The 71,480-nt window shown below is 52.5% G+C and overlaps 1 protein-coding gene across 2 annotated transcripts; it reads right to left on the bottom strand.

Annotated features, from left to right (window-relative positions):
* Positions 1-20,127: 20,127 nt before the first annotated feature.
* march8 (membrane-associated ring finger (C3HC4) 8) lies at positions 20,128-66,963 on the bottom strand. Of its 2 annotated transcripts, none has more exons than XM_038782914.1 (7): positions 66,530-66,963; positions 52,181-52,231; positions 39,443-39,522; positions 37,701-38,507; positions 36,108-36,288; positions 29,482-29,629; positions 20,128-21,545 (listed from the first exon to the last, which is right to left on the bottom strand). In XM_038782914.1, exons 1-7 carry the CDS (start codon positions 66,593-66,595, stop codon positions 21,241-21,243), a joined length of 1,638 nt encoding a protein of 545 aa, XP_038638842.1. In that variant the 5' UTR covers positions 66,596-66,963; the 3' UTR covers positions 20,128-21,240. The 2 variants fall into 2 exon arrangements, with proteins under 2 accessions (XP_038638842.1, XP_038638843.1); XM_038782915.1 differs by lacking the exon at positions 66,530-66,963 and adding an exon at positions 66,437-66,490.
* Positions 66,964-71,480: the final 4,517 nt, after the last annotated feature.

Here is a 71,480-nt window from a genome sequence, read left to right as displayed (position 1 = left end):
AGAAGCCACTCGGCCCTTTGAGTCCGGACCGACCCTCTGAGAGAGCGCTCCACCTAGGCCCATTCCCTGCCCTATCCCCGTAACCCCACCTAACCTGCCCATCCCTGAACACTGAGGGTAATTCAGCACGGCCAATCCACCTAACCTGCACACCTCTGGACTGTGGGAGGAAACCGGAGCACCCGGAGGAAACCCAGGCAGACACGGGGGGGGGGGGGGGGAGAACCGGCAAACACCACGCACACAGTCCCCCAAGTCCGGAATCGAACCCAGGGTCCCTGGAGCTGTGAGGCAGCAGTGCTAACCACTGTGCTACCCTGCAGTCCTTTTGAAAGTTACGAGTGAACCTGCCCCCACCATTCTTCCAGGGCACTGCCCTCCAGCTCATAACATGTCGCTGGGTTTAAAAGAAGCCCATTCTTGGACCCATCCAGGACTGACTCTGGCCTGAAGCTATGGGGAGGGGGGGGGGGGGGGGGGGGGGGGGGGGTGTGCGGAGGGGGGGGAGTCAAACCCTAAGGGAAATGTGGAGTCTGGCATGAAAGAAGTGGGGCGGCACGGTGGCACATTGGTTAGCACTGCTGCCTCACAGCGCCAGGGACCCGGGTTCGTTACATCGAAACATAGAAAATAGGAGCAGGAGGAGGCCATTCGGCCCTTCGAGCATCCGCCATTCATTATGATCATCGCTGATCATCCAACTCAGTAAGCTCCCCCCACCCCCCCCACCCCACCCCCCATATCCTTTGATCCCCTTTGCCCTATGTGCTATATCTAACTGCTTCTTGAAAATATGTAGCCTGGAATTCTCCTTCAGTTCTCTGACAGCGGGTTTCCCTGGGTCCGGTTAACGCCGCCTCCCACTGCCGAGCAGCACACCGCTGATGGACCGGAGAATCCCGCCAGACAATGTTTTGGCCTCAACTACTTCCTGCGGTAACGGATTCCACAGGCCGACCACTCTGTGGGTGAAGAAATTTCTCCTCATCTCTGTCCCAAATGGTCTACCCCCTTTCCTCAGACTGTGACCCCCCCCCCCCCCCGCCTCCCCATGGTTCTGGACACCCACCCACCATCGGGAACATCCTTCCTGCATCTACCCTGTCCCAGTCCTGTTAGAATTTTCTCGGTTTCTCTGAGATTCCCCCCCTCATTCTTCGGAACTCCAGCGAATACAATCCGAACCGATTCAATCTCTCCTCACACATCAGCCCCGTCATCCAAGGAATCAGTCTGGTAAAGCTTCGCTGCACTCCCTCTAGAGCAAGAACATCCTTCCCCAGATAAGGAGACCAAAGCTTCACACAATATTCCAGAAGTGGCCTCACCAAGGCCCTGTATAATTACAGCAAAGCATCCCTACTCCTGTACTCGAATCCTCTCCCAATGAAGGCCAACATACCATTAGCCTTCTTTACCGCCTGCGTGCTTACCTTCAGTGACTGATGTACGAGGACACCCAGGTCTCGTTGCACATTCCCCTTTCTCAATCTATCGCCATTCAGATAATAACCTGCCTGTGGTGAATGTAGTATATGTTAATATATACGTAATTCACACTGTTGTTGTAAGCGCAGTAGCACTGTCCTACCACTAGGGGGAGTAGCGCTGGGAGCACCTCGGAACTTGTACTGGGCTCCACCCTTGGCTCCGCCCACGACTCCTCCCCCTAGTGCAGCTGTATAAGTACCCGTGTCCAGAGTCAGCCTGGGTCACTACGAGTTCATCGACAGGTAACAGGCTGGCTCTGAAGTAAGTCGATTAAAGCCTAGATTCACATCGGAAACACGTGTCTGGTGAATTGATGGTCCCATCACTGCCTATCTTTGCTACCAAAGTGGATTACGTCGCATTTATCCACGTTTTACTGCATTCGCCATGCATTTGCCCACTCACTCAGCCTGTCCAAATCCCACTGAAGCATCTCTGCATCCTCCTCACAGCTCACCCTCCCACCCAGTTTTATGCCATCTGCAAATTTGAGGTAATTCATTTAGTTCCCTCATCTAAATCATTGATATACATTGTGAAGAGCTGGGGTCCGATCATCAACCCTTGCGATACCCCACTAGTCACTGCCTGCCAGTCAGAAAAAGACCCATTTATTCCGACTCTTTGTTGCCTGTCTCCCAACTAATTTTCCATCCATCTCAATACACTACCCCTAATCCTCTACGCTTTAAGGTTTACGTGCTAATCTCTTACGCGGGGCTCTGTCGAAAGCCTTCTGAAAGTCCAAATAAACCAATTCCACTGATCAATTCCTCCTCAGCTCTACTAGTTATTCCTCGCAGAATTCCAGTAGATTTGTCAAGCAAGATTTCACCAACGCGAGATCGAGCCTTTGTTCCCCTCGACACCCATCTTATCTTCAATAATAATTGATTAATATCCCGCCTCTCCATTGTGTGCTGTGCAGGGGTACAAAGTTGCACCGGCCGCACCTGTTATGTATTCTGAACATTGTTTGACCACGCAGAGTTATTTAAAGATTCAGCTCCAGGAAGGCAAACTCGCCAACTCGGTTTTAACTTTCGTTTTTTTTTTTAAATAAAAGGGGTATGTTCTGCCAGAGCGGGCGGTGGGAAGCAGATTTAATGGTAGCATCAAAACGGAATTGTGGACAGAGCGGGGAAATGAAGCCATGGACGAAAAAAATGAAAATCGCTTACTACTGTCACGAGTTGGCTTCAATGAAGTTACTGCGAAAAGCCCCTAGTCGCCACATTCCGGCGCCTGTTCGGGGAGGCTGGTACGGGAATTGAACCGTGCTGCTGGCCTGCCTTCAAAGCCAGCGATTTAGCCCAGTGTGCCAAACCAGCCTGCCTGGTAGCTATCTCCGCCTCTGGGTGACCTTTCAGCACAGAATGAATCCATGCTTGACACTCCATCGGAGTACTGAGGGAGAGCTGCACCGTCGGAGGCTCTGCCTCTCAGCTGAGATCTTTAACCCAGGCCCCGCCAATCCCAACGTCCCAACCTACTTGTCAGGGGTTCCACGAGCCCCTCACTCCACCTCATAAGGGCAGGGCAGCGCCCGGGCCCAATCCCTGGCGTGGGCAACCTGCCACTCGGGCACCTTGCCACTGCCTGGCACCCTGGAAGGCCTCACGTCAGGTTGAAAGGCCTCGACGCGCCCAGAACGTCGTGATTAGCACAGAAGCTGGAAACCAACGGGGCTGGATTAGCTCACAAGGCTAAATCGCTGGCTTTTAAAGCAGACCAAGCAGGCCAGCAGCACGGTTCGATTCCCGTACCAGCCTCCCCGGACAGGTGCCGGAATGTGGCGACTAGGGACTTTTCACAGCAACTTCATTGAAGCCTACTCGTGACAATAAGCGATTTTCATTTCATTTCATTTTCAGAAGCTCCCTGCGGAGTTTGTTCAGCCACACCTCGGGTGAAATTTCTTCAGATGGAGATTATTATTCAACCACATACCGCAGCTGGTGACTCACTCGTAGGCGCCTTCACCCAGTTAGAAATTAAATGCAAGCATGGTTTTGTACCTTGACGTGGCAGGTCCCAGAATGATCAAACCGCCCTTCAAGGAAAGGCAATGTGACTGGAGCACAGGGAAGTGACCGTGAAACAGAAATACAAAGGGTCGAATTCGATTTGGGCTCCCAGGCCCCAATGTAAACCTCAGGGATCAATCTGCCCCCTCCTCCCCCCCACCCCCCAGCCCCCGCTTGGCCAGCTTTCCCCCTCAGCCGTCAACACCCACCCGGCCTTTGATATTGACTCGAGGTGAGCCTTCCGCATCCATCGACAAAGATGTCCCGACGATTGGCCAGCAGACCCCTGGTCCCAGCAGAGCCACCCCCCCCCCCCGCCACCACTGGTAACAATGCAGAGGGGGAGGGCTTGGGTCAGAGTGGCACCCAATGTTACACCCCCACCTTGCCAGGGGTTGTAAAATTCCAGCCGTGGAAGGGTTTACATCACCGAGGAGGCCAGTCTGCCCATCTACCTGATATCCCATTTAAATGCAATGAAGGATTTCCGTACCTGTCCCTCCCACCTTTCGGGAAGTGAGTTCCGGACCACTTCTGCCCCCTCCCCCCCATTCCCCTCTGCACGAAAACATTTCCCCTAAACCCCCCTCTAATCCTTCCACTGATTACTTCAAATCTCTCTCCCCTCCGTCCCCCTCTCTATGAAGGGTAATTGGATCGAGCTATCCACACTATCCAGGCCCCAAACACAATTAAATCTTTCTTAAAATTCTCTGTTCCTGGCAACATCCTGCGTAAATCTCCTCAGGATCTTCTTAGGCGGCAGGGTAGCACAGTGGTTATCACTGCTGCTTCACAGCTCCAGGGTCCCAGGTTCGATTCCCGGCTTGGATCACAGTCTGTGCGGAGTCTGCACGTTCTCCCCGTGTCTGCGCGGGTTTCCTCCGGAGGCTCCGGTTTCCTCCCACAAGTCCCTAAAGACGTGCTGTTAGGTGAATTGGACATTCTGAATTCTCCCTCCGTGTACCCGAACAGGGGCCGGAATGTGGCGACTAGGGGATTTTCACAGTAACTTCATTGCAGTGATAATGTAAGCCTACTTATGACACTGGTAAAGATTATTATTATTGCTGAGTGCGACCACAACCTTCCTGTAATGTGGTGGTCAGAACTGTACGCAGTACTGTAGCTGTGGCCTAACTATTGCTTTCTGCAAATAACCTCGCCGCTCTTATTCAATGCTTCATCTAATAACGGAAATGATCCACCGTATCTACCTGTCCTGTTATCGTCAAGGGATCTGTGGGCATTCACTCTGAGGTCACTCTCTGTTCCGCTACACTTCTCAGTATCCTACCATAGAAAGACAGAAGGAGGCCATTCAGCCTGACATGTCTGCTGGCTCTCCAATGGGGCAACTCACCTGGCTCCCCTCCCCGACCTTCTCCCCAGAACCCTGCTTATTCTTCAATATCAGGTAACATAAGAACATAACATAAGAACATAAGAACTAGGAGCAGGAGTAGGCCATCTGGCCCCTCGAGCCTGCTCCGCCATTCAATTAGATCATGGCTGATCTTTTGTGGACTCAGCTCCACTTTCCGGCCCGAACACCCAAATCCCTTAATCCCTTTATTCTTCAAAAAACTATCTATCTTTATCTTAATAACATTTAATGAAGGAGCCTCAACTGCTTCACTGGGCAAGGAATTCCATAGATTCACAACCCTTTGGGTGAAGAAGTTTCTCCTAAGCTCAGTCCTAAATCTACTTCCCCTTATTTTGAGGCGATAGAACATAGAACACTACAGCGCAGTACGGGCCCTTCGGCCCGCGATGTTGCGCCGACCCGTGAAACCATCTGAAGCCTATCTAACCTACACTATTCCATTTTCATCCATATGTCAATCCAATGACCACTTAAATGCCCTTAAATTTGGCGAGTCTACTACTGTTGCAGGCAGGGTGTTCCACACCCCTACTACTCTCTGAGTAAAGAAACTGCCTCTGACATCTGTCTACTTCCCCTTATTTTGAGGCTATGCCCCCTAGTTCTGCTGTCACCCGCCAGTGGAAACAACCTGCCCGCATCTATCCTATCTATTCTCTTCATAATTTTAAATGTTTCTATAAGATCCCCCCTCATCCTTCTAAATTCCAACGAGTACAGTCCCAGTCTACTCAACCTCTCCTCATAATCCAACCCCTTCAGCTCTGGGATTAACCTAGTGAATCTCCTCTGCACACCCTCCAGCGCCAGTACGTCCTTTCTCAAGTAAGGAGACCAAAACTGAACACAATACTCCAGGTGTGGCCGCATTAACACCTTATACAATTGCAACATAACCTCCCTAGTCTTAAATTCCATCCCTCTAGCAATGAAGGACAAAATTCCATTGCCTTCTTAATCACCTGCTGCACTTGTAAACCAACCTTCTGTGACTCATGCACTAGCACACCCAAGTCTCTCTGAACAGCGGCATGCTTTAATATTTTATCGTTTAAATAATAATCCCGTTTGGTGTTATTCCTACCAAAATGGATAACCTCACATTTGTCAACATTGTATTCCATCTGCCAGACCCGAGCCCATTCACTTAACCTATCCAAATCCCTCTGCAGACTTCCAGTATCCTCTGCACTTTTCACTTTACCACTCATCTTAGTGTCATCTGCAAACTTGGACACATTGCCCTTGGTCCCCAACTCCAAATCATCAATGTAAATTGTGAACAATTGTGGGCCCAACACGGATCCCTGAGGGACACCACTAGCTACTGATTGCCAACCAGAGAAACACCCATTTATCCCAACTCTTTGCTTTCTATTAATTAACCAATCCTCTATCCATGCTACTACTTTACCCTTAATGCCATGCATCTTTATCTTATGCAGCAACCTTTTGTGTGGCACCTTGTCAAAGGCTTTCTGGAAATCCAGATATACCACATCCATCGGCTCCCCGTTATCTACTGCACTGGTAATGTCCTCAAAAAATTCCACTAAATTAGTTAGGCATGACCTGCCTTTTACGAACCCATGTTGCGTCTGCCCAATGGGACAATTTCTATCCAGGTGCCTCGCAATTTCTTCCTTGATGATAGATTCCAGCATCTTCCCTATTACCGAAGTTAAACTCACTGGCCTATAATTTCCTGCTTTCTGCCTGCCTCCTTTTTTAAACAGTGGCGTCACGTTTGCTAATTTCCAATCCACCGGGACCACCCCAGAGTCTAGTGAATTTCGGTAAATTATCACTAGTGCATCTGCAATTTCCCTAGCCATCTCTTTTAGCACTCTGGGATGCATTCCATCAGGGCCAGGAGACTTGTCTACCTTTAGCCCCATTAGCTTGCTCTCGAATGTCTCGATTGAATCTGCCTCCGTCGCCTAATCAGGCAGCGCATTTCGGATCCTAACCACTCGCTGCCCGAATAGTCTCTTCCTGCCTCCACTGCCATTTTTTGCCAGAGACCTAAAACCCGAACCCCCTCGTTTGCGATCCTTCCGCCTGTGGCCACACTTTCTCTCTCCACTCTGCTCAGGGCCCTCGCGATTATGTGCACCTCAATCACGTCTCCTCCCGGCCCCTTCTTCTCCGAGGAGAACACTGTGTCCCCCCTCGCCGTGTCTGCCCGCTCCAAGTGCATCTCTCGGACTTACCCAGATTAAATTCCGTTTGCTACTTTTGTGCCCAGCTAACCAGTCTGTTGATGCCTATCTTCAGTCTCCAGCTTCCTCACTATCAAACCACACTGTAGCATAGTGGTTAGCACAATTGCTTCACAGCTCCAGGGTCCCAGGTTCGATTCCGGCTTGGGTCACTGCCTGTGCAGAGTCTGCACATCCACCCCGTGTGTGCGTGGGTTTCCTCCGGGTGCTCCGGTTTCCTCCCACAGTCCAAAGATGTGCAGGTTAGGTGGATTGGCCATGCTAAATTGTCCTTAGTGTCCAAAATTTCTCTTAGTGTTGGGTGGGGTAACTGGGTTATGGGGATAGGGTGGAGGTGTGGGCTTGGGTAGGGTGCTTTTTCCAAGAGCGATGCGTTGGGCCGAATGGCCTCCTTCTGCTCTGTAAACTCTATGAATCCACACGGCCAATTTCTGTGCGCTGTAATGTTCTATGTTCTATCTGCAAACTTGAAAATCATGCGCCCCAAATCATGGACACGAAAGCAAGGGAGCTGTGCACAGAGGTTCGTTCAACGCTAAAGGCAGAAGAGAGGGGCGAGCAGGTGGAATGGGGGTAGGGGTGGGCTGGAGGGGGCAAGGCGAGGGCACGGAGCGTGGGTGGGCAAGGGGGCCAGGCTGAACAGTGGACCCCGGGGAGGTGGGGGGGGGAGGGGGCTCTGTCTGTCGATGAATGTTTGTGCGCCCTTCAGTGTCTGTTTGTTTGTTGCAGGTGGAAAGATCCTATGCTGCCAACGGAAGCACGGCCACTGCCTACGATGCCCAACCTCAACAATTCATAGAGGTAATGGGGAAAGCCAATTGGACAGGACTCTGACAGAACCAACGGCAAGCCACTTAAGCGATTTGTAGAGGCTGGGGCAGTCAGTCGGATAGGTCGGAGGTCAGGTAAATGAGGGCGGGGGCCTCATCAATGGGCCGACACCTTGCGTGGGTGGGGAGGGGAAGGGGTCAAAGGTTAGTTATATGAGGTGTCAGACACCAGCCAACCAGGAAGTCAGAGGGCAGCCACTTGAATCAGTTGGCTGAGCGGCTGACGTGATGCAGAGCGAGGCCAGCAGCGTGGGTTCAATTCCCGTACCGGCTGACGTTATCTATGAAGGCCCCGCCTTCTCAACCTTGCCCCTCGTGGAGACCCTGGGGTTAAATCAGCACCAGTCAGCCCCCCCCCCCAAAGGGGAATCTGGGACTGTGGGGTCGTTACTTGGGAGGTCAGAGGGAAAACATATGGAAGGTCAGAGGGCAGGCAGATGGGAGGTCAGGGGGTAAACATAAAGGAGGACAGCATCCATTAAGGGGAGACAGTGGCGTAGTGGTAATGTCACTGGCCTAGTAATAGAGGCCCGGGCTAATGCTTTAAGGCCATGGGTTGAAATTGGTGGCACGGGTAGCACAGTGGTTAGAACTGTTGCTTCGCAGCGCCAGGGATCCGGGTTCGATTCCCCGCTGGGTCACTGTCTGTGCGGAGTCTGCACGTTCTCCCCGTGCCTGCGTGGGTTTCCTGCGGGTGCTCTGGTTTCCTTTCACAAGTCCCGGAAGACGAGCCTGTTAGGTGAATTGGACATTCTGAATTCTCCCTCTGTGTACCCGAACAGGCGCCGGAGTGTGGCGACTAGGGGCTTTTCACAGTAACTTCATTGCAGTGTTAACATAAGCTAACTTGTGACACTAATAAAGATTATTCTAAATCTCACCACGGCAGCTGGTGGGAATTAAATCCAATAAATAAACCAGGCATTGAAGGAAAGTCTGAAAACGGTGACCAGGAAACTGTCATGATTTGCTGTTTTTAAAACCCATTGATGTACCATCAATTCGACTCAAGACACATTTAGGATCAGAACTGTGGCTTTAATCTGCTAGTTGTTAGCCCGGTGGTCGACTACAGAGAATGGCCGACCGCCGGGAACTCTGGGTACTTATACCCCGCCTCGGAGGCGGGGCCTACTTGCCTCTCGACCAATTGGAGAGCAGTCACATGACTAGTCCCAACCAATCGGACAAGAGGCACATGACCAGCCAGAGCCAATGGGAAGCCAGTGCTCTGCACCAATGGCAGTGCTCATATCCATACCACCACACCCATCTGGTTCACTAATATCCTTTGGGGAAGGAAATCTGCCGTCCTTATCCAGGTCTGGCCTACATGTGACTCCAGACCCACGGCAATGTGGTTGACGCTTAAATGCCCCTCTGTAATGGGCGAGCAAGCCCATTCAGTTCGAGGGCAATTAGGGATGGGCAGCAAATGCCGGCCCAGCGACGCCCACATCCGTGAAAGAACAAACAAAACTATTCCCTTCAGCGAGTTGTAAAAACCCAGTGCCGAGTCACCCCAGCCTTGCTCCTGACCCCATCAGTTAGCCAATGGGCTGGGCCGGGTTAAAGGTCAACGCACCGTCTGGAGGGTCCCACTGCTCTTACTCCGAGGGTCACCGGACCGGCTCCAATCAGAAGACAAGGCGAAAACCCCTCAGCCTAGCTCCCCATTCCCTCAACATTTGCTGTCTTCCGGCTCGCTCCCAACTGCGCTTTTAAAATGACTAAATAAATACAGCAGAGTTCCCCGGGCCGCAAATAAATATATTCAAAAAGGAAAAAGAGCGGGACTACGGGGGAAGAGCAAGGAGGTGGAACGAATTGGATAGTTCTCACGGAGAGTTGACGCCAACACGGTAGGCCAGATAGCCTCCTGTGTGGTTCCACAATGGCCAACCACACTTCGTCTAGACTAGGAGAGACAGAGATTGAGGCAGAGAGAGAGATAGAAGAGAGAAAGAGAGGCAGAGCGAAAGGGATAGAAGAGAGAGATATATAAGAGACAGGTTTAGACAGAGATGGAAGAGAGAGAGAAATAGGCAGACGAGATAGAGACAGAGTAGGGATCAAAGAGAGAGACAGCGAGCGAGAGAGCGAGAGAGAGACAGAGATAGGCTACATTTTGATGCAGTATGTTACTGAATGGGAGGTTAGTGGTAATGCCGCTAAACTAGTAAATCCAGAGACCCAAGCTAATGCTCTGGGGTCACGGGTTCAAATCCCTCCACGGCTGCTGGTGGAGTTTAAATGCAGTTAATAAAATCTGGAAGATGAAGCTAGTTTATAATCGATTGTTGTAAAAACCCATCTGGTTCACTAATGTCCCTTTAGGGAAGGAAATCTACCGTCCTTACCCGGTCTGGCCTACACGTGACTCCAGGTGCTTTGATTCTTCTCTGTCCTCTGAGATGGCCGAGCAAGTCACTCAGTTCAAGAGCAATCAGGGGCCAACATTTAAAATCAAAGGAGAAAAAGCTCCGAAAGTAACCAGATTCAATCTTGTCGCGTTGGAATTTGAACTGAAGATTGCTGGATTACCGATCTGGCGGAGCAACCAGCCCTGGGCACTGCCATCCTCTCCCTCACCACCCCATGTTCCTTTCATTGAAACCAGCTTTCAGGCAGGATCCGAGGTGCCCTCGAGACCGACTAACTAACCCCAACCCCCGACTCCCTGCCTCGGCTCACATAGGGCGAATGGCCGCCTGGGTGAGGGTCTGGAGGGCATCTGGAACTGAGGGATGTTCCTGAACCACCGTCAGCACCTTCCGCCGAGGAGGGATGGAGGCCCCCAGTTTCTTTTCCTCTTCTGCCTCTGTGAAGTCACCGAATTCCAAGGGTCCATCTGACGGGAGGCATGGTCTAAGGGCGGCACGGCAGTTAGCACCGCTGCCTCACAGTGCCAAGGACCCGGGTTCGATTCTGGACTCGGGGGGCTGTCTTTGTCAAGTTTGTGTCTGCGTGGGTTTCCTCCGGGTGCTCCGGTTTCCTCTCACAGTCCAAAGATGTGCAGGTTGGGTGGATTGGCCTTGCTAAAATTTCCCCTTCGTGTCCAAAGATTAGGTGGGGTTATAGGGCCGCGGGGCAGTGGGCCGAGGCAGGGTACTCTTTCAGAGGGTCGGTGCAGACTCGATAGGCCGAATGGCCTCCTTCTGCACTGTAGGGATTCTATGATTCTATGTCTAAAGCTGGACATTCCAACCGTGTCTGGATGGAATCTGGACCCCCTGGTCTGAAAAGTCATCGGCTGATTAAGGCCATTCAGCCCCTCACATCTGCCAATTTTGTCCCATTCCCGCGCTCTTTCCCGCCTTCAATTTCTCTGCCACGCCCGACTTGAAATTCTCCCGTTCTTACCGCCAGCCATTGGCGTGTCTGGAAGGATTTACAAGCTGATTCTCAATCTGTTTCAGCCGGGTTAGGGACCCACTATCCTTGGCCGTCAAGGCCTGGGGTGGGACTTGAACCCACCTCACGCCCTCCGAGAGGGAAACGCTCCTTAAAGCCCAGTCCAAACACCCGCACCATTTCAAAAACCTCTTGTTAAATCTCCCAGTGTCTTTAGCCTCTCCACACTAACTGAGCTCCCTCATTTTCTGGTACCATTCTAGTTAATTTCCTCCTCCAAGGCCTCGTCCATCCTTCCCGAAGTGAGATCCAAACTCAACAGGTGGATCCCTGCAGTTTGCATCCAGGCCTGTAGATGGAGCACTTTGCAAACTCTTCGCCCAAGATTACAATCCCCCCCCCTACCCTAATTGAGACTGATTTTGCACGCTGTAATTCATCAAGTGCGCAAAGGAGATTAAAGATAACAAAGCACTCAGGACATTAGGAGATAACGGGCCTTTCCCACTGAACCCTTGTCATTTTGGCTCAATCCCTGGTTGCTAAATAGAATCAAGAATGTTTGCGATGAGACTTGGATCCGGCCTAGTGGCGCCGGCAAAGACCATTGGCTCCAACCCAGCAGCGCCACCAGCAGCCCCTCCCCGGTACTGCGGCTGCGCCATTGACATAACTGAAAAGGAAAGCAACCAAAAATGATTTCAAAAGTCCACAATTACGAATCACCAAATCCCCAGTGTTTTAAACAACTGGACCCAGTTGACCACAGTTTTAAAATTCACCTCCTCGTGACGAAATCGCTCCATAGCTTCTCCGCTCTGCCTAACTCCACCTCACAACCCAGAAGGAAACAACAGTTCGGAACTGTATTCCCGTTTCCCCGTTTTCTTTTTCCGTCTGCCAACGCTATTATCAGTATATAAGCGAAGAGCAGACCATTTGGTCCAACCAGCTCATAAGACCATAAGAGCTGAATTAGGCCACTCCGCCCACCGAGTCTGCTCCGCCATTCAATCATGGCTGATATTTCTCTTCCCCATTCTCCTGCCTTCTCCCATAACCCGTCATCCCCTTATTCATCAGGGACCTATCTATCTCTGTCTTAAAGACACTCAGTGATTTGGCCTCCACAGCCTTCTGCGGCAAAGAGTTCCACAGATTCACCACCCCTCTGGCTGAAGAAATTCCTCCTCATCTCTGTTTTAAAGGATCGTCCCTTCAGTCTGAGGCTGTGTCCTTGGGTTCTTCTCCATGTTCATCTATCTAAGCCTCTCAGTTTTCTGTAAGTTTCAATGAGATCCCCCACCCTCCCCCATCTTTCTCTCCATAGCGTAACAACAATCTTTATTGTCACAAGTGGGCTGACATTAACACTGCTTAGTTACTGTGAAAAGCCCCTAGTCGCCACACTCCGTCGCCTGTACGGGTACACAGATGGAGAATTCAGAATGTCTAATTCACCGAACAAGCGGGCCTTTCGAGAATTGTGGGAGGAAACCGGAGCACCCGGAGGAAACCCACACAGGCACGGGGAGAACGTGCAGACTCCGCACAGACAGTGACCCAAGCCGGGAATCGAACCCAGAACCCAGAACCCAGCGCCAGGGTCCCAGGTTCGATTTCCCGCTGGGTCACTGTCTGTGCGGAGTCCCTGTGTCTGCGTGGGTTTCCTCCGGGTGCTCCGGTTTCCTCCCACAGTCCAAAGATAGATAGATAGATAGAACAGTACAGCACAGAACAGGCCCTTCGGCCCTCGATGTTGTGCCGAGCAATGATCACCCTACTCAAACCCACGTAACCCGTATACCCGTAACCCAACAACCCCCCCTTAACCTTACATTTTAGGACACTACGGGCAATTTAGCATGGCCAATCCACCTAACCCGCACATCTTTGGACTGTGGGAGGAAACCGGAGCACCCGGAGGAAACCCACGCACACACGGGGAGGACGTGCAGACTCCGCACAGACAGTGACCCAGCCGGGAATCGAACCTGGGACCCTGGAGTTGTGAAGCATTTATGCTAACCACCATGCTACCGTGCTGGTTATGTAGATTGGCCATGCTAAATTGCATTTAGTGTCCAAAAAGGTTAAGGAGGGGTTATTGGGTTACAGGGATAGGGTGGAAGTGAGGTCTTAAGTGGGTCGGTGCAGACTTGATGGACCGAATGGCCTCCTTCTGCACTGTATGTTCTATGTCTATCCAACCTCTCTTCATAACTGAAATGTTCCATCCCAGGCAACATCCTCTGGGTGATAAAGCTCTTCCTCACATCCCCTCTAAACCTCCTGCCCCTTATTTCAAACCTCTGCCCCCTGATCCCTCAATGGTTCCTCCACCAAGGGGAAAGGTTTGTCCCTGTCTACTCTATCTATGCCCCTCATAATTTTACTGTGATGAACGGTATTAATAACTGCCGTAAACGGTACCTGACCTTTAATACCTTGCCCCTTTAAGAGGCTTGGAACCCTGGGGGACTCCGCCTCTGGCTACGCCCCCAGGAAACGGTATATAGGATAAGGCTCCATGTGGCGAGCACACTTCTCTCGGATGCTGTTCAGTTCTCTGTAGATTAAAGCCTTTTGATTATCGACCTCGCTCCCGCGTGGTAATTGAGGGTGCCTCATTTACACATCTCAATCATGCCCCCCCTCAGTCTCCTCTGCTCCAAGGAAAACAACCCCCGCCTGTCCAATCTCTCCCCATAGCTCCATAACACATCGAACCAAAGACCGAACAATTGAACACACGACGTTGAGTTGCACGTCCCCACACTTCGGAAAAGAAACTCCGAACTCCTTCCTGAGGTTCTTGAGCATCTTCTGATGATGGCCTCCAGTTCGCCTCCCTCCAATTTCTGCAATTGTCCATTCCCCCCAATTTCCTTTCCCCCCCCCCCCCCCCCCCCCCCCCCCCCCCCCCCATCCCGATCCCAATCCCAATGCCTTCAGCAGTCTGGGTCCTCAGTGTTACAATTCCATCCCTAAATCTCTCCACCTCACCACGTTTCTTCCTCACTTCCTTCTTCGCTTAAAACGAGCCCTGTCCTCACATCCCCACCTTTGGATCGCTGCCCATTCCTGCCTGATTCCACTTCACTGAAGTGCCCAGCGATGCTCTCATATGTCGACGCTGCTGTAGAAATGTGAGCAACATCAATTGAAATATATTAACACTTGAGATCTTATATGAAATGCCTGAAGGTACTTTACACAGAATGAATTGTGTTTGTAGTGCTGTTATGATGAACAAATATAACAGCTGAGGCATGTTGGTGGGTCTTTTTTCATTCGTTCATGAGAGGCGGCCGTCGCTGGGCTGGGCCAGTATTTGTTGCCCATCCCTAATTGCCCTTGAACTGAGTGGCCTGCTGGGCAATTTCAGAGTTTCTGTATTCCTAATCCAGTGATCATCGTGTGACAGACTGTCACAGAGAGCGACACAGAGAGTGACAGAGAGCCGCAGAGAGTGACGCAGTGTCACAGAGAGTGACACAGAGAGTGACACAGAGAGTGACGATGTGTCACAGAGAGTGACAGAGAGTGACACAGAGAGTGACGCAGTGTCACAGAGAGTGACACAGAGAGTGACACAGAGAGTGACAGAGAGTGACACAGAGAGTGACGCAGTGTCACAGAGAGTGACAGAGAGTGACACAGAGAGTGACAGAGAGCCGCAGAGAATCAGAAATGAAATGAAAATTTCATGAAATGAAATGAAAATCGCTTATTGTCACGAGTAGGCTGCAATGAAGTTACTGTGAAAAGCCCCTAGTCGCCACATTCCGGCGCCTGTTCGGGGAGGCTGGTACGGGAATCGAACCGTGCTGCTGGCCTGCCTTGGTCTGCTTTAAAAGCCAGCGATTTAGCCAAGTGAGCTAAACCAGCCCCTGATATAGTTTAATTTTTTTTTTTTTTAATTTAGAGTCCCCAATTAAGGGACAGTTTAGCGTGGCCAATCTACCTAGCCTGCACATCTTTGGGTTGTGGGGGCGAAACCCACAGGGAGAATGTGCAAACTCCACACGGACAGTGACCCAGAGCCGGGATCGAACCTGGGACCTCGGCGCCGTGAGGCAGTAGGGCTAACCCACTGTGCCACTGTGCTGCCCTAACCCCTGATATAGTGACATAGTGATCTAGAGATAGTGACATAGAGGGACGGACACTCGCAGACAGTGACAGAGAATCACAGAGAGTCAACGAGAGTAACAGGTAGCCACAGAGATTGAAGTAGAGTCACAGAGAGCCACATAGCGCCAGAGAAAGTCACATATATCCTCAGAGAGTGACAGCGAGCCAATTAGAGCCATAGAGAGCCACACAGTCACAGAGAGCCATGGGGGGGTGGGGGGGGGAAGAGCAGATTGAAACAGATAATAACAGTTTCGAGGCCGCTTAGAAGAACTCAAAGTCCACTCAAATCATTTTCATTTGTCCCGCGTTAGATTCTTCAGCCTCCAAAGCTTGCGGAGGGCGACACTTCTTTCCTGACCCCTCTCTGTCTTGTTTCTCTTGCAGCGAAATCTCCAAAGCTCAAGAGGCTCCTGCAGAAGTGCAGCTTGTGTTTGAAGGCGGAAGCTCAGAAAGGGCACAGAAAATCATGGTCCCCGATAATACCATTGCCCGGATTCTAAGCGGGGGCGCGGGAACCATCAACTGATGGAGGCAAAGCTCGCTGATGGTTCCAGAGAACGCGCGCGTGTATCATACCCACCGTCGCCGATATATCTCTCTACTTTCATAATGTTGCAAAACAATCAATCATTAACTGAACACCATGCTTGGCAAACAGCTAACAAGTCTTCTTTTAACAGTTTGTGTTCATTATCCTCAATCCATATCTGAATGATTATTGACCTGTATTATCTGCACAGCCAGCTTATCATATATACTGACGCATCTGCTAATTGGTTTGGAACCAATGATGCTCAGATCTCTCTGCTTGCTGCCGAGAGACTGGCTCTTTGTTCTAACGAGCAGACATTCACGCTCCCCACGGTTATTCGCCCATCCATCTCGCCCCATCAACATGTCCTTCCATTGACTTTTTACCCCCCCCCCCCCCCCCGAATCTCCCGTTCGTGAGTCAACTTTGGTCATGACAGGACGAAGGGCAAGGGCACCATGAATTCTGCTCTCGCCCTCTCTTCGGTTCCGATGAAGCTGCCTCAGGGCGCCGAGGTCCCAGGTTCGATCCCGGCTCTGGGTCCCTGGGTCCGTGTGGATTTTGCACATTCTCCCCGTGTCTGCGTGGGTTTCGCCCCCACAACCCAAAGATGTGCAGGGTAGGTGGATTGGCCTCACTAAATTGCCCCTTAATTAGAAAAAATGAATTGGGTACTCTAAATTTATTTTTTAAAAGTTCTGATGAAGGGCCAAAAGGACTCGAAACATTAACTCTGCTTTCTCCCTACTTACTGAGTCTCTCCCCCCCCCCCCCACCCCCACCACCCCCCCCCCCCCCCACCCCACCACCACCCCCCCCCCCCCCCCCCCCCCCACCCCTGGTATCCTCTGCTCTTGTTTCAAATTCCAGACTCCGCAGTATTTTGCTCATCTGTGTGCGAGTTCTGAATTGTCCGCCCTGATGTGTTCAATGCTTCACCGGGTTCGCTCCAGGTGTGGACACCTATCCGGTCAGCAATTAAAGATCTGGTGAAGTCAACAAGAACTAAATTTGAACGGGGCGTAATTAATCTTCATCACCGGCAAAACAAAAATCGAAACGTGCAGACAGACGGATTAGGAGCAGGAGTAGGCCACTCGGCCCCTCGAGTCTGCTCCGCCAATCAATAAGATCACAGCTGGTTGACTTAGACCATGCTCCTCTCCTGGTCCATCCAGTCTATGTCCCTTGTTAGTTCCCCGTTTCCATTGGCAACCGAGATGGGCGAAGGACCACATTTGCCAATCCACAGGAAGAACAACTGAAAATGAAAATGAAATGAAAAATCGCTTGTTGTCACGAGTAGGCTTCAAGTGAAGTTACTGTGAAAATCCCCTAGTCGCCACATTCCGGCGCCTGTTCGGGGAGGCTGGTACAGGAATTGAACCGAGCTGCTGGCCTGCTTTAAAAGCCAGCGATTTAGCCCAGTGTGCTAAACCAGCCCCAACTTCGAACCATGTAGAAATCTTCCAACACTTCTGTCACAATTTGCTAGTCAAGCAGATCATTCTGTTGACCCCCCCCCCACACACACACACACCTCCTTACAGACCAGATGGGGATCTGTGGCATTCTTTCAAACGGCCTCGCTGTAGGCGCTGATTAAAAGACCCCTTGACGGGCTCCCTCAGACCCTTGGTTCGTAAGCCACTATGCCAAGGGGTGTCTCAGCAGTCCTGAGAACTGGGGTAAGAATTTCCCCCCCATCGTGCAAAACTGAGGAAGCCCTTTGACTGGCGCCTGAAATGCTGATCTCCCTGAGCATATATCACCAAATCGCCGGGGGTTTAAAAGCTCAGAACAGGAGCTTCAGAACTTCTCCACGAATGTAACAAAACTCCCTCGTTGCCACACGCTCCGAAACCCAGAACAAACTGTGATTTGATAAAGCAAAAAAGTGAACCAACAATGTCGCTACGCCAGAGCAACAATGCGTTTCCATTCTGAGTGACTGTCTCTGTCGCTGTGGCCCGCGGCTGTGATTAACGACTATGTATGTGCTTTCAAGTTGAGAGCTTTTGATTCTTTAATTAAATACATTTACCCTTCACGTGTTGCTTTCTCTGACAAGTTGCGCCTTTTGAAGGGAAATTGCTCGCCCACAAGGGGAGGCAGTCACGTAGCATTGGTCACAGGACGAGTAACCCAGGAGAATGGTCTGGGGAACCTGGTTCAAATCCCACCAGGACAGATGGTGAAATTCGAATTCAATGTTTAAAAAATATGGATATAAAAAAATCGAATGATGACCACAAATCGATTGTCGTGTAAAAAAAAACCCACCTGGTTAACTAACGCCCCTTCAGAGAAGGAAATCTGCCGTCCTTACCCAGCCTGACCTACATGTGACTCCAGACCCACAGCAATGTGGTTGACTCTTAAATGAAATGGCCGAGCAAGACGCTCAGTTGTATTCAACCACTGCAAATTCTTAAGGAATAAAACCAAACGTATCACCTGGCATCGACTTAGGCTCTGGGACAAAAAGCTGCAAACCCAGCCCTGCCAGCCTTACAAAGTCCAGAGCACCAGAGACACCATGGCATGCAGACATACAGCTAATGAACACAGAGAATAGGACACAACCAATGGGCAGTCAAGGCACACCCAGAGGTGACACTACCACAAGGGGGCATTTACACAACCCATATATAAGGACAGGGCACACGTGCTCTTTCTCTTTCCCCAGGCGACACTTAGAGAGGACAGGGGCAGATCAGAAGCATCACACCCACCACGTGGCTTAGAGCAGACTGGTTAGTTAGACTGAGTTACTATAGCAAGATTAGCAGGAGAGTCGAACTCAAGTTGGAGAATTGTTAACTGTTCAATATATGTGTTAGACCTATGTCCAAGTCTGAACCTTCCTTTGTCACAGCATACATCAAGGAATCAGCTTATGCTACAGGAAGAAGCAAAACACAACAGGTCCAGCCCCCAACCATGGCGGCCGCGGAGCGTTCTGAATGGCAGGACCATGTTTGATCCACGCCGTCGTGACTTCGGCCGGTCGCGGGGGGGGGGGGGGGGGGGGGGGGGCGGAGAATGGCGGGGCCGGCCTCCAGCACTGGCCACAGGTAGCAGATACGCGGCCTGGCGTGCTTTTCGGGGCCCAGAGAATCGGGGACCCGTCACCGGTCCCGATTCCATGTGCGTAAGTGGATTCTCCGCCCCGGCGCCGGGTGCGATTTTGGTGTCGGGGTGCGGAGAACCCAGCCCGGGGTGTCGCTGCAGGCTAGCAATATCCTCAGGACCCTTGGACTCGATGGAGAGGGGATAGGGCCCAGGAAACCATCTTCCCATCGCCGACTTGCAGCAGGAAGCGGATATGTCGGGAATATCTACAGTCGCGTGCCTTGCATTTTATGTTTGCCCTATTATGTATTTTCTTTTCACGTACGGAACGATCTGTTTGAGCTGCAAGCAGAACAATACTTTTCCCTACACCTCGGTACACGTGACAATAACCAATCTAATCCAATCCAAACCGTGAAGTCAGCCCCTCGTTATTCCCATCCAAGACCTCCGGTTATTCACACGCGTACAACAAAGGTCAAAGTTTATTGGGAAACTATGCAACAATGCAGTCGACTATACATTTAATACTGTACTGTGAAAAAAAGACAATGGAATACAAAACTATACATTTTAATTATAGTACGAGTGACTGTACCAAGAGATTCCTTTCACTCAACTAATTAACTAAGTGGATTTTCTGATCCCAAAGTGGCACTGACCATTCCTTGAAGAAAGCCATGAGTATCCGTTCGAAAAGGAGTCTCAAATTTAACTTAATTTATTTCTTTCAAAAAAAGAACCAAGTACAGGCTCATGATATTTGGGACGGGGCAGTCGTTTGGTGGCTCAGCCAAAATGCCAAGAACGAATCTTCCAGCGAATCTTCTCTCCCGTGACAAGGGCGGGTTATCTCTGCGCCGCTCAAACGGACAATTTTCTTTCCAAAGGACGGCTTGATTGAATTTCCGGGCTGGCACGAAAACGGCTTCGCCAGCTAACAAGGCCGTCGATTTGCGGTCGCCATGGTAACACAGAGAGGGCCGCGGAACTCGATCCCACACAAAAACGAAACCCCACAAACACACGACCGCTCGTAATTCCAGGTGCCCCCCCCCCCCCCCCCCCCCCCCCCGGTAACAAAATGGAGTTTGGCTTCAAGTCGCCAGAGCAACGTGGGCCTGGCGCGATAGCGGGGCCATTTCGAATGCACGGCCTAGCCCAAAGGATGCTGGGCCTCTCGGGTTCAAAGGTCAATGGTAAATGGCCGTGCCCTCGATTTCAGAGATCGGCGGTGAGCGAGAATACAAATTTAGAAACTTTAGATCAAAAAGTTGTTACATTTATAAACAAATAGAAATAAATGATATTTTAAAATTTATATTAATAACTTATAGACGTAGTAATTGTTTCCCCCATCTCTGCTGCTTAAGCAACGACTAAATAACAAACCTCCATATAAAAAGGAAAGATTCCGTTCTCAGGCTTTCCAAGTGCAGCGTTTTTATACATTTATTTTCCAATAAATAATTACCCATAAACATAAAGGGAAGAAAATAAAACGAGCTGGTTTCTAAAAAAAAAAAATGGAAACATCGGGGGGAGGGGGAATAAAACAAACATAAAAACAAAACAGGGAATAATTGCACTTTGAGATGTAGCCAGTGAGGCTATCTTGGTGAAATCTTTGACAAGGACCCTCTGGAAATAAAAATATTAATTGAAAAATAACAAATCCTGACTGATTTGCGGTTTAACTTTCTCCTGGTCCAAAGATATTGCAACTTTCTTCGAAAACCCCTTTTTTCTTTCAATTGAAAAAGGGAAAAAGTGTGAACTAAAAGTATTGGGACAGCATATTTTCATACAGTCAAATTTACACCTAAACAGATCTGCTACCATCACAGAACACAAACTTTGAAACAAAAAAGAAAAGCTGTCAAAAGTGCTGTTTCACTACTAAAACTGGGTGTTTTCGTAAGAGAGTCAGAGAGAGAGAGAAAGAGAGAGAGAGAGAGAGAGAGAGAAGGTCAATTTTAACCTCATTCTTCAGGATGAACATCCTCAAGTTCAGATGGAACGATATATGTTGCCTGCGCAATGTTCTTTACTCTCAAAAGATGATTAAAACTGGGCCCCGGCTGTTAAACCAGGGTTCCACGTGGTCCCAACAGTTTTCTACTGGGCACCTTTGGTTAAAATTGCCCCCGCGTAGTAGTGAGTCCATGTAGTGTAAACTCTAGACATTCAGTATCCCAACACTGCAATCCTCCGGCTCGGTGCAGTGCAGCGAGTCAATCCCCAGCCGCTGAACCGACGGCGCCTCCTTATTCTCCAGGTTCTGCTCTGTCATCGGCGGCTTCTCCGCCACGCATTTCCTGCTAGTCTCTGGGCAGTTCTGAACGTAAATGACTCTGTTGTACGCCTTCAGCCTCTTCCACAGCTGCACGTACACTTTGCACTGTACATACATGAACACAAGTCCCCCAGTGAATCCAATTGCCACGACCACCAACTTAGTCCAAAATGGCCACTCTAAAATACCTGCAGAGACAGATTAGAGATACTTTATTAATACCCAATCATCACTTTGCTTCTTAGTGATGCTAAGCAACTGAGGAGGGTGGGGGGGAGGGGGGGGGGCATCAAATCATTGCTAATGATGTGTCATGTTTCAGTGGTTCTGTTATTCTTCACTTACATCTCATCCCAGGCCTCATGCACTAACATTGAAATCATAAGGCCCTACTCTCCGAGACCCCGGCTCCAAGTCCCCGGGCCCGAGGCCCTGCCCTGGCTCCAAGGCCCCGGCTTCGAGACCCCGTCTCCGAGGCTCCGCCTCCGAGGCCCATGGCTCAGAGGCCCCTGGCTCCAAGGCCCTGGGCCCGAGACCCCGGTTCAAAGGCCCCGTCTCCCGAGACTCCGGCTCCGAGGCCCCGTCTCCCGAGACTCCGGCTCCGAGGCCCCGACTCCGAGGCCCCGACTCCGAGGCCCCGACTCCGAGGCCCCGGCTCCGAGGTCCCGGCTCCGAGGCCCCGGCTCCGAGGCCCCGACTCCGAGGCCCCGACTCCGAGGCCCCGACTCCGAGGCCCCGACTCCGAGGCCCCGACTCCGAGGCCCCGACTCCGAGGCCCCGACTCCGAGGCCCCGACTCCGAGGCCCCGACTCCGAGGCCCCGACTCCGAGGCCCCGGCTCCGAGGCCCCGGCTCCGAGGCCCCGTCTCCGAGGCCCCGTCTCCAAGGCCCCGACTCCGAGGCCCCGAGTCCGAGACCCCGTCTCCGAGGCCCCGACTCCGAGGCCCGGCTCCGAGGCCCCGACTCCCAGGCCCCGGCTCCGAGGCCCCGGCTCCGAGGCCCCGGCTCCGAGGCCCCGACTCCGAGGCCCCGACTCCGAGGCCCCGGCTCCGAGGCCCCGACTCCGAGGCCCCGACTCCGAGGCCCCGACTCCGAGGCCCCGACTCCGAGGCCCCGACTCCGAGGCCCCGACTCCGAGGCCCCGACTCCGAGGCCCCGACTCCGAGGCCCCGACTCCGAGGCCACGGCTCCGAGGCCCCGAGTCCGAGGCCCCGACTCCGAGGCCACGGCTCCGAGGCCCCGACTCCGAGGCCACGGCTCCGAGGCCCCGACTCCGAGGCCACGGCTCCGAGGCCCCGACTCCGAGGCCCCGACTCCGAGGCCACGGCTCCGAGGCCCCGACTCCGAGGCCCCCGACTCCGAGGCCCCGACTCCGAGGCCACGGCTCCGAGGCCCCGGCTCCGAGACCCTGTCTCAGAGGCCCCTGGCTCCGAGGCCCTGGCTCCGAGGCCCCGAGTCCGAGGCCCCGGGCCCTATACCCCGGCTCCAAGGCCCCGGCTCAGAGACCCCGGCTCCGAGGCCCCGATTCCAAAGACCCGGCTCCGAGGCCCCGACTCCAAGGCCCCGAGTCCGAGACCCCGGCTCCGAGACCCCGGCTCCGAGACCCCGGCTCCGAGGCCCCGACTCCGAGGCCCCGACTCCGAGGCCCCGACTCCGAGGCCCCGACTCCGAGGCCCCGACTCCGAGGCCCCGACTCCGAGGCCCCGACTCCGAGGCCCCGACTCCGAGGCCCCGACTCCGAGGCCCCGACTCCGAGGCCCCGACTCCGAGGCCCCGACTCCGAGGCCCCGATTCCGAGGCCCCGACTCCGAGGCCCCGACTCCCAGGCCCCGACTCCCAGGCCCCGACTCCGAGGCCCCGACTCCGAGGCCCCGACTCCGAGGCCCCGACTCCGAGGCCCCGACTCCGAGGCCCCGACTCCGAGGCCCCGACTCCGAGGCCCCGACTCCGAGGCCCCGGGCCCGAGACCCCGACTCCAAGGCCCGGACTCCGAGGCCCCGACTCTGAGGTCATAGCTGTGCTTTTGGCACTGTCATATCCAATTTCCCAACTCCCATGTTACCCTCTTTGACTCCCACTAATACCCCCCTGTCCCAGCTGGCACTGAGAGCCATATATTTGGAGACAATCCGGAGGCCAGCTCCCTACTCGGACTGAATACCCATAATCATGGACTCCTGTAATCTAGGACAAAGGTTCAGCACAACATCGTGGGCCGAATGGCCTGTTCTGTGCTGTATTTTTCTATGTTTCTATGTAGGTTCTGAGCAAAGGCACATTTCGGTCTTCTTCTGAAACCTACACCCATCCAATTCGGGTTTTTATTCCAGCCCATTATCAATAGCAAGTTGCCAAGGTTAGCACGGTAGCACAGTGGTTAGCATTGTGGCTTCACAGCGCCAGGGTCCCAGGTTCGATTCCCCGCTGGGTCACTGTCTGTGCGGTGTCTGCACGTTCTCCCCGTGTCTGCGTGGGTTTCCTCCGGGTGCTCCGGTTTCCTCCCACAATCCAAAGATGTGCAGGTTAGGTGGATTGGCCGCGATAAATTGCCCTTAGTGTCTAAAAAGGTTAAGAAGGATTATTGAGTTACGGAGATAGGGTGGAAGTGAGGGTTTAAGTGGGTTGGTGCAGACTCGATGGGCCCAATGGCCTCCCACTGCACTGTAGGTTCTATGCCCAGCTCTCAGCGACTCAGCCCATGATCACCCCTCCCTCTCTCCCCCTGCCTATTTGTCTACCCCTATGGTCAAAGTTAGAGTGTTAGACAGGGACAGACCCCTCCCCACCAGTACTGTACCCCAGTGTTATACAGGGACAGACCCGTCCCCACCAGTACTGTACCCCAGTGTTATACAGTGACAGACCTGTCCCCACCAGTACTGTACCCCAGTGTTATACAGTGACAGACCCATCCCCACCAGTACTGTACCCCAGTGTTATACAGTGACATACCCATCTCCACCAGTACTGTACCTCAGTGTTATACAGTGACAGACCCCTCCCCATCAGTACTGTACCCCAGTGTTATACAGTGACAGACATGACCCCACCAGACTATATCCCAGTGTTGTACATGGACAGACCCGTCCCCAGCAGTACTGTACCCCAGTGTTATACAGCGACAGACCCGCCCCCACCAGTACTGTACCCCAGTGTTATACAGTGACAGACCCGTCCCCACCAGTACTGTACCCCAGTGTTATACAGCGACAGACCCGTCCCCACCAGTACTGTATCCCAGTGTTATACAGTGACAGACTCCTCCCCACCAGTACTGTACCCCAGTGTTATACAGTGACAGACCTGTCCCCACCAGTACTGTACCCCAGTGTTATACAGTGACATACATGACCCCACCAGACTATATCCCAGTGTTATACAGTGACAGACCCGACCCCACCAGTACTGTACCCTAGTGTTATACAGTGACAGACACATTCCCCACCAGTACTGTAACCCAATGTTATACAGTGACAGACCCACCTCACCAGTACAGTGCCCCAGTGTTATACAGTGACAGACCTGTCCCCACCAGTACTGTACCCCAGTGTTATACAGTGACAGACCCATCCCCACCAGTACTGTACCCCAGTGTTATACAGTGACAGACCCATCCCCACCAGTACTGTACCCCAGTGTTATACAGTGATAGACCCATCCCCACCAGTACTGTACCCCAGTGTTATACAGTGACAGACCTGTCCCCACCAGTACTGTACCCCAGTGTTATACAGTGACAGACCTGTCCCCACCAGTACTGTACCCCAGTGTTATACAGTGACATACATGACCCCACCAGACTATATCCCAGTGTTATACAGTGACAGACCCGACCCCACCAGTACTGTACCCTAGTGTTATACAGTGACAGACACATTCCCCACCAGTACTGTAACCCAATGTTATACAGTGACAGACCCACCTCACCAGTACAGTGCCCCAGTGTTATACAGTGACAGACCTGTCCCCACCAGTACTGTACCCCAGTGTTATACAGTGACAGACCTGTCCCCACTAGTACTGTAACCCAATGTTATACAGCGACAGACCCGCCCCCACCAGTACTGTATCCCAGTGTTGTACAGTGACAGACCTGTCCCCACTAGTACTGTAACCCAATGTTATACAGTGACAGACCCGTCCCCACCAGAACTGTACCCCAATGTTATACAGTGACAGACCCGTCCCCACCAGTACTGTACCCCAGTGTTATACAGTGGCAGACCCATTCCCCACCAGTACTGTACCCCAGTGTTATACAGTGACAGACCCGTCCCCACCAGTACTGTACCCCGGTGTTATACAGTGACAGACCCCTCCCCACCAGTACTGTACCCCAGTGTTATACAGTGACAGACCCATTCCCCACCAGTACTGTACCCCAGTGTTATACAGTGACAGACCCGTCCCCACCAGTACTGTACCCCAGTGTTATACAGTGACAGACCCATCCCCACCAGTACTAAGAACATAAGAACATAAGAACTAGGAGCAGGAGTAGGCCACCTGGCCCCTCGAGCCTGCTCTGCCATTCATTGAGATCATGGCTGATCTTTTGTGGACTCAGCTCCACTTTCCGGCCCGAACACCATAACCCTTAATCCCTTTATTCTTCAAAAAACTATCTATCTCTACCTTAAAAACATTTAATGCAGGAGCCTCAACTGATTCACTGGGCAAAGAATTCCATAGATTCACAACCCTTTGGGTGAAGAAGTTCCTCCTAAACTCAGTCCTAAATCTACTTCCCCTTATTTTGAGGCTATGCCGCCTAGTTCTGCTTTCACCCGCCAGTGGAAACAACCTGCCCGCATCTATCCTATCTATTCCCTTCATAATTTTAAATGTTTCTATAAGATCCCCCCTCATCCTTCTAAATTCCAACGAGTACAGTCCCAGTCTACTCAACCTCTCCTCATAATCCAACCCCTTCAGCTCTGGGATTAACCTAGTGAATCTCCTCTGCACACCCTCCAGTGCCAGTACTAAGTTTCTCAAGTAAGGAGACCAAAACTGAACACAATACTCCAGGTGTGGCCTCACTAACACCTTATACAATTGCAACATAACCTCCCTAGTCTTAAACTCCATCCCTCTAGCAATGAAGGACAAAATTCCATTTGCCTTCTTAATCACCTGTTGCACCTGTAAACCAACTTTCTGTGACTCATGCACTAGCACACCCAGGTCTCTCTGCACAGCGGCATGCTTTAATATTTTATCGTTTAAATAATAATCCCATTTGCTGTTATTCCTACCAAAATGGATAATCTCACATTTGTCAACATTGTATTCCATCTGCCAGACCCTAGCCCATTCACTTAACCTATCCAAATCCCTCTGCAGACTTCCAGTATCCTCTGCACTTTTCACTTTACCACTCATCTTAGTGCCATGTGCAAACTTGGACACATTGCCCTTGGTCCCCAACTCCAAATCATCTATGTAAATTGTGAACAATTGTGGGCCCAACACGGATCCCTGAGGGACACCACTAGCTACTGATTGCCAACCATTAATCCCCACTCTTTGCTTTCTATTAATTAGCCAATCCTCTATCAATGCTACTAGTTTACCCTTAATGCCATGCATCTTTATCTTATGCAGCAACCTTTTGTGTGGCACCTTGTCAAAGGCTTTCTACAAATTCAGATATACCACATCCATTGGCTCCCCGTTATCTACTGCACTGGTAATGTCCTCAAAAAATTCCACTAAATTAGTTAGGCATGACCTGCCCTTTATGAACCCATGCTGCGTCTGCCCAATGGGACAATTTCCATCCAGTTGCCTCGCTATTTCTTGCTTGATGATAGATTCCAGCATCTTCCCTACTACCGAAGTTAAGCTCACTGGTCTATAATTTCCTGCTCTCTGCCTACCTCCTTTTTTAAACTGTGGTGTCACGTTTGCTAATTTCCAATCCACCAGGACCACCCCAGAGTCTAGAGAATTTTGGTAAATCATCACTAGTGCATCTGCAATTTCCCAAGCCATCTCTTTTAGCACTCTGGGATGCATTCCATCAGGGCCAGGAGACTTGTATACCTTTAGCCTCATTAGCTTGCCCATCACTCCCTCCTTAGTGATAACAATCATCTCAAGATCCTCACCTGTCATAGCCTCATTTCTATCAGGCACTGGCATGTTATTTGTGTCTTCCACTGTGAAGACCGACCCAAAAAACCTGTTCAGTTCCTCAGCCATTTCCTCATCTGCCATTATTAAAACTCCCTTCTCATCCTCTAAAGGACCAATATTTACCTGAGCCACTCTTTTTTGTTTTATATATTTGTAAAAAATGTTACTGTCTGTTTTTATATTCTGAGCAATTTTACTCTCATACTCAATCTTACTCTTCTTTATAGCTTTTTTAGTAGCTTTCTGTTGCCCCCTAAAGATTTCCCAGTCCTCTAGTCTCCCACAAATCTTTGCCACTTTGTATGCTTTTTCCTTCAATTTGATACTCTCCCTTATTTCCTTAGATATCCACGGTCAATTTTCCCTCTTCATACCGTCCTTCCTTTTTGTTGGTATAAACCTTTGCTGAGCACTGTGAAAAATCACTTGGAAGGTTCTCCACTGTTCCTCAACTGTTTCACCATAAAGTCTTTGCTCCCAGTCTACCTTAGCTAGTTCTTCTCTCATCCCATTGTAATCTCCTTTGTTTAAACACAAAACACTAGTATTTGATTTTACTTTCTCACCCTCCATCTGTATATTAAATTCCACCATATTGTGATCGCTCCTTCCGAGAGGATCCCTAACTATGAGATCATGAATCAATCCTGTCTCATTACACAGGACCAGATCTAGGACCGCTTGTTCCCTTGTAGGTTCCATTACATACTGTTCTAGGAAACTATCGCGGCTACATCCTGTACACTCTCATAGAACATAGAACATAGAACAGTACAGCACAGAACAGGCCCTTCGGCCCTCGATGTTGTGCCGAGCAATGATCACCCTACTCAAACCCACGTATCCACCCTATACCCGTAACCCAACAACACCCCTTAACCTTACTTTTTAGGACACTACGGGCAATTTAGCATGGCCAATCCACCTAACCCGCACATCTTTGGACTGTGGGAGGAAACCAGAGCACCCGGAGGAAACCCACGCACACAGGGGGAGGACGTGCAGACTCCACACAGACAGTGACCCAGCCGGGAATCAAACCTGGGACCCTGGAGCTGTGAAGCATTTATGCTAACCACCATGCTACCCTGCTGCCCCTATCTCCTCAAGGTTGCCTTGACCGACCTGGTTAAACCAATCGACATGTAGATTTAAATCCCCCATGATAACTGCTGTACCATTTCTACATGCATCAGTTATTTCTTTGTTTATTGCCTGCCCCACCATAACGTTACTATTTGGTGGTCGATAGATTACTCCTATCAGCTACTTTTTTGCCTTATTATTCCGGATTTCCACCCAAATGGATTCAACCTTATCCTCCATAGCACCGATGTCATCCCTTACTATTGCCCGGATGTCATCCTTAAATAACAGAGCAACACCACCTCCCTTACCATCCACTCTGTCCTTCCGAATAGTTTGATACCCTTGGATATTTAACTCCCAGTCGTGACCATCCTTTAACCATGTTTTAGTAATGGCCACTAAATCATAGTCATTCACGATGATTTGTGCCATCAACTCATTTACTTTATTCCGAATACTACGAGCATTCAGGTAAAGTACACTCATGTTGGTTTTTTTACCTCTGTTTTGAATCTTAACATCTCCAGTTTTATTGCTTTTAGTATTACTGGGCCTATTCACTGAGCTCCCCTCAGTCACTGTACCTTGTACTGTCGCCCTTTTTGATTTTTGACTATGTATTCTCTGCCTTGCACTTTTCCCCTTACTTCCTTTTGTTTCTGTCCCTGTTTTACTGCCTTCCCACTTCCTGCATCCGTTCCCATCCCCCTGCCACATTAGTTTAAATGCTCCCCAACAGTTCTACTGTACCCCAGTTGCAATTCTCCTCCACTTCCTAGCCCGGAATTGACAAACTGTCATCAGACACGGGAAGAGCGAGGTTCCTGAATGTGCGGGGAAAAGCCGAGTGGCTGACCCCTAGAAAGGGGGGGGGGGGGGGGGGAGCTGGACGTACCGCTGGTCTGCCCTTGTTTAATCTCCTCAGCCGTCCTGTCGATCAGGACGTACAGTGACCATACCACACAGGTGATGGCGATGATATGGAATGTTACTGAGCACAGTATCTTCCTCCTCTCGCTTGACGTCATCTGTAGCTTCTCCCACTGCGAAAGGAAGGTGATATCGGTCAGACATTTCCATACCCACGGGCACTTAGACATATTCCTCTGCTAGGTACAGCATGGCAGCGAGGGCTATAGCGCTGGCAGACAGCCTGGCTCAGTTGGCAGCTCACTCGACTGCGCCAGACGCTCATGGGTTCGATCCCCACCCCCGGACAGGAACACCTAACCTCGGTCGCTCTCCAGCACCGCCCCGAGGGGCAGGTCGAGACCCGCTTGATCTTCTCAGGTCAACGCGTGAGTTCCCACGGTACTCGCAGAATCCCGGGCGCCTTGGCCAGTATCTAACCTTCACCATCAGGTGGGGTTTCCCCACCGCAGCGTGATTTCCAAACGCCGGGGACGGATCACCATTGGCTGCCGGCAGCATCTTCCGGCTCAGCTGATGTCCGCGGCTTTCTGCACGGCTCACCCACCCGCCCATTGGGCCAGGGGGTGACCGACCGGCAGGGCCAGAAAATATAGCCCATCATCTTCACTAAACCAGATTATTTGCCCAGTGCGCACGCGCGTGTCTGTGTGCGTGTGAGCAACGGCGTGCAACATTGCGTGTGTGGGTCAGTGTGTGGGGGTCAATGTGTGGGGGTCAGTGTGTGAGGGTCAGTGTGTGTGAGGGTCAGTGTGTGTGTGGGTCAGTGTGTGGGGGTCAGTGTGTGTGAGGGTCAGTGTGTGAGGGTCAGTGTGTGGGTCAATGTGTGTGAGGGTCAGTGTGTGAGGGTCAGTGTGTGGGGGTCAGTGTGTGTGGGTCAGTGTGTGTGGGTCAGTGTGTGTGAGGGTCAGTGTGTGAGGGTCAGTGTGTGGGGGTCAGTGTGTGTGGGTCAGTGTGTGAGGGTCAGTGTGTGGGTCAATGTGTGTGAGGGTCAGTGTGTGAGGGTCAGTATGTGGGTCAGTGTGTGTGAGGGTCAGTGTGTGGGGGTCAGTGTGTGGGGGTCAGTGTGTGTGGGTCAGTGTGTGTGGGTCAGTGTGTGTGAGGGACAGTGTGTGGGGGTCAGTGTGTGGGGGTCAGTGTGTGTGGGTCAGTGTGTGTGAGGGACAGTGTGTGGGGGTCAGTGTGTGGGGGTCAGTGTGTGTGGGTCAGTGTGTGTGAGGGTCAGTGTGTGGGGGTCAGTGTGTGTGGGTCAGTGTGTGTGGGTCAGTGTGTGGGGGTCAGTGTGTGTGGGTCAGTGTGTATGAGGGACAGTGTGTGAGGGTCAGTGTGTGTGTGGGTCAGTGTGTGAGGGTCAGTGTGTGAGGGTGTGTGTGTGAGGGTCAGTGTGTGTGTGGGTCAGTGTGTGGGTGTCAGTGTGTGTGTGGGTCAGTGTGTGTGGGGGTCAGTGTGTGTGGGGGTCAGTGTGTGGGTCAGTGTGTGAGGGTCAGTGTGTGTGAGGGTCAGTGTGTGTGAGGGTCAGTGTGTGTGGGGTCAGTGTGTGGGGGTCAGTGTGTGTGGGTCAGTGTGTGGGGGTCAGTGTGTGTGGGTCAGTGTGTGGGGGTCAGTGTGTGGGTCAGTTGGGAGGGTCAGTGTGGGGGTCAGTGTATGGGTCAGTGTTGAGGGTCAGTGTGTGTGGGTCAGTGTGTGAGGGTCAGTGTGTGAGGGTCAGTGTGTGTGGGTCAGTGTGTGGTCAGTGTGTGTGGGTCAGAGCGTGTGGGTCAGTGTGTGAGGGTCAGTGTGTGAGGGTCAGTGTGTGAGGTCAGTGTGTGAGGGTCAGTGTGTGTGGGTCACTGTGTGTGAGGGTCAGTGTGGGGTCAGTGTGTGTGGGTCAGTGTGTGGGGGTCAGTGTGTGTGGGGGGCCAGTGTGTGGGTCAGTGTGTGTGGGTCAGTGTGTGTGTGGGTCTGTGTGAGGGTCAGTGTGTGAGGGTCAGTGTGTGGGTCAGTCTGTGTGGGTCAGTGTGTGTGAGGGTCAGTGTGTGTGAGGGTCAGTGTGTGTGGGTCAGTGTGTGTGAGGGTCAGTGTGTGTGGGTCAGTGTGTGGGTCAGTGTGTGTGGGTCAGTGTGTGAGGGTCAGTGTGTGAGGGTCAGTGTGTGAGGGTCAGTGTGTGTGGGTCAGTGTGTGAGGGTCAGTGTGTGAGGGTGTGTGTGTGCGTCACTGTGTGTGAGGGTCACTGTGTGTGAGGGTCACTGTGTGTGAGGGTCAGTATGGGGGTCAGTGTATGGGTCAGTGTGTGTGGTCAGTGTGTGAGGGTCAGTGTGTGAGGGTCAGTGTGTGAGGGTCAGTGTGTGTGGGTCAGTGTGTGTGAGGGTCAGTGTGTGTGAGGGTCAGTGTGTGTGGGTCACTGTGTGTGAGGGTCAGTGTGGGGGTCAGTGTGTGGGTCAGTGTGTGGGTCAGTGTGTGTGTGGGTCTGTGTGAGTGTCAGTGTGTGAGGGTCAGTGTGTGAGGGTCAGTGTGTGGGTCAGTGTGTGTGAGGGTCAGTGTGTGTGAGGGTCAGTGTGTGGGGGTCAGTGTGTGGGTCAGTGTGTGGGTCAGTGTGTGTGGGTCAGTGTGTGTGAGGGTCAGTGTGTGTGAGGGTCAGTGTGTGTGAGGGTCAATGTGTGTGGGTCAGTGTGTGAGGGTCAGTGTGGGTGAGTCAGTGTGTGAGGGTCAGTGTGGAGGGTCAGTGTGTGGGTCAGTGTGTGGGTCAGTGTGTGTGGGTCAGTGTGTGTGGGTCACTGTGTGTGGGTCAGTGTGTGAGGGTCAGTGTGTGTGGGTCAGTGTATGTGGGTCAGTGTGTGTGGGTCAGTGTGTGTGGGTCAGTGTGTGGGTCAGTGTGTGGTCAGTGTGTGTGGGTCAGTGTGTGTGGGTCAGTGTGGGGGTCAGTGTGTGGGTCAGTGTGTGGGTCAGTGTGTGTGGGTCAGTGTGTGTGGGTCAGTGTGTGTGTGGGTCAGTGTGTGTGGGTCAGTGTGTGAGGGTCAGTGTGTGAGGGTCAGTGTGTGTGGGTCAGTGTGTGGTTCAGTGTGTGGGTCAGTGTGTGGGTCAGTGTGTGGGTCAGTGTGTGTGTGGGTCAGTGTGTCTGAGGGTCAGTTTGTGTGGGTCAGTGTGTGTGGGTCAGTGTGTGGGTCAGTGTGTGGGTCAGTGTGTGGGGGGGTCAGTGTGTGGGTCAGTGTGTGAGGGTCAGTGTGTCTGAGGGTCAGTGTGTGTGGGTCAGTGTGTGGGTCAGTGTGTGTGGGTCAGTGTGTGAGGGTCAGTGTGTGTGGGTCAGTGTGTGGGTCAGTGTGTGGGTCAGTGTGTGTGGGTCAGTGTGTGTGGGTCAGTGTGTGTGGGTCAGTGTGTGTGGGGGTCAGTGTGTGGGGGTCAGTGTGTGTGGGTCAGTGTGTGTGTGGGTGTCAGTGTGTGTGGGTCAGTGTGTGTGGGTCAGTGTGTGAGGGTCAGTGTGTGAGGGTCAGTGTGTGGGGGTCAGTGTGTGTGGGTCTGTGTGTGGGTCAGTGTGTGTGTGGGTCAGTGTGTGTGGGTCAGAGTGTGAGGGTCAGTGTGTGTGTGGGTCAGTGTGTGTGTGGGTCAGTGTGAGGGTCAGTGTGTGTGGGTCTGTGTGTGGGTCAGTGTGTGTGAGGGTCAGTGTGTGAGGGTCAGTGTGTGAGGGTCAGTGTGTGAGGGTCAGTGCGTGTGGGTCAGTGTGTGGGTCAGTGTGTGGGTCAGTGTGTGTGGGTCAGTGTGTGTGGGGGTCAGTGTGTGGGGGTCAGTGTGTGTGGGTCAGTGTGTGTGTGGGTGTCAGTGTGTGTGGGTCAGTGTGTGTGGGTCAGTGTGTGAGGGTCAGTGTGTGAGGGTCAGTGTGTGGGGGTCAGTGTGTGTGGGTCAGTGTGTGTGGGTCAGTGTGTGTGTGGGTCAGTGTGTGTGGGTCAGAGTGTGAGGGTCAGTGTGTGTGTGGGTCAGTGTGTGTGTGGGTCAGTGTGAGGGTCAGTGTGTGTGGGTCTGTGTGAGGGTCAGTGTGTGTGAGGGTCAGTGTGTGTGAGGGTCAGTGTGTGTGTGGGTCAGTGTGTGTGTGGGTCAGTGTGAGGGTCAGTGTGTGTGAGGGTCAGTGTGTGAGGGTCAGTGTGTGAGGGTCAGTGTGTGAGGGTCAGTGTGTGGGTCAGTGTGTGTGTGGGGGGTGTCAGTGTGTGGGTCAGTGTGTGTGAGGGTCAGTGTGTGAGGGTCAGTGTGTGAGGGTCAGTGTGTGAGGGTCAGTGCGTGTGTGGGTCAGTGTGTGAGGGTCAGTGTGTGAGGGTCAGTGTGTGGGTCAGTGTGTGTGGGTCAGTGTGTGAGGGTCAGTGTGTGTGAGGGTCAGTGGGTGTGAGGGTCAGTGTGTGGGTCAGTGTTTCTGTGTGTGAGGGTCAGTGTGTGAGGGTCAGTGTGTGGGGGTCAGTGTGTGGGGGTCAGTGTGTGGGGGTCAGTGTGTGGGGGTCAGTGTGTGGGGGTCAGTGTGTGGGTCAGTGTTTGTGTGTGGGGGGGTCAGTGTGGGGGTCAGTGTGTGGGTCAGTGTGTGGGGGTCAGTGTGTGAGGGTCAGTGTGTGGGTCAGTGTGTGGGTCAGTGTGCGTGGGTCAGTGTGCGTGGGTCAGTGTGTGGGTCAGTGTGCGTGGGTCAGTGTGTGGGTCAGCGTGTGGGGGTCAGTGTGTGTGAGGGTCAGTGTGTGGGGTCAGTGTGTGGGTCAGTGTGTGGGTCAGTGTGCGTGGGTCAGTGTGCGTGGGTCAGTGTGCGTGGGTCAGTGTGCGTGGGTCAGTGTGTGAGGGTCAGTGTGTGGGTCAGTGTGTGTGGGTAAGTGTGTGTGGGTCAGTGTGTGGGTCAGTGTGTGTGGGTCAGTGTGTGAGGGTCAGTGTGTGTGGGTCAGAGTGTGTGGGTCAGAGTGTGTGGGTCAGAGTGTGTGGGTCAGAGTGTGTGGGTCAGAGTGTGTGGGTCAGTGTGTGTGTGGGTCAGAGTGTGTGGGTCAGTGTGTGTGGGTCAGTGTGTGAGGGTCAGTGTGTGTGGGTCAGTGTGTGAGGGTCAGTGTGTGAGGGTCAGTGTGTGAGGGTCAGTGTGTGGGTCAGTGTGTGGGGGTCAGAGTGTGTGGGTCAGTGTGTGGGTCAGTGTGTGTGTGGGTCAGTGTGTGGGTCAGTGTGTGGGTCAGTGTGTGGGTCAGTGTGTGGGTCAGTGTGTGGGTCAGTGTGTGTGTGGGTCAGTGTGTGTGTGGGTCAGTGTGTGGGTCAGTGTGTGTGGGTCAGTGTGTGAGGGTCAGTGTGTGAGGGTCAGTGTGTGAGGGTCAGTGTGTGGGTCAGTGTGTGTGAGGGTCAGTGTGTGTGGGTCAGTGTGTGGGTCAGTGTGTGTGTGGGTCAGTGTGTGGGTCAGTGTGTGTGGGAGGGGGGCCGTTAGCCTCTGTAACCGCACCGACTAATTACAAATGTACTTTATTGGCTCTGAAACACTTTGGACAGTTCAGGGCCATAGAGCCAGCCTGCAACGTGAAGCCAGCAGGCTGTACCCCCGGCAGGATCCGGGTAGCAGAGCAAGAGGAGGGGTCTCCGATTGAACACCACAAGAAGTGCCCCAGCCACCCAGCCACCCCCCCCAACCCCCACCCCCCCCCCCACCACCCCGCCCCCACACACCCCCCCCCCCCCCCCTCCCCCCCGCCATACACAGGGTGCAGGTCTGGCAGCCTAACAGAGGAATGTCGGTTCAATCCTCGATCCCACTGGGTTTAGGAGCGAAGCTACAGGGAGAGGCAGTCACGATGCATCATCTCCCTTGTCCCTGGAGCCAGGACGATTTGCCCTATTCCCAGGACAGCCTTCAACCTCCCACACACCGGACGGGGACAAAAAATAACCAACAGAAGGGCAGCGAAAGAATTTACACTGGAGTGGCGCCTTTCACAATCTCGGGGGTGCCCGTCCATGAATTTATTTATTTTTTTCATTGCTAAAAGGCCTGGAATTGACAGCGAGAGTCAGCATTGGGTGACCGTGAAGTTAGCGGAGTCGGTTAAAAACCCATCTGGTTCACCAAAGCCCCCTCGAGGAAGGGAAATCTGCCGTCCTTACCCGGCCTGGCCTAGACTTGTCTCCAGACCCCACAACAACATGGTTGACACTTTTTTTTTTAAAAAAACAAAAAATTTAGAGTACCCAATTCTTTTTTACCAATTAAGGGGCAATTTAGCGCGGCCAATCCACCTGTCCTGCATATCTTTTTGGGTTGTGGGGGGTGAGACCCACGCAGGCACGGGGAGAATGTGCAAACTCCACACGGACAGCGACCCTGGGCCGGGAACGAACCCGGGTCCTCGGCGCCGAGGGGCAGCAGTGCTAACCACTGCGCCATCGTGTCGCCCTAGCGTGGTTGATACTTAACTGCCCTCTGGAAGGAATGGACCAGCAATCAGTCCAAGGGCAATTAGGGATGGCTACAAGTGCGGGGGGGCCTTGCCATCGAGGAATAAATATTAATAAGTGTTAGGTTTTTTGGGACCATCGAGGATTGAAAGTGGAAGATTTAGTGGGGATGTGGCTGTCTCAGGTAGCTCCACCCATTCACTCAACCATGTTCCGCTTCATACATACTTTCCTCAGCGGCTTTAATTTGGTTTCCATGATGAATTCGTATTTGCAGAGTTCGCAGCAGTGAGTATCTGAGCTCTTGATCCATTGCTGTAGGCAGGCCTGGTGTACGTATCGGAGGCTCCCTGTGCAGTGGCAGGGCATAATGAGGGGACCTTCATCATCGCCTTCGCAGTGACATATTCTGCATAGAAGTAGAACAATCAATTAACAATCTGCGACAGTCCCAGGCACGGCAAAATTAAAACTGGCTTCGCCTACTGACCAAAGCAGCTGCTTCTCAGGACAGCCAGCGCCACGCATCGTTGGCCCTCGCACACATCATCGCTTCATCTATCTCGACTAGAACGTTAGCACCGACTACGCAGCTAGCGGCTAGTGTGGCGGAATCGTTATCGCACGGAGCCATTGGAGAAAGGGCTTCGTTTGTGTTTCACAACTGACGTCCTGCAGTCCCGTCTCCGCATCGGTTTCCTATGCGTTTTGGCCGCCCACTTCCTCCAGGAGCCGAGCCACGGTGGCTGCGGTGAGCTGAACTCACTGAGGAACGTGGCGTGGTCGCGACTACGGTGCAAGAGGTCGCGATCAGCAAAGAGCAGAATGAAAAGGGGGGAGGGGCGTCTGGGGGGGGAAAATAAAAAAAAGGAAAGGGGCCTCCCTCCAGAATGAACCAAAATGGCTCAAAGCCTGGGCCAGTGCTCAACTACCACAGGCCACATCACGGCCTTCCTGCAGGAAATCCCAACTGAGGTCCATGGCCGTTCATTCCCTGGCTTTGACATTACCTTTCCCGGGTACTCTCGGACGCCATTCCCTTGAGAAATGCCAGGATCGCCAGAAGTTTGGGCTTCCCTTTTCCGGTCTGGATTTCGGACGCGATTTCTAAACTGGGCCTGCATTCCCCTCTGGAATGAATCCCACTTTCCAGCAGTCCAAACAGTACGCCAAGGAAAAGGGTGCCGGGAGATACCCGGCCTAATTCCGCGCCCCCTGACAACTTCTTCTATCTCTCATTTGCCCCTCCCTATTCTTCTGGGAAGCAAAGCGATCCATCGCCACATCAAATTCCGACAGTGCAGAAGCAGGCCATTCAGCCCTCCAAGTCTGCACCACGGACAAGGGGGTGGTCGTGTTAAAAGATGCAACAAATAACAATCTCAATTCATGAAGGCAAAAATTCCTGCTGCAGTCTGATCTGGACAAAGCCACCAGCTAAATGCCTAACACTTCTGTGGTACACACAGCAAAGGACATCAACAACAAACAGCTAATGTCCTTGGAGCCACCTGGAGTACTTCCGAGTTGTGTCTTAGGTTTGTGGTCAAATTTGATTCCCAGGTTTCTTTCATGCTTAAAAACTTTGAACGATCTAGAAGCAATTTCACGAGTGAGAGGAACGCCAGTCACTCGGTGTTTGCAAAAGCAAACGTCTACAAAGCGTTATCTGTTACGGTGCAGCCAATTGCTTTGACAGGAATAGGGTAGCACAGGGAGAGACGCAGAGGGTTTACAACCTATGGAGGCACTACGAGAATCGGGGGGGGGGGGGGGGGGGGGAGGGGGGCAAGGGGAGGGGCTATTATTGGATCAACCAACCTGCACACCTCCCAGGATGGTAATAGAGGGGATGAGGGGCACCATTTTAGAGATGTTAGGGAAGGCCGTTCAAGATCACTGTCTCCATCAAATGAGCAAAGTGGAGCGCGTTGGTCCTCAATGTTCTCTTCCAAGCGAGGAGCTTTGGTTTCAGGATCTTCTTCGAAGACGTCATCATCGCCAATGTCCTCGGAGAAGAAGGAGTCGCTCGACAACTTTGCGACCGGCAAACATGCCCCGCTCTTGTCCGGTTCAAGCAGCGTCTTGAGGGTGTAAACGCTTGAGGCGTGCGACGAAGGGAAGAATAGGCGATACAGGTATGACATCCTGCTGCTTTTTTCACCTTCACTCACCGTGACCTCAACCACACAGAGACCATCTCTAGTCCCGCGGCTGTTTGAGAGACTGGAGGAGAAGGGCAGCATTTGCGAGCTCAGGCTGCGTCCCCTCGGCTTGTGACGAAGCTCCGGCTTTTTACCGGGTGGCGGCTTCTTGGCCCTGGAGGCCTTCGCCAGGAGCGGCGTCAGCTTTCCGTCGGAGCACGTCCTGTCCACGAAGCTCAGGCCGCTGCCCGGCCGGTCGGGCTTGGCGCCCACGTCGTTGAGGGACCTGGAGTGCTTCACCTCGCCGCTGCGCCTCCCGGGCCAGACGAATTGCGCCAACTCCTCCCCGAATGAGGTCCGCTTCCTCGGCCGCGGCTCTTGACATATGGTGACGGTGCCGCGTGCCAGCACAGGGCTGCTCAGGAGGACAACTGCAGTCTGCACTGGGCTGTGTGCCACATGGCCGCAGGGATTTGCATCTGAACTGCATGCAGGAAGAGCAGGGGTCGTAAACAAAAAAAGGAAAAGGGTGGGAGAAGAAGAATTGAGGATAACTCAGAAAATATCACATTTACATATGTTGACCAACTGTGCCAAAGTCACGCATGGAGCTTTTATTCGATCTTTGGCAATGGGAAAAGGGAAAAAGCACCGTTACACATTGTTCAACCATAAACCACACATCATTTGAAAGGGACGGCCCCAAAACAAATGTTACCCCCCCCATCAACTTACTCCCCTTTTCTGAAGAGGGTGTGGAGGCATGCTATGATTAGAGTGTAGGGCGAAAGGGGAGCGAACGCTTGCAATCGCTCCTGCTCATTGGCAAGCCGGGACCTTGAGACTATTCGACTGTTGAAGCACCACAGCCAACACGGATATCCACACAGGGATCCTCTCCAACACAGGTCGCTGGATTGGAGAGGGGAGGATTGCTTTCAATCACCCACAGGCCAACTCGAAAGCCCCCGACAATATCATGATCGAGTTCAATTAGACCCAGACTGCGGACAGTCTGGAATGGTCCCGGCCATTAATGACGTCGGTGCCACTCAAAATAGTACCTTCCCCATTAGATGCTCAGAGGAGGCAGGGGAGGGACAGGAGTGAGGGCGGAAGACTGATCCCAGAATCATTTAAAATTTAGATTACCCAATTCTTTTTTTTTTCCAATAGAGGCGCAATTTAGCGCGGCCAATCCACCTACCCTGCACATCTTTTGGGGTTGTTGGGGGGGGGGGGGCGTGAGACCCACCCAGACACGGGGAGAATGTGCAAACTCCACACGGTCAGTGACCCAGGCCCGGGATGGAACCCGGGCCCTCGGCGCTGTGAGGCAGCAGTGCTAACCACTGAGCCCCCCCCCCCTTACCGGATCTTAACGAAAGGAACGCGGTTTTCCCGTGAGCCGTGCGTTACCTGCAGATGTCCTGATCCGAGGGACTGACCGAGGTCTGAGAGAAGCTGCGAGGTACCGTCACCGAGGTGGGGCTGCCGACCTGTCATCATACCACACAACTCACGTTACCACAGCAACCCTCAACACTGCAGAGAACAAGCAGACCCGCGACAAAGCAAATCGCCCGACACCGCCTTAATAAACAATCATCGCGCCGGACCCCAGCTATCCCAGCGCTCTGGGCTTTACCCCCAGAAGGCCATGGAAGGCCGAGTCCTTGAACATTCTCAAGGCCGAGGGCGATCAATTTTTTAATCAGCGGGGGAGTTGGCGATTACAGAGAAGTCGGGAAAGTGGACTGAGCGAGTGTTAGGCCAGCCACGATCTTTAATAATAATCTTCCTTAGCGTAGGCAAGTAGGCTGACATTAACACCGCAGTGAATTAACTGTGAAAAGCCCCTAGTCGCCACACTCCTGCGCCTGTTCAGGTACACTGAGGGAGAATTCAGAATATCCAATTCACCCGGCATGCATGTCTTTCAGGACTTCATAGAATTTACAGTGCAGAAGGAGGCCATTCGGCCCATCGAGTCCGCACCGGCTCTTGGAAAGAGCACCCCACTCAAGCACACGCTTCCTCCACCCCATCTCCATAACCCAGTAACCCCAATTAAGGGCACTAAGGGCAATTTATCATGGCCAATCCACCTTACCTGCAGATCTTTGGACTATGGGAGGAAACCGGAGTACCCGGAGGAAACCCACACAGACACGGGGGAGAACCTGCAGACTGCGCACAGACATTGACCCAGCGGGGAATCGAACCTGGGACCCTAACGCTGTGAAGCAACAGTGCTAGCCAACTGTGCTACCGTGCCTCCCCCCAGGGTATTCTTATTAAATGAGGGGTCCAAGGCTCCAAGGGTCAAATGGCCCGACTCCTGTTCCTGGTTATTATGGTCTTGGGTCCCATTGACAAGTGTGGCTGACAATTCTTCACGGAAATTTATCACTGACGGTTCGACCACAATCCTCCACTTATCATAGAATTTACAGTGCAGAAGGAGGCCATTCGGCCCATCGAGTCTGCACCGGCTCTTGGAAAGAGCACCCTACCCAAGGTCAACACCTCCACCCTATCCCCATAACCCAGTAACCCCACCCAACACTAAGGGCAATTTTGGACACTAAGGACAATTTATCATGGCCAATCCACCTAACCTGCACATCTTTGGACTGTGGGAGGAAACCGGAGCACCCGGAGGAAACCCACGCACACACGGGGAGGACGTGCAGACTTCCTGCCCATTTGGTCAAATCAGTCGTGCGACCCAATTCCAATATTTTTATAATGGAAATATTGAAAAGAAATTAGATTTTTTTTTAAGGGGGGGGGGGTAGTAGGTTGATCAATGGAGAGTGCCCTGAAGATTAACCTTTTAAATCCTGAAGGGCAGTCCCGATAGCCGGAGAGGCCACCAGTTTGGGGCTCCAGGAAAATATGAGCTAGGCGGGAATCCGGTGGGAAGAAATGCTGGGGAAAAAATAAACCAAATGTTTGGGATCGGAAAATATCAATTCCATTTAGTCAGAAATACCTCATATTTTCATATATATAAGCATATTACCTTCTCCACACAATATAATCCCAAATAAGACCAGCTTACATTTATAATCACACATACACACTCCTCCATGTTCAATCTCAACAAAATACGACGATTGAACACGGTGCTTCGAGGCGAGCGGTCGCTAGAGAAATATAGAACGAGTGAGGACTGATGCCCTCCCGAAATGACATTTTGCCCCTGTCGTTGGCAGAGGCACTCAGACCAGGAGCCCTCAGCTCACATGGGCATCACCTAACAAGCCCCCAGTGAACTAATGCCCCACATTCGCAACCATGTGTCTCAGTTCCAGCAGCTAGACCATATCCCTCGAGAACCAGCCCACACAGGACGGAGGGGCAGCTCTTGACTCACCAGCTCGGGTAGACCTCCGTGAGTCATCGGAGTTCCCAGCGCCCTCACCGAAAGATGAACCACATCATTTTATTTTCTTAGTGTGGACGCAGGGTTTTACAAACCACACGCAACCACGCACAGAGCTCACTGTGTCTCGCACAGAGCCCACTGCACCACGCCCACTGCGCCACACACACTGCCCACTGCGCCACGTACAGCGCCCACTGCGCCATGCACAGCACCCACTGCGCCATGCACACCGCCCACTGCGCCATGCACACTGCCCACTGCGCCATGCACACTGCCCACTGCGCCATGCACAGAGCCCACTGCACCACGCCCACTGCGCCACGCACAGAGCTCACTGTGTCTCACACAGCGCCCACTGCGCCATGCACAGCGTCCACTGCACCATACACTGAGCCCACTGCACCACGCATAGCGCCCACTGCGCCATGCACAGAGCCCACTGCACCACGCACAGCGCCCACTGCACCACGCACAGCACCCACTGCACCACGCACAGCACCCACTGCACCACGCACAGCACCACGCACAGCACCCACTGCGCCATGCACACCGCACACTGAGCCACGCACAGCGCCCACCGCGCCACACACAGCGCCCACTGCGCCACGCACAGCACCCACTGCACCATGCACAGCACCCACTGCACCATGCACACCGCCCACTGCGCCACACAGTGCTCACTGCACCACGCCCACTGCGCCACACACAGTGCCCACTGCGCCATGCACAGCGCCCACTGCGCCATGCACACCGCCCACTGCGCCATGCACACTGCCCACTGCGCCACACACAGTGCCCACTGCGCCATGCACAGCGCCCACTGCGCCATGCACACTGCCCACTGCGCCATGCACACCGCCCACTGCGCCATGCACACCGCCCACTGCGCCATGCACACCGCCCACTGCGCCATGCACACCGCCCACTGCGCCATGCACACTGCCCACTGCGCCATGTACACTGCCCACTGCGCCACGCACAGCGCCCACTGCACCACGCCCACTGCGCCACGCACAGAGCTCACTGTGTCTCGCACAGCGCCCACTGCGCCATGCACAGCGTCCACTGCACCACACAGAGCCCACTGCACCACGCACAGCGCCCACTGCGCCACGCACAGAGCTCAGTGTCTCGCACAGCGCCCACTGCGCCATGCACAGCGTCCACTGCACCACGCACAGCGCCCACTGCACCACGCACAGCGCCCACTGCGCCATGCACACCGCACACTGAGCCACGCACAGCGCCCACTGCGCCACACACAGTGCCCACTGCGCCACGTACAGCGCCCACTGCGCCACACACAGCACCCACTGCGCCATGCACAGAGCCCACTGCGCCACACACAGTGCCCACTGCGCCATGTACAGCGCCCACTGCGCCATGCACAGCACCCACTGCGCCATGCAGAGCCCACTGCGCCATGCACACCGCCCACTGCGCCATGCACACCGCCCACTGCGCCATGCACACCGCCCACTGCGCCATGCACACCGCCCACTGCGCCATGCACACCGCCCACTGCGCCATGCACACCGCCCACTGCGCCATGCACACCGCCCACTGCGCCATGTACACTGCCCACTGCGCCACGCACAGCGCCCACTGCGCCATGCACACCGCCCACTGCACCATGCACACTGCCCACTGCGCCACGCACAGCGCCCACTGCGCCATGCACACCGCCCACTGCGCCATGTACACTGCCCACTGCGCCACGCACAGCGCCCACTGTGCCATGCACAGCGCCCACTGCGCCATGCAGAGCCCACTGCGCCACGTACAGCGCCCACTGCGCCATGCACACCGCCCACTGCGCCACGCAGTGCCCACTGCACCACGCACAGCGCCCACTGCGCCACGCACAGTGCCCACTGCGCCACGCACAGTGCCCACTGCGCCACGCACAGTGCCCACTGCGCCACGCACAGTGCCCACTGCGCCACGCACAGCGCCCACTGCGCCATGCAGTGCCCACTGCGCCATGCACACCGCCCACTGTGCCATGCACAGCACACTGCGCTATGCAGTGCCCACTACGCCACGCACAGCGCCCACTGCACCATGCACAGTGCCCACTGCACCATGCACACCGCCCACTGTGCCATGCACAGCACCCACTGCGCCATGCACAACGCCCACTGCGCCACGCACAGCGCCCACTGCGCCACGCACTGCGTCACGGTCAGCATTGGTCACTCTCCCCTGTTGTGCTGAAGCAATGATGGTTCAACACTTTCCAATGTTTGTTTCTAAATTCATTCCTGGAATATGAGCATTGACCCATTAGTGGTGTAGTGCCCTTCATGCGATAAGCCCCAGGAATAATTCAATGCAGAAACAGACAGTGTACGGAAAGGCTGAGAGAGAGAAAGGTGCAGCACGGTAGCATTAAGGGCAGCACGGTGGTTAGCATAAATGCTTCACAGCTCCAGGGTCCCAGGTCCGATTCCCGGCTGGGTCACTGTCTGTGTGGAGTCTGCACGTCCTCCCCGTGTGTGCGTGGGTTTCCTCCGGGTGCTCCGGTTTCCTCCCACAGTCCAAAGATGTGCGGGTTAGGTGGATTGGCCATGCTAAATTGCCCGTAGTGTCCTAAAAAGGTAAGGTTAAGGGGGGGGAGGTTGTTGGGTTACGGGTATAGGGTGGATACGTGGGTTTGAGTAGGGTGATCATTGCTCGGCACAACATCGAGGGCCGAAGGGCCTGTTCTGTGCTGTACTGTTCTATGTTCTATGTCCAAAGCAAGCTCGATAGGCTGCATGGCCTACTCTTGCTCCTATGATCCTAACAGTGATCAGAAGATGTGGGCTGAGAGATTATGCAAATTAACAGGAACAAAGATTTTACTTTGATATAAATCCTCCCACCCAAAGTTTCCATAAAAATAAAAAAATCATCCTGCCTCACGGCCAATCTAGATACCCACGGCCTAATGGAGTGATAGTGTTCAGTAGTGTAATGGTTATGTTAGGGATAGGTTTAATAGTTCAGGAGGGAAAATCATGTCCACATGTTTTGGGCCTGCCCAAAGCTTAGAGGGTTTTGGCAGGGTTTTGCTAAGGTAATGTCCAGGGTGCTAAAAACACGAGTGGTGCCGAGTCCGGAGGTGGTGATCTTTGGAGTGTGGGAAGAGCCGGGAGTTCAGGGGGCGAAAGAGGCCGACGTCTTGGCCTTTGCCTCCCTGGTAGCCCGGAGACGGATCTTGTTAATGTGGAGGGACTCAAAGCCCCCGAGTGTAGAGACCTGGGTCAGTGACATGGCTGGGTTTCTCAGTCTCGAGAAAGTAAAGTTCGCCTTAAGAGGGTCAATGGTCGGGTTCACCCGGAGATGGCAGCCGTTCGTCGACTTTCTCGGGGAAAATTAAAATCAGCAGATGCAGTATGGGGGGGGGGGGGGGGGAGAGCAGGTGTCGGTCGACCTGTCAGGTGATCATTAAGGCCAATCATCTGAAGGCTTGTTCTGGCCAACATGGTGGCTCCAGTCCCTCAGCAACGTGATGGAATCGTAGCTATCCACCAAAACGGGTCCTACTGACCATTCAGGGCAACAAGCGATGGGTAATAAATGGCCGCCTTGCCCACGATGCCCACATCCTGAACAGGGATGAAAACACTTGAAGTCGGGAAGGCCCAAAGCCTGCGGAGTCAGAGCAATTGTTGAGGCTTTAGGGCCAACGACTGGGCCAAGAAGCGGCCTCAGGATTCGGGGCGAGGAAGCAAGGAAACCATGTGCGTGTTTACGGAGCTAGTTGAGTCTGGTGGATTACAAAGGCCTGCACACCAGTTTGTTGGGGTAGGCCGCACTGCCCATTCCTGTTGAGATTGTACTGCAGTAAAGCACATGCTTTAAGTTGGTCATCAAGGACAATTGCCCCCACCTGGAGAAGGATTAAGGGATCACTGCGAGTGTATAAAACCCAGTTCATTCTGGGCGTTGGAGGCAGGCGTCTGTACTTTGCAGCCTACTAAAGAGGCCTATCTGAAGGTAAAGGCTGGCTGCTGATTCATTCTTTCCTGGGGACATGAATGATGGAATTAACTCTGCCGGCGTTATCTGTGCTACCCCATGATGTTACTGAAGGACATCGACATGGGCAAAGAGTTCCCTCTTGTTGCTTTTCTGCCATCACGCTGCCCAACCACTCGATGTGCTCCAAGATCCCAACTTTGGGCGATGTTTGTTTTTTTGTTACTGAGCAACGCACAAAAATGTGGATTTGCAGGGTGAGCCCGGCAGTCCTGGTTATGCAAAGGACCAGGCACCTCGACGGCGGGCAAGCTACATTTCTTTGGAAATTTCTTCTCTTGTAAATAGCTTTGGAATATCGCTTGGAGGGGTTTTGGTGTGTCCCGCAGTTGCCGGAGGGGGTTGACTCACCCTCTCAGGGAGAAGAGACCGGTAACAGGCGGCTGGGCCTCAGTGCCGGTGACGTGACAGGGAGATAGAACAGAGACTGTGAGGAAGAATAGGAACAGAGAGATTTGGGGCGGCACGGTGGCACAGTGGTTAGCACTGCTGCCTCACAGCGTTAGGGTCCCAGGTTCAATTCCAGCCTCGGGTGACTGTGTGGAGTTTGCACGTTCTCCCCATGTCTACTTGGGTTTCCTCCGGGTGCTCCGGTTTCCTCCCACAGCCCAAAGATGTGCAGATTAGGTGGATTGGCCATGCTAACTTGCCCTTTGATGGGGTTACAGGGAGAGGGTGGGGGATTGGGCTTAGGTAGGGTGCTCCTTGGTAGAATGGTCTCCCCCAATATCCTCTGGAACCCTCCATGCTCCTCGTCAGAGAGAAGGCTGTCGGACACGCCCGCCAATCCACTCAATGTTATTACGCAATGCTCATCAATGCTCTCCCGCACGCCACCCAATCAATATCCTCATCCGTGGTCTTCCTCTTGGTGAGCTGGAAAACTAACCATCCTTTACCTGCGGCCCATTCATACCCAGCATCTCACCGCGTGCTGATCCTGAACTGTGCAGGGTTCAGTGCAGTGCCTGTATCTGAGCTGGTGACTGCGAGGGTCAGGTCGAGAGTTGGGGCCTCTTTCGCAGGGCTGTGTTGTTGCTCTCTCCTCACCCGGGGTCTCCTGCGTCTGGACGGGCGATGGTCCTTGGGTGACCCAAAGGCAGGAGCTCTGGAGGGGAAGGCTGCTATGAGGGAAGATGGAAAATAAGATGTCCATGGCCACCCATTGGCAGCCTGTTCCCGACACCAGTCAGCAGGATCAGGAGAGGCTGGGAGTTGAGAAAGGGCACAAGGCCAAAACATTTCATCGCCCTCAATTTTCTTGGAGACTCAGGGTGCTACGGAGACCACCTCAATCAGTCCCCCGATATAGAGAATCATCTCCTCAATCAGCTCCAGGACATGGAGATGCCTACTCGTGGCTACGGAGCCCACCTCAATCAGTCCCCCGATATAGAGAATCATCTCCTCAATCAGCTCCAGGACATGGAGATGCCTACTCGTGGCTACGGAGCCCACCTCAATCAGTCCCCCGATATAGAGAATCATCTCCTCAATCAGCTCCAGGACATGGAGATGCTTACTCGTGGCTACGGAGCCCACCTCAATCAGTCCCCCGATATAGAGAATCATCTCCTCGATCAGCTCCAGGAAATGGAGATGCCTACTCGTGACAATAAGCGATTATTATTATTAACATTGTTGACTCTTAACTTCCCCCCTCAAGGGCAACTAGGGATGGGGGCAATAAATGCCGGCCCAGCCTTCGCCACCTCCGTCCCAAGAGGGGGAAGAGGGCAGAATGTCCGTGGTTGGGTGGTGTCCTTGCCGGGGCTGAATAGCTGGGGGTGAGGTATGTGCTGGCAGCAAGAGGTGGGTGTCAGGCTGGCATCGCTGAACGAGTGAGGTGGATTGAGCAGGAATTCCGAGTGCCGAGGAATGTTGCTGGGTGACCGATGGGGATGAGGAGCGCTCAACAGCTCAAGAGGTGGGTACAGCAGCGGATAGGCATCGTGTGAAGCTGCATTCACTGATTCTCTGAGGAGGTAACAAGAAAGTTAGACAAAGGAGAACCAGTGGACCTGATCTATTTAGATTTCCAGGTGGCCTTTGATAAGGTGCCGCACAGGAGACTGTTAAATAAGTTAAGAGCCCCTGGTGTTAAGGGTACAATACTAGCATAGATAGAGGATTGGCTGACTGGCAGAAGGCTGAGAGTGGGGATACAGGGGTCTTTTTCAGGATGGCAGCCGGTGACTAGTGGTGTGCCTTAGGGGTCTGTGCTGGGACCACAACTTTTTACAATACACATTAATGATCTGGAAGAAGGTACTGAAGGCACTGTTGCTAAGTTTGCAGATGGTACAAAGATCTGTAGAGGGACAGGTAGTATTGAGGAAGCAAGGGGGCTGCAGAAGGATTTGGACAAGCTAGGAGAATGAGCAATGAAGTGGCAGATGGAATACAATGTGGAAGAGTGTAAGGTTATGCACCTTGGAAGGAGAAATGGAGGCATAGACTATTTTCTAAATAGGAAAAAGTTTAGGAAATCAGAATCATAAAGGGACTTAAGGAGTCCGAGTTCAAGATTCTCTTAAGGTTAATGTGCAGGGGGGCAGCACGGTGGCGCAGTGGGTTAGCCCTGCTGCCTCACGGCGCTGAGGTCCCAGGTTCGATCCCGGCTCTGGGTCACTGTCCGTGTGGAGTTTGCACATTCTCCCCGTGTTTGCGTGGGTTTCGCCCTCACAACCCAAAGATGTGCAGGGTGGGTGGATTGGCCACGCTAAATTGGAAAAAATGAATTGGGTGCTCTAAATTTCTTATTAAGAAAGGTTAACGTGCAGGTTCAGTCGGCAGCGAGGAAGGCAAATGCAATGTTAGCATTCATGAGAGAGGGCTAGAATACAAGAGCAGGGATGTACTTCTGAGGCTGTATAAGGCTCTGGTCAGATCTCATTTGGAATATTGTGAGCAGTTTTGGGCCCCGTATCTAAGGAAGGATGCGTTGATCTTCCGAGGGGCGTCCTTGAGGGTCTCCTGTTTGACCCCTGATATCTCCTCTCCTGTCCAGCTGCCCGCCTGATACCCCCAGAGCACATCCATCACTCTGCATCCCTCCCTCTGCCCTTTTAGTTCGGATTTCAAAGAGCGACAGTGCAGCAATCTTTTCAGCAGAATCTACCCTCAAGAACAGCGGGCGACGTGTACCACACGGGCCCCAAACAATGCTGCTGGGTCCTCCTGCTGAGCACGGAGCTCCACAGCAGTATTAAGTGGCAAATGCTGGAGATGTGCTGCCTAGCACCTTAAAATCATTCAGCTGGAGGTAGGTACACAAAGTTTGCGCCTTCCCACCTCAATCTGAACAGGCATCTGCAGCAGAGAAACCCGGGAGACCCAATTACCAGCCCACACGGGTTCATCATTATTTCAAATATATTTAATATGGAGTCATAGAGACCCTGCTGTGCAGAAGGAGGCCATTCAGCCCATCGAGTCTGCACCCAGCCTCTGCAAGAGCATTTGACCTCGACCCACTCCCCAGCCCCATCCCCGCAACTAAGGGGCCAATTGATTATGGCCAATCCGCCATAGTTACAGATCTTTGGGTGTTAAGGGGCAATTTAACACGGCCGATTCGCTTAACCTGCACCTCTTTGGACACCAATGGGCAATCTACTGTGGCCAATCCCCCTAACCTGCGCGACTTTGGACACTAAGGGGCAATTTATCGTGGCCAATCCACCTAACCTGCACATCTTTGGACCGTGGGAGGAAACCGGAGCACCCGGAGGAAACCCACGCAGACACGGGGAGAACGTGCAAACTCCACCCTTATCCCTGGTGCTGTGAAGCAACAGTGCTAACCACTGTGCCGCCATGCCGCCCCGCCCCATAGGCATTTTACAATGAAGGATAACACACCTAGGTCATAGAAATGGGATTGAGCTGAAGGAGGAAATATGAGTTTTATGTAAAGCTCGATTAAGGAGGAGTGGGCGGAGGATTGGGGGGGGGGGGGGGTGGGGGTGAGGTTTGAGGAGCGGATTCCACACCATGGAATCCAGGTGGGTGAATGACCGCCACGGACGGGGTAAACAAATTGGGGGGCATTCAAGAGACCAGAATCGGAGGAATGGATTTTGTGGGGGGGGGGTTGAGAGAGTCGGCAAGGTCGGAGGGCTTTACCTCTAAGAATGTGCAGTCTTTAGATGGAGATCACAACGTAACTACGATTAGGCATTCTGAGAGAGGCTGGGGGAGGGGGGGGGGCGATCTCCGGACCCCTCTGCTCTTCCCTCGCATGGCAGCTGCTTGAAGTCAGCGGCATGTTAGTGTTGTAACCCTCGTGGCTTCAAGTGCACTGCTTCCCTGCGGTTTGCTACTGGGGGAAGTGGAGCACTGGGACTAACGGTTCGTTCCGGCGCGGAGATTTCAACATCGGAATACGGGAGCGAGTCAAAAGTAACAAGCCAAAGCAGTACACAGTTGCACGGTCTTCCACACTGATCCGATATGAGGTACCAAGGAACGACCTCGTACAAATGTAAGGCTCCTTTTTGAACCCCTCGGGCAACCATTCTGTTTGTAGCCAATGCCACGAACGGCAAGGGCAGCGAGGCAGAGCATATAAGAGAATCTGAGCACTCGCTCCCTTCCGTGAATTTGAAAGTCAGGTCTATTGATGTTCAAGGTCCACCTACACAAGCCAGCCGGAGAAAAGGCGATGACGTCGCCCCCAACGACATTCAATGCAATCTTTTTTTTTTTAGGGATCGAGTGTGTGGAGGATACCAGGCCCTTGAGCTGAACCATGATTTGATTCATAGATACACATCTCAAATCACGAGAGACCACCCCCCCAGGTTTCAAGACTTCCTGTTAATGAAGTACAACAGTTGCTTCTCTGACCTAATGCAATATTAATGTGACCTTATAAAACTGAGCAAGGATGCAGCAGGATACTGTCGCCCCTGCCTGTTTATCTCCCTCAGCTCTTAATTCTGGATCATTTGCCCAACTTTTGGAAAACAAAATCTCTATTTTATTTCCCCCCCCCCCCCCCCCCCCCCCCCCCCCCCCGCAACACATCAGGGAAATAGTTGGTGAATTTATCTTTAGGGGACCTGGAGATGTAAAGGCTGGGTTTTTAAGCCCCGAGTAAAGTGACCCCCCCGGGCAAGACTTAGGCCTCAGGCTTCAGGCCTCAATTTGGGCCCAGTGCTGTGCATGGTTTAAGCTCCGGACTTCACACACACACACACACACACACACACACACACACAAAAGTGTCAAGGTCATGTCACTGGGCTGATAAGCATGTGTTCAGCAGCTTAGAATAAATCTGCAGGTTATTTTTAAAGAGCTGGTATTGACGCTGCTTCATCGCCGTGTGTCAGATCAGTCCACTAATCGCCTCAAAACGTGCCACCCTTGGCCAGTCCGCCCCCTATACAGGATTCCACCCTCACACGGACATGGCTGAGTCTTAACCGTATCTGAAGTGAGCATCCAGCCATGGGCACTAATGGCTGACCTGGTCAGCGACAAGGCTGAATTCAAAACGTTTAACCTTAGAAAGGAAAGCGGAACCGAAAGACCAAACGCATCAGGACAAGAGGACAATAAGGGCAGCACGGTAGCATTGTGGATAGCACAATTGCTTCACAGCTCCAGGGACCCAGGTTCGATTCCGGCTTGGGTCACTGTCTATGCGGAGTCTGCACATCCTCCCCGTGTGTGCGTGGGTTTCCTCCGGGTGCTCCGGTTTCCTCCCACAGTCCAAAGATGTGCAGGTTAGGTGGATTGGCCATGATAAATTGCCCTTGGTGTCCAAAAATTGCCTTTAGTGTTGGGTGGGGTTACTGGGTTATGGGGATAGGGTGGAGGTGTTGACCTTGGGTAGGGTGCAGACTCGATGGGCCGAATGGCCTCCTTCTGCACTGTAAATTCTATGATAAAAAGAGAACAAGCAACGATGTTCCCCTATTGATTAATACCCCTTTAAACAAGTGGAGGTGTTGTGGCGTAGTGGGTTAGCGTCCTAGATGCTCTGGGTTCGAGTCCCACCCCAGGACTTGACAACCAAAGAACACCCCAGGACTTGACAACTGTTCCTAATGCGGTCAAACATGGTGTCAACCTGCAAATCCTTCCTAATGGCGGGCGGACAGAGCGGGAGAGACTCCTGGTCAACCACGCTTGATGTGGAGTGGTTCCCCCCTCAAGCTACACGCCCCTGGCGACGGCCGAGCGACCTGTTCGAGGAATTACCAACAATGGAAACAGGTGAAAGTCTGTCTTAACTCAACCACTGGGCGTGGGAAGAGAATTGGATTCAAACAAGTGGATGATTGGAGGGAAACAAATTTTAAAAATTGGGGTTTCAGAACCCAGGCAAGAGGTAAGACACAGATCAGGCCTGATCAAATTGAACAGGCTCTTTGATCACCCCGTGTTGCATTTCCGTAGGAGAGCAGCGATTAAATAGCCACCTCTTTAATTGTTTTAAATGCCGTGGAGAGTATTAATCAGCAATTATCTTTAATCCTTGGGAAGACCACCACAGTCTGTGTCATGTCAATTAATCAGCGGAACTTTTTAACGAGCAGCTCCCCTGCTAATGAGGACGATCTGAGGAAATGACAGATAGGGGTACAGTATGGCAAGGCAGTTCCTTTAAAAAGTCTGTGACGGCAACAATGATTTTCACAATAGAATGACCTTAAACGATCCCCGCAATATAGGGTTTCAACAGCAAATCAAGGACAAGACATCATCGGAAACTGGGGACGTACCTTTGAGATGTTGCTCGATCGACTAGCAGAATGGCCCAGGGGCTTGTCATTCTGTAAGGGAAATTGGAGCCACGTTATTCTTGTTAAAACGCCCGAGCCCAAACACAGGGCCCGGTGAAACACAGACAAGACAACTCGCCCTCTCCAAAAACAAGACTTAGCTGAGCATCATCTGAACGGAATTTCCTCATTTTTTCGAAAAGCCGAAAGAAAAAGAGAATTGCGCAGTGCCTCGCTCGACCTCAGGGAGTGCCAGAACACTTTATAGCTGAGGAACGTCTTTTGAAAGGGCGTCGCTTGAGGAACACAGCAGTCAATTTAATAATAATCGCTTATTGTCACGAGTAGGCTTCAATAAAGTTACTGTGAAAAGCCCCTAGTCGCCACATTCCGGCGCCTGTGCGGGGAGGCCGGTACGGGAATTGAACCTGCGCTGCTGGCATCGGTCTACATTACAAGCCAGCTGTTTAGCCCACTGTGCTAAACCAGTCCCATTTGCGAAAGCAAGTTCACCCACCTAACCTGGTTCACCTGGTGACCAGGTGACCTGATTCAGAGATGCTATTGGAGGGATAAATGTTGGTCAGAACACAGGGGGAACCCCCACTCTTTCTATTTTTATATAAATAGATCCTTTAGGAGTGGGCCTGGGTAGGGCGCTCTTTCAGAGGGCCGGCACAGACTGGATGGGCCGAATTGCCTCCTTCTGCACTGCAGGGTTTCTATGGGATACACCCGCCTGAGAGAACATATCGTGACTGGGTCTCAGCTGGAAAGACGTTACCTCTGGCAGTGCAGCACCCCCTCGGTGCTGGCAATGCGGGAAGAGATTAGGTTTTGTGCTCAAGTCTCCGGGAGTGGGACTTCTACCTTGACCTGACTCAAGGGGCGAGATCGCTGTGCACAGTGAGAGGCGACCTTATTGAGACATATCGGATTCTCAGGGGGTTTGACAGGGTCGATGCTGAGAGGTTGTTTCCTCTTGTGGGAGAGTCTAGGACCAGAGGGCACCATCTCAGAGTGAGGGAGTCGTCGCCCATTTAAGACGGAGATGAGGAGGAATTTCTTCTCTCAGAGGGGAGTGAATCTGTGGAATTCTTTACCACAGAGAGCTGTAGAGGCCGGGTCGTTAAGTATGTTCAAGGCTGAGAGAGACAGATTGTTAATCAGCGAGGGAATCGGGGGTTATGGGGAAAAGGCGGGAAAGTGGAGTTGAGGATTATCACAGCATTGAATGGCGGAGCAGACTCGATGGGCTGAATGGCCTACTTCTGCTCCTACGTCTTCTGGTCACTGAGCCATGTCTGATGGGTTGGACTAAATTGAGGAATATTTACCCCCCCCCCAACCCAATTATGGTAAGCCCAGCCCTGCATGACGGAGGAGTGTAGAAGGGTGAATCATTCACGTATTAAACACAGGACGAGAACAAAAACGATTCTGGCCTCCCCCATACACTGGAATTCTATCAGGGCCTGTCCCGAATTGTTTAGCAAATTCCAGACACACCTCCCATTGATTGATTCATTGAGAGCTGAAGATCGGTCAAATGCTCAGCAGGGCAGATTAGCTGCCGTACAGTGGACTGAGACTCCTCACTAGAGATAAACAGAGCCAGGCCTTGGGTAAGGGTAACTGGGACGTCCAGGCCGAAGCCACGGGTAAGGGTAACAGGGACGTCCTGGCCGAAGCCAATCAGGCAGGCCCTGGTGAACGGGGTTGCAGTCAAGTGTAGAGGACATTGGGTACTCTTAGAGCAGGAAATGTCCTTACTGCAGGAGTGCCCTCCAAGGATGCCTAATCCATAGAAGCCCGACAGTGCAGAAGGAGGCCATTTGGCCCATCGCGTCTGCACCGACCCTCTGAAAGAGTGCCCTATGGAGGCCCACTCCCCCGCCCCATCCCCCCACCTAACCTGGCCAAATTATTGCTAAAACTCACTCGGGTAAAGAAACGTAGAAATTATTAACAAAGGGCTTAAAATATGCAAATATATCTAACTACCCACTAATGCAAAAACAACACGCTAATGGAAATAAAGTAAAGAGTATCATATTTAAAACAAAACTTGGCTAAGTAACAAATAAAATCAAGAAAGAAAAAAAATCGCAGATTGTCCAGAGGTTTGTTTACAGCTGAAGGGCCGCTTTCCAAGGTGGAGAAGTTGGTCAGCAGCCGTGGCCAGGGAATTTGGAACTCTACTACTGTAGAAGAATGCTCGGTTTGCAGCAATGTGGTCTTCTGGTGGGCTTCTCAAATGGCAAAGAGCTCAGCTCCCTCTCGCTCGTCATTCTAAATCCTGTATCAATTTTCACACCCAAGAGTTGGATCATGTAACCATTCTGAGAGCTCCGTAAACTCTGATTCTCCACAAAGCAACTTGGGTCCTTGGCAAATGCAACATAGTAGCTGACGGTAGCCAGTGTCGATTGCATTGTAAATTTTCTTTTCCAAAATGTTCAATACATATACAAGTCCAGCCGACGACGTTACAGAGTGTCCAGTGGATGACATTATAAATTAATGTTTAGCATAAATCCAGTAACTCAGAAGCTAAACCTGACATGATTGGTTCAACACTTTTACAGTTCCAACACACATAAAGGGAATGGTGTTGGCAATAGCATTTAGAACAAAGAACAATACCGCACAGGGACAGGCCCTTCGGCCCTCCAAGCCTGTACCAGTCATGATACCAATCTTGGCCAAAAGCCTCAGCACCTCCCTGTGCCGAATCCCTCTGTCCGTATCCCTTGTTCTGCATTACACGTCAGCTGTTTAGCCCACTGTGCTAAACCAGCCCCACAGTGGGCTAAACAGCTGGCTTGTAATACAGAACAAGGCCAGCAGCGCAGGTTCAATACCCGTACCGGCCTCCCCGAACAGGCGCCGGAATGTGGCGACTAGGGGCTTTTCACACTAACTTAATTGAAGCCTACTTAATAATAAGCGATTATTATTATTATACCCATCCTATCCATGTATTTGTCGAGATGCCTTTTGAACGCTGTTAATGTATCTGCTTCCACAACCTCCCCCTGGCAACACGTTCCAGGCACAAACCACCCTCTGTGTAAAAACCCTGCCTCACACATCTCCTCTAAACTTTGCCCCGTGGATCTTAAGCCTATGGTCCCTGGTGACTGACCCCTCCACCCTGGGAAAGAGTGCCTGCCCATCCACTCTATCCATGCCCCTCAATCTTGTAGACCTCTTATCAGGTCGCCCCCTCAACCTCCGTCTTTCTAATGAAAACAGTTCCAGTCTATTCAGCCTCTCCGCATAGCTAACACCCTCCAGACCAGGCAACATCCTGGTAAACCTCCTCTGCACCCTCTCCAAAGCCTCCACATCCTTCTAGTAGTGTGGTGACCAGAATTGTGTGCAATATTCCAAGTGCGGCCTTACCGAGGTTCTATATAGGTTAAAAGCAAATTACTGCGGATGCTGAAACCAAAGAGAAAATGCTGAAAAATCTCAGCATTTGTAGGGAGAGAAAAGAGCTAACGTTTCGAGTCCGATGACTCTTTGTCAAAGCTAACAGACAGAGAAAGTGGGAAATCTTTATACCATGGAGTGAGTATGAAAGATGAGTCATCGCCACAGAAACCCAGGGGAACCGGGCGCTAATGGCCACAGAAACCAAGGGGAAAGAGTGCTAATGGCAGTCCCCAGAGAGAACAAAAGATGTGAAAGGTCAAACAGCAGAGAAACTAACATCAGAAGATAAACTGTGGCAGATGTCACATCTACATCTGCATTTTCTCTATAGAGGTTAACCTTAATCACCATTCCCGTACCAGCCTCCCCACCGGCACCGGAATGTGGTGACTAGGGGCTTTTCACAGTAACTTCATTTGAAGCCTACTTGTGACAATAAGCGATTTTCATTTCATTTTTTCATTTAATCTCCTAACCCCCATCCCTAACCACCAACCCCTGACCACGAACCTTTCAATGACACAATAGCAACAGTATCATTGTAATATCGTCGGCAACGATTGACCACGCAAGCAACTTGCCTCATTGTGTCAAATTGCTCATTGGCAACTTGCAGAATGATTGAAGACAAATGGAATTAACCTTGGGATTTTTAAAGTTACATTAAGGCCCAAGGTCTGAGTGTGGTCAATGAGTGCTTCACTCACAACCTTTCATTTCTGACTTAAAAATCGGCGACATCTTAGCCGCAGGAACATAGAACATAGAACAGTACAGCACAGAACAGGCCCTTCGGCCCTCGATGTTGTGCCGAGCAATGATCACCCTACTCAAACCCACGTATCCACCCTATATCCGTAACCCAACAACCCCCCCTTAACCTTACTTTTTAGGACACTACGGGCAATTTAGCATGGCCAATCCACCTAACCCGCACATCTTTGGACTGTGGGAGGAAACCGGAGCACCCGGAGGAAACCCACGCAGACACGGGGAGGACGTGCAGACTCCGCACAGACAGTGACCCAGCCGGGAATCGAACCTGGGACCCTGGAGCTGTGAAGCATTTATGCTAACCAGCATGCTACCGTGCTGCCCCTAAAGGAAGGGGGGGGGGTTATGGTGAACAGAGCCATGCGAGTCGGGAGGGAGGGGTGATGACATGTCGGCAAACGGCAACATCGCCCGTCCTGTCTGAAAAGGCCACTGGGTGGGTCAGAGGGACCTGGTGAGACTGAGGAGAGAAATCTGCTGAAAGGGGCGGGGATGGGGGAAGAAAGTTGCAGCGAGCTGGTGGGGGCCTCAGCACGTCCAAACCTCAGCTAAACATCCCAGCACAGCCTCTGGGTGGGTGGGGTCTCCCTTGGTGTTCTGGTCAGCATGTAGCAAACGAAAAACCCACTAAAAATAGTTGCACGTTGCCAATGTATGGGATGTGTCTATGCTCAAATTGGATGCTGTGTTCCAGACTTCACAAAGCAAGTTCCATCTTTGGAACCCATCTTTCGGCCCATCATGTCAATGCCAGCCCTTTCGAAGAATGCCACTCCCTGCGTCAAGGAAGGGGTTCCCCCTGAATTCCATCTTGGGTTCATTAGTCTCATAGAACATACAGTGCAGAAGGAGGCCATTCGGCCCATCAAGTCTGCACCGACCCACATTAAGCCCTTAATCGTACAAAGGCCATTTTCATTTCTGTATCAGGCCGGCCAATCTGCTGGGAAAGAGCCCTTCCTCAATTCTTAATGGCTGGGGCATTTAACAATCTCCAGAAAAGAAATACATATCCTTCATCAAAGGTTGTTGCGGAAAGATGGAAGTCATGTGACCGGAACCTCTAGGTGGGAGAACCAGTTAAACTGCTTTGCTGTACTGCCAAGCTGATCCGCCCTTTTTTCAGCTACCAGGCAGCAGCACAGGAAATGGACTCTGTCCAGGTTTGAATGCCTGGCCCCCGTCTACACTGTTTCAACTAGACCTTCTGTACCATCGCTTACAAGACTAATTCATCTCGGTGTGTCTACAATCATGGAAATCAATTCTACTGAAAACGTGAAATATCCAGCATCAATTTTCAACCTGCCGACCTCTTTGTAGAAATGCACCTTTGTACTTTGATTCTGGACTCTGAACTTGCATGAAACAATTCTTTATTCTCTGGTCACATGCCTGTAAATCGTTTGGTTCCTTCTTTTCATAGCATTAATCTTTATTAGTGTCACAAGTAGGCTTACATTAACACTGCAATGAAGTTACTGTGAAAATCCCTTATCGCCACACTCTGGCGCCTGTTCGGGTACACGGAGGGAGAATTCAGAGTTTCCAATTCACCTAATCAGCACTTTCGGGATTTGTGGGAGGAAACCGGAGTGCCCGTAGAACATACAGTGCAGAAGGAGGCCATTCGGCCCATCGAGTCTGCACCGGCTAACTTAAACCCTCACTTCCACCTTATTCCCATAACCCAATAACCCCTCCTAACCTTTTTGCTCACTAAGGGCAATTTATCACGGCCAACCCACCTAACCTGCATGTCTTTGGACTGTGGGAGGAAACCGGAGCACCCGGAGGAAACCCACGCAGACACGGGAGAGCATGCAAACTCCGCACAAACAGTGACCCAAGCCGGGAATCGAACCCGGGTCCCTGGCGCTGTGAAGCAACAGTGCTAACCACTGTGCTACCGTTGGAGTGGCAAGCAGACAATATTAGTATCCTACTAATAGTGGTTAGCACAATTGCTTCACAGCTCCAGGGTCCCAGGTTCGATTCCGGCTTGGGTCACTGTCTGTGTGGAGTCTGCACATCCTCCCCATGTGTGCGTGGGTTTCCTCCGGGTGCTCCAGTTTCCCCCCCACAGTCCAAAGATGTGCAGGTTAGGTGGATTGGCCATGATAAATTGCCCTTAGTGTCCAAAATTGCTCCTAGGGTTGGGTGGGGTTACTGGGTTATGGGGATAAGGTGAAGGCATTGACCTTGGGTAGGGTGCTCTTTCCAAGAGCCGGTGCAGACTCGATGGGCTGAATGGCCTCCTTCTGCACTGCAAATTCTATGATATCTATGATATCTATGATATCTATGATATCTATGATGTCTATGATGTCCACCAACACTGGAGTTAATTTATTAATTACATTGTGTCCACTCACCAGGTATAACCTCTTCCTATTTTATGTTGCAGCCCCCACTTCGCATTAACTACAACCCTCAATTTGGTGCCGTCTGCAAATTTTGAAATTGTAATTCCGATTCCCAAGTGGGGTCAGTTGTGTACAACAGTGGTCCCTCCTCCAATCCATGTGGGACACCACTCCCTACTGTTTACCTGGTAAATCATTCCAGCATTAAGCTCGTCCCTGAATTTTCGACTGAATTGGTCTTTAGAGTCATAGAACCCCTAAAGTACAGAAGGAGGCCATTTGGCCCATTGAGTTTGCACGACCCTCTGAAAGAGCACCCTACCTAGGCCCAATCCCCCAACCTGTCCCTATAACCTCACCTAACCTTTTGGACACCGAGGGACAATTTAGCATGGCCAATCCACCTAACCTGCACATCTTTGGACTGTGGGAGGAAACCGGAGCACCCGGAGGAAACCCACGCAGACACGGGGAGAACATGCAGACTCCGCACAGTGACCCAAGCCGGGAATCGAACCCGGGTCCCTGGCGCTGTGAGGCAGCAGTGCTAACCGCCGTGCCACCATGTCGCCCCTGTGCATCCTTCTTTAAACACTGAAAAGAATTATCTCTTGGCACATCCCAGGCTGTCTTCACTGCACCATTAGCCACTGTGCCTTTATTCCTAGCCCAAACCTCTCCGCCTCTCCCTGTCCCTTTAAGATGCTCGTTCAAATCCACATCTTTGGACAGGGTTTTTGAATGCTTGCCCTAATGCCGCTTTATGGGGCTCAGTGTCAAATGTTGTTTAACAATGCTCCTGTCAAGCTCCTTGGGATGTTTTAGTACATTAAAAGGTGTTATACAAATGCAAGTTGTTGTTGTTGAGGGGACTTTCGGTGCTTTCGGTGACCGGTCCCCACACTTGTACTGCTACAGTCGCTTGGTAACACCGAACCTGAATATTGCTGAAAGGCAAGACATGTTGCGGAAGTTTTTCATCATGCACTCATCAGAACAAAACGCAAGAATGCCCAAATTTCAAACCAGCACAAGGATTCATACCTACAGGAGAAATAAAGTGCTGATTGATTATGGATGGGTAAGCAGAGGAGGAAACAGTGCTCCTCCCTATCCATAATACGACAAAGGAATGTCACCTCACACGCCCGCCTACGCTGGAGTTCATTTATTAATTACATTGTGCCCACTCGCCAAGTATAATGTCTTCCTATTTCCCACTTCGCATTAGCTACACCCCTCAATTATGATTAGCCAAGGCGTTGCCATAGCAAAAGCAACAAGCAACTGTAGACTCCCTGAGTTCCAGCAATTCAAAAAGGCGCAAGACATGTGCCTTTAGTTTGCCGATCTTTCCTCATAAATCTTGTACACACGAGTGTGTATATTAAGTGTAAATGAGCCACTGCACAGGCTCGGCTGATTATCTTAGCTTGCTAGGACAGCAAATGTAATGTTAGCATTCATGTCGAGAGGGCTAGAATACAAGAGCAGGAATGTACTTCTGAGGTTGTATAAGGTTCTGGTCAGACCCCATTTGGAGCACTGTGAGCAGTTTTGGGCCCCGTATCTAAGGAAGGATGTGCTGGCCTTGGAAAGGGTCTAGAGGAGGTTCACAAGTTTCCCGTACCAGCCTTCCCGAACAGGCGCCGGAATGTGGCGACTAGGGGCTTTTCACAGTAACTTCACTGAAGCCTACTCGTGACAATAAGCAATTTTCGTTTCATTTCATTTTTCACAAGAATGATCCCTGGAATGAAGGACTTGTCGTATGAGGAGCAGTTGAGGACTCTGTGTCTGTACTCATTGGAGTTTGGAAGGATGAGGGGGGATTTTATTGAAACTAACGAGATACTGAGAGGCCTGGTTAGAGTGGACGTGGAGAGGACACCATTTCAGACGAAAGGGACGATCCTTTAAAACAGAAATAAGGAGGAATTCCTTCAGCCAGAGTGGTGGATCTGTAGAACACATTGCCGCAGGAGGCTGTGGAGGCCAAATCACTGAGTGTCTTTAAGGCAGAGATGGATAGGTTCTTGATTGATAAGGAATCAGGTATTATGGGAAGAAGGCAGGAGAATGGGGATGAGAAATATGGCAGCGATGATTGAATGATAGAGCAGGCTCGATGGACCAAATGGCCTAATTCTGCTCTTATGTCTTATGGTTGTTAGTGTCGTTATCAGCACACTAGCGCACTCAGGATTGTTCAACTATCGTTGCCCATCGCTTTCTCCATGGCAACATCTCCGCCAATCAGAGTTGACTTGCCAACAAATCAGCACCTTTTTCTCCTGTGGTATAAATTGTTGTGGTTGTTTGAAATTTGACATTTTTGGGCTTGTATGCCTCAATTTGGGTCACATTCTTTCAAATCTAATAATTCCGATTTCATGATTCCTCAGAGTTTAGGGTCATGGAACAATCTCCGCACAGAAGGGGTCCTTTGGCTCATCAAGTTTGTGCCAGTTCTGTCCCCCCCCACCCTTCTCAACATAATCCTTTAGCTCACCAAGCTAAATCGCTGGCTTTTAAAAGCAGACCAAGCAGGCCAGCAGCACGGTTCGATTCCCGTACCAGCCTCCCCGGACAGGCGCCGGAATGTGGCGACTAGGGGCTTTTCACAGTAACTTCATTGAAGCCTACTCGTGACAATAAGCGATTTTCATTTCATTTCATTAAGTTATTTTAATTCCCTTTTCGAAAGCCACCATTGAATCTGCACACCTTCTAGATCGCTGTGTTCTCATGTTGCATTTGGATCTTTTGTCAATCGCCTTAAAATCGAGGTGCTCTGGTTCTCAGCCGTGCCGTCAATGGAAACGTTTTCTCCCCGAGCCACTGCAGTCTCAATCCCTCATGATCCCCACCACTGCTATCAGATCTCCTCTCAGACTTTCTCTTCGCTGAGGAGAACAATCCCAACTTCGCCAACCTATCCATACAACTGAAGTCCCTCATGCCCACAACCATTGTTGGGAACCTTTTCTGCGCCCTCTCCAACACCATCCAATCCTTCCTAACGTGCCCAGAACTGGACACAATACTCGGTGCTGAGGCCCTTGCTATCTGTGGTGTACATTAATGATTTGGACTCACGATCAAGGAGCTCGCGGGTGACACGAACATTGGTAGGGTGGCAAACAGTTGGGAGGATAGTCATAGACTGCAGGAGGGTATCAACGGATTGTTCAGGTCGGCAGTGGCAAATGGAATTCAACCAGGAAAAGCGCGAGGTGATGCACTTGGGAAGGGCTAACAAGGCAAAGGATTACACTATGAATGGTAGGGCCCTGGAAAGTGGGCGGCACGGTAGCACAGTGCTTAACACTGTTGCTTCACAGCTCCAGGGTCCCAGGTTCGAGTCCCACACACAATTTACAGTGCAGAAGAAGGCCATTCGGCCCATCGAGTCTGCACCGGCTCTTGGAAAGAGCACCCTACCCAAGGTCAACACCTCCACCCTATCCCCATAACACAGTAACCCCACCCAACACTAAGGGCAATTTTGGACACTAAGGGCAATTTATCACGGCCAATCCACCGAACCTGCACATCTTTGGACTGTGGGAGGAAACCGGAGCACCCGGAGGAAACCCACGCACACACGGGGAGGATGTGCAGGCTCCGCACAGACAGTGACCCAAGCCGGAATCGAACCTGGGACCCTGGAGCTGTGAAGCATTTGTGCTACCCACAATGCTACCGTGCTGCCCGGCTTGGTCACTGTCTGTGCGGAGTCTTCACGTTCTCCCCGTGACTGTGGGGTTTCCCCCGGGTGCTCCAGTTTCCTCCCACAAGTCCCGAAAGACGTGCTTGTTAGATTAATTGGACATTCTGAATTCTACCTCTGTGTACCCGAACAGGGGCCGGAATGTGGCGACTAGGGGATTTTCACAGTAACTTCATTGCAGCCTTAATGTAAGCCTACTTATGACACTAATAAAGATTAGTATTGTTATAAGTGCTGAAGATCAGAGGGACCTTGGAGTGCATGCCCACAGATCCCTGACGATGGCAGGACAGGTAGATAAGGTAGTTCGGAAGCATATGGGCTGCTTGCCTTTATTAGCCGAGGCACAGAATACAAGAGCAGGGAGGTCATGCTGGAACTGTATAAACTGTTGGTTAGTCTGCAATTGGAGTACCGCGTGCAGCTCTGGACACCACATTATAGGAAGGATGTGATTGCACAGGAGAGGGTGCAGAGGAGATTTGCCAAGATGCTGCCTGGGCTGGAGGCTCTGAGCTATGAGGAAAGATTGGATAGGCCGGGGCTCTTTTCCTTGGAGCAGAGAAGGTTGAGGGAGGACCAGATCGAGGTGTATAAGGTTGAGGGGCACAGATAGGGTGGACAGGAAGGCACTTTTTCCATTCGAGGGATCAATAACCAGGAGGCACAGATTTAAGGTAAGAGGTAGAAGCCTAAGAGGTGAGTTGAGGAGAAACCTTTTCACCCAGAGGGTGGTGGGAGTCTGGAGGGGTGCCTGAAAGGGTGGTTGAGTCAGAAACTCGCGTAATATCTAAGAAGTATTTAGATATTCACTTGCGCTGTCATAACCTCCATGTGCTGGAAAATGGGATTAGTGTAGTCAGGTCTTTGTTGACCAGCATGGAAACAATGGGCCGAATGGCCTCCTTCTGTGTTGTAAACATCGATGAATCAGAATGGGCAGCTCGCTTTTTCAAAAACAATGTGACCAGAAGGAGACGATCAGGCATCACGCTGTCGCAGTCAGCATGTGCTTCCAAAGTCGGCAAATACACACAACCCACAGTAAGCCACCAACCATTGAACAATCCGTACAACATCCTCACTCCGTGGGCAGCACTCTTGCCTCTTGAGCCAGTGATCTGCGAGTTCAAGGATCCACGCCATAGATTTGTGCACTTAATCCAGTCCGACACTTCCAGTACAGCTCTGAGGGGGCCAGGTAATTATGGCACCGAAGTAGGCTTAATAAATCCATGTCACGATTTTGAAGACGAGTCGAGGAATTTTCCCCAGAGTTCCCCACACGCAGGTACGTGACACATGAGGAAGCCCTTAACGTTCAGCGTGTTGAAGTGAACACTGGGTATCTCTAGTAGGCAATCGGAATCTGGAGCAAGCCACAAAGGAAATCACCTGTACAACTGTTGCTAGGCGACCGTACATCCCGGGAGCGTGTACGAGTGAACACTGCGCACCTCAAAGCTAATAACAGGTTTCTCTGTTTATCCTGTCAAAGTTTTCTTTTTACCTCAAACGAAGCCCAATGATTCACTGCCAGCCGACACAAACATTGTTTCTTTGCCTCCAGAATCTCTCCTGCTAGGTCGGACTTGTACCAGGGGGAGCCGGGCCGTCTTCTGCACGTGGTGCAATTGCCCAGGCTTCAGGTGTGCACCTGGACAAGCTGTTCGACTGTGGGTGGCAGCGTGGTTAAGCTACTGGGATTCCCTCTCTTCCTGCCCTCCTCCCCCCCCCCCCCCCCCAACATCCGCCACTTTGAGCTTCCACACTCCAGCCCAGTGGAGAGCAGTTAACGCAGCAATGGCCGAAGAGTGAAAAGCTGAGATCTCCCCGTTTCGTACAATTCGCTCCCACGCTCTGCGGAACAGCTGCCCAACGGGTCACTCCGCTGGAGATCTGCATTTGTATATCTGCCGCCCGTAACCGCAGGGTCGTTCCAAAGTGCTTTGCAGCCAATTGAATACCTTCCAATTGTCGCCGCTGCTGCAGCGTAGGGAGCCCAGCAGCTGTTATTCCGCGCACAGCAAACAGCAGCGAGGACCGAGATTTCCCAGTCCTGCCTGTGGCAGACATGAAGGGGAGAATTTGGAGACTCGGACCGTTGGATTTTGGCGATGCAGGGAAATCACAGCCAAGGAGAAAGGCGGGATAATCTCTTCCGGTGCTGTTGGTGGAGGGATAACATTGGGCAGGACCCTGAGAGAACAATTCTCTCACCTTTCAATAACGCCTCGGGATCCATCTGCCCGGGAGGAAATCGAGAGCCTAGGTATCGGTGGCAGGGAAACACACCCTCGGGGCAACACTGTGGAGCGTCACTTCACAGAATCGCGGGCAGCACGGGTGGCGCAGTGGGTTAGCCCTGCTGCCTCACGGCACCCAGGTTCGATCCCGGCCCTGAGTCACTGTCTGTGTGGAGTGATGCACCATCAATTGAACGCGAGATGAGTTGCTGAACAAAAGTATGGCTTTAATCTACTAGATGTTAAGCCCTGCGGTCGATTACAGTAGAAGGACGACCGCCGGGAGTACTGGGTATTTATACCCCGCCTCCAGGGCGGGGTTAACTCAGCCTCTCGACCAATCGGGGAGCCGTCACATGACTGGTCTCAACCAACCGGTCGAGAGGCACATGACCGACCAGGGCCAATGGTAAGCCGGTGTTCTGCACCAATGGCAGGCAGCTATGCTAATCATACCACCACATGGAGTTTGCACATTCTCCCTGTGTCTGCGTGGGTCTCCCCCCCCCCCCCCCCCACAACCCAAAAAGATGTGCAGGGTAGGTGGATTGGCTGCGCTGAATTGCTCCATCATTGGGGAAAAAAATAAATTGGATGCTCTACATTTTTTTTTAAACTTCAGAGAATCCACACGGTGCAGAAGGAGGCCTTTCGGCCCATCGAGTCTGCACTGATTAAATTGGATATCCTAAATTAAAGAATTGGGCATTTTATAATCATACTGCAGTCAAACCTCAGGAAGGCTGTTGGAATTCAGGCTTGACCAAAGTCAAATACACAACCACCTGGCAAGCTGCCAGAACGTGTCTGGGCCTGTCCCATTCAATCACCCATCAAAGATCATCGTACGCCACGGAGACCCAGCGGGAGACCACCGTAACCCCATTGAAATGCAGGTCTATTGTCCGTAGCCCAGATCGAGCCACCCAGAGTGTCTACCGTTACCTTATATAGAAACAGATCATATGCAGCCCGCGCCACCAGAGATGGGACTCCTGGGAGGGCTCAGGTGGTCTGTTAAAAAGCCATCAACCAGACCATTGGCTGCTGCTGCCCGAGACCCCAATGGCCGGAAGCCGGAGAAGTTTCTGGAAAGGAGGGGAGTGAGTGGGGGATACAGGTCGGCATCTCCGAGACGCCAGCAGCAAAGACGCGGTGTGTGAGGTGACCTTGACCAGACCACAAGCAAGGAAGAAACAGCCAGCGAGAATCACCTTGGCAAAGAGGAACCAGAGGGACTCGGATCGGATCTACAGCTTACCAAACCACGTTTGCGGGTAGTATAGTCGAATCTTGGGAGTTTCTTGTATGTATAGTGGGTAATTTACGGGTTAACTACGTTACATCTGTGTCCGTATTTTGTTCTACTCATAACTAAAGACACCTGGGTAAACTTTAAGAAGTCTTACAACACCAGATTAAAGTCCAACAGGATTGGCCATGATAAATTGCCCTTAGTGTCCAAAATTGCCCTTAGTGTTGGGTGGGGTTACTGGGTTGTGGGGATAGGGTGGAGGTGTTGACCTTGGGTAGGGTGCTCTTTCCAAGAGCCGGTGCAGACTCGATGGGCCGAATGGCCTCCTTCTGCACCGTAAATTCTATGATACATTAGCTTTCGGAGCACTGCTCCTTCCTCAGGTGAAAACAAACCTGTTGGACTTTAACCTGGAGTTGTAAGGCTTCTTACTATGCTCACCCCAGTCCAACGCCGATATCTCCACACCACGGCTCCCATCGACGTTCACCTGAGGAAGGAGCTGCGCTCCGAAAGCTCGTGTCTCAAACAAACCTGTTGGGACTTTAACCTGGTGTTGTAAGACTTCTTACTGTGCTCGCCCCAGTCCAACGCCGGCATCTCCACATCATGGTTAAACTTTGATTAAGGAGCTGGTTGAAGTATCTGAATTGGACAGATACAACAGTGGGCTTCGGTGAAATGTCCACAGATTCTCAAAGCTCTCCCGCGAAACGTCGCTCACACGGTGGTGATGCACAGAGTGGGGATATAGGCTCCTTTGCCAACGTGCCCATCCGTTCGTCAAGCATGCAGTCCCTGTTCTGGACCTGCCCCGCTAAACCGATCGCTGGTCTTCCGAGATCGCGACACGGATGATATTGTCCAGGAGGCTGGGCTTAAGTCGTCAACTGATTGGGGAACGTCGAGCACCGACTGGGATTTTCAAAAGGGAAGTGAAAGCGTTGGAAAAACACAGCAGGTCTGGCAGCACCTGTGGAGAGAGAAAACTGAGTTAATGTTTCGAGTCCCGTATGGCTCTTCTGTAGATGATGGGTTGGGGGGGGGGGGGGGGGGGGGGGGGGGGGGGGGGGGGGGGTGGGGGGGGGGTGTTCCCCCTTCCACTGACCGTCGGCACCCACCATGTGATCTCGCTTGCAAAGATCGAGGTGGATTCGCGGCAGGTGTGGGAAATAGTTGCAGGGAATGGGCTCCAGCTTTGTCCAGTCCGTCACTGAGCACCCAACGGGAGGAATTCAAAACACAACAGGCCTGAATCTTCAGGACGACGAGCGCGCTCCGCGCCTGCCACCCCGGGAATCGGCACGGCAACCCCAACGCGCCCGCCGGAATTTCACTCTCAGATGAGCGTCGATTGGCAGCAGGCCAATCACCCGTTGACCCTCGGAAGGAAGTCCGGTCTTGGGGAGAGCCGTCGGGAACAGCGGGAACAGAGGGAAGTAGACCTTGGAAAATAGGAGACAGGTTTAGATAAAGGATCTGGATCGGCGCAGGCTGGGAGGGCCGAAGGGCCTGTTCCTGTGCTGTAATTTTCTTTGTTCTTTGACAACTCTCCAGGCCCTCCAGGCACAGCGCTGCAGTGGCCAGAAGAGGTACTGCAGAGCTGTGCCTGAGGCTAAGTCCCAGGGCCGCACTTCAGGCGATGTGAGGGTCGGGGGGGGGGGGGGGGGGGGGGGGGGTAGGCTGGTGTTCCTGGTGTTGGGGCAAAGGAGGGAGAGCCATGTCATAAGGGATCTCCGTGGAAACCCATCCATCCAATATTTAGCTCCCCAACCCCTACCCATCGCGCCCTTCCCGGCCTGTCCCCCCCCCCCCCCCCCCCCACCTCTTAACCCGTCAGGGGGGGACGAGGAGGGGATGAATGGTGAGCGTAAAACCTAAGCCACAGCACGATTGTCCCTTCCCCAGGCCCTTGACCTGAGCAGCAGTTAAGTGGGCGGCACGGTAGCACAGTGGTTAGCACAGCTTGCTTCACAGCTCCAGGGTCCCAGGTTCGATTCCCGCTTGGGCCACTGTCTGTGCGGAGTCTGCACGTTCCTCCCCGTGTGCTGCGTGGGTTTCCTCCGGGTGCTCCGGTTCCCTCCCACAGTCCAAAGACGTGCAGGTTAGGTGGATTAGCCGCGATAAATTGCCCTTAGTGTCCAAAAAAGGTGAGATGGGATTACGGGGATGGGGTGGAGGTGTGGGTTTAGGTAGGGTGCTCTTTCCAAGGGCCGGTGCAGTCTCGATGGGCCAAATGGCCTCCTTCTGCACTGTAAATTCTATGATTCCTCTATGAGCTAGACCGGGTGGGATTTTACAAATTCACAGCGGGACTTTCCGTCGACTGGATCCTCCGGTCTGCCCACACGCGCACAGACACCCGTGGGTTTCCCGACTGGATGGGATGGTCACAATGGGAAACCCCATTGGCCGGCTGCGGGAACGGAGAATCCCACTGCCGGAGGGACTGTGCCGGAAAACGGGGCTTATAGCCCTCGTTATTTGAATGTGCACAAAGCGGTTGCTGCCTTTCCTCCCTGACTCCACTTGACGGAGTATCTGATTGGCTGGGAAGTCTGCTATTCCATTCTGAGGGATATCAGAGAGATGTAGGGCAGTATTCTCCGCTCCCGGGACTAAGTGCCCGCGCCATCGTCAACGCCGTCGCGTTTCACAACGGCACGAACAGGTCCCGGGCACGACCTATTCTGGCCCGGGCCAGAAATGGGCGCCGTGCCAACCCGCGCATGCGCAGTTGGAACAGCTCATTACTGCGCATGCGCAGTTGGAACAGCTCATTACTGCGCATGCGCAGTTGGAGCAGCTCATTACTGCGCATGCGCAGTTGGGCCGCGCCATCCTGCGCATGCACGGGAAACTGCTTACGCGCGCCGGCCCCTCACCAACATGGCGCCGGTGTTCTGGGGCCAGGCCCGCGGAAGGAGGGTAGACTCCGGGGGAGGGGGGAAGAGGTCCGGCCCGCCCTCGGTGGGCCCCCGATCGTGGCCAGCCCCCCTCGTTGAAGGAGCCCTACCCCCCGGGAAGAAGCCCCCTCCCTCCTCCCACACATAGGCCGCCTCCCCCAAGCATGTCCCGCACAGTTCCCGCAGGCAGCGGACCAGAGGGGTGGACAGGCGCCGGCGGGACCGTTCGTGTACGGAGTGGAGGGCTCGGCCCATCCCGGGCCCGGAGGAATCGCCGCTCGCATGTTACGCCGATTCTCCGAGCGGCCCGTCGCATTGCGGACCTTTTCGGGGGGGGGGGGTGGACGAGGTGGGGTGTGGGTGTCGGGGCGGCGTGGCACGATTCGCGCTGCGCCCCGGCGATTCTCGCACCCGGCGTGGAGGGGGGGGGGGGGGGGGCAGATTACCGCCCGTAAGTCTTTCTTTCAGAAGGGTGATTCTGGCTGGCTAAAGGTCCAGGATGTCCTCCCTGATTGAATGGTGCGGTTTTGGCTGAGATAGCGCGGATTAGAAACCTGGTGAACGAACCGCCTATTCACCAATGGGTACACTAACGCCCCCCAAGCCCTACCTGGTTCAGGCCGGCAAATGTGAGTATCGCCGGACGGGAACCAGCCTCAGGTGTGTGATTGGAGGACGCTGCGAGAGCTGGGCCGCCTACTTTGAGCGTCCACACTAGCTGTCACACGTGGCACAGATCCAAGTTGCCGAGTGCCAACCTGCAACTTCCTTGCGGGCAGGAGGATACCATCTGTAGACGCGTAACCCGCTATGACTTCTGTACGCTTCTGGTTTGGAGACACTGTCAGCGTGAGTCTGTCACCAACTAACAACCAAAGAGAAAAAGGGAAGAGAGAGAAAAATATATATATAACAGGTCTCCACGAAACCAAAACACCAAGGCCTTCTCAGTCTCTGTTTGCTCTTTCATTTGGAAAGTCCCTGCACATGACTGGTGAGGAAATCTCCCCCGAGATTGCAGCATTTCTCACTGGAGTAGGGTAGAGAGAATGCTTTACTTTGGAATTAACCCTTTCATAGTTCATAGAATTTACAGTGCAGAAGGAGGCCATTCGGCCCATCGAGTCTGTACCGGCTCTTGGAAAGAGCACCCTACCCAAGGTCAACACCTCCACCCCATCCCCATAACCCCCACCCAACACTAAGGGCAATTTTGGACACTAAGGGCAATTTATCATGGCCAATCCACCTAACCTGCACATCTTTGGACTGTGGGAGGAAACCGGAGCACCCGGAGGAAACCCACGCACACACGGGGAGGATGCGCAGACTCCGCACAGACAGTGACCCAGCCGAGAATCGAACCTGGGACCCTGGAGCTGTGAAGCGATTGTGCTATCCACAATGCTACCGTGCTGCCCATTCCTGGGATACTTGATGGAAACTGGTCTGGGGATATGTTCCAGTATCCAGTGCGGCCCTCCCTCAAGGTAATTAGCACAGAGGTTGGCAAATAACAGGATTACACATTGAATGTGTAATCTTCACCTTAGAAATGCCCATTGTACCCACCCAAGCCAAGAAGCCGCTCCCCATTCTCAAGGGCTTCCGTCGTTTATTGTGGAAACTTCATCCCTAATTGAGGAGCGAGTAAAGCTGAATGCATCCCGCAACGGGAGATGATGGTCATGTGGTAATGTCAGAAGACCACGCCGATACTCTCGGGGGTGGTGGGAGGGGGAATGTCGTGGATTTACTCATCTGGTTTACTAATATCCCTTCAGTGAAGGAAACCGGCCGTACTTACCCAGGTCTGGCCTACACGTGACTCCAGACCCGCAGCAATGTTGTCGACTCTTAACTGCCCTCTGAAATGGTCCAGCAAGCCACTCAGTTCAAGGGCAATTAGCGACGGGCAACAAAATCTGGCTCTGCCAGCCACCATCTCGCGAATGAATACATTTTGTTTTAAATTCAGAGGGCGCAATTCTCCGCTCCCCAGGCCGGGTGGGAGAATCGCGGGAGGGCCGCTCTGGCACCTCCCCGCGATTCTCCGGCCCGGATGGGCCGAGCGGCCTGCCGTTCCCGACCTGTTCACGCCGGCGACAACCGCACCTGGGCGCTGCCGGCGTGAACACCGTGCGGCAGGAGAGCTGGGGGGCGGAGAGGGGATCGAGCACCACGGCCGTGCTCGGGAGGGGACTGGCCCGCGATCGGTGCCCGCCGACCGTCGGGCCGGCGTCTCCACGAGACGGACTCTTTCCCCTCCGCCGACCCGCAAGATCAAGCCGCCACGTCCTGCGGTCAATCTTAGTGTGGTCAATCCCCCCACCCTGCACATCTTCGGGTTGCGGGGTGAGACCCGTGCAGACACGGGGAGAATGTGCAAACTCCACACAGACAGTGACCAGGATCAAACCAGGGACCTCAGCGCCGTGAGGCAGCAGTGCTAACCACTGCGCCACCGTGCCGCCCGAATGAATACATTTTTTTTTTTTAAAAGCTTTCATTTCCACACTGGCACAGGACTACAACATTTGTGATTTAGATGAGAATTAGGCCTAAAATTTATAAATACG

This window comes from Scyliorhinus canicula, chromosome 22 (assembly GCF_902713615.1).
Source record: "Scyliorhinus canicula chromosome 22, sScyCan1.1, whole genome shotgun sequence".
Taxonomy (NCBI): domain Eukaryota; kingdom Metazoa; phylum Chordata; class Chondrichthyes; order Carcharhiniformes; family Scyliorhinidae; genus Scyliorhinus; species Scyliorhinus canicula.
The sequence above is the reverse complement of the archived record's forward strand: the minus strand, read 5'-3'. Positions and strand labels throughout refer to the sequence as shown.

What these genes read in the sequence shown, in the direction of transcription:
- march8 (XM_038782914.1), bottom strand. Translation starts at nt 66,595, where the DNA reads ATGCCGGCGTTGGACTGGGGCGAGCACAGTAAGAAGTCTTACAACACC. An exon ending in AATTAAAGCCGCTGAGGAAA is followed by an intron (nt 29,630 to 36,107) that starts GTATGTATGAAG and finishes TTCCTTTCGCAG; the next exon opens with TGGGAGAAGCTACAGATGAC. An exon ending in TAAACAAGGGCAGACCAGCG is followed by an intron (nt 21,546 to 29,481) that starts GTACGTCCAGCT and finishes CTGTCTCTGCAG; the next exon opens with GTATTTTAGAGTGGCCATTT.